The 72,089-nt window shown below is 44.0% G+C and overlaps 2 protein-coding genes across 2 annotated transcripts; both read left to right on the plus strand.

Moving 5' to 3' along the window:
• Positions 1-25,800: 25,800 nt before the first annotated feature.
• LOC127299222 (UNC93-like protein 3) lies at positions 25,801-30,964 on the plus strand. Its single transcript, XM_051329152.2, has 8 exons — positions 25,801-26,065; positions 26,165-26,392; positions 29,255-29,368; positions 29,473-29,517; positions 29,619-29,872; positions 29,972-30,062; positions 30,178-30,290; positions 30,400-30,964. Exons 1-8 carry the CDS (start codon positions 25,862-25,864, stop codon positions 30,701-30,703), a joined length of 1,353 nt encoding a protein of 450 aa, XP_051185112.1. The 5' UTR covers positions 25,801-25,861; the 3' UTR covers positions 30,704-30,964.
• Positions 30,965-52,186: 21,222 nt separating this feature from the next.
• On the plus strand, positions 52,187-53,178 carry LOC127304646 (transcription factor TEOSINTE BRANCHED 1-like). The gene has a single exon (XM_051335269.1). The coding sequence runs from the start codon at positions 52,302-52,304 to the stop codon at positions 52,971-52,973; it is 672 nt and encodes a 223-aa protein (XP_051191229.1). The 5' UTR covers positions 52,187-52,301; the 3' UTR covers positions 52,974-53,178.
• Positions 53,179-72,089: the final 18,911 nt, after the last annotated feature.

Below are 72,089 nucleotides of genomic sequence, written 5' to 3' on the forward strand. Positions count from 1 at the left end.
TATACCCTTTTATCCCGGTTCCTGGCTTGAACCGGTGCTAAAGATGGTGGATTGGTTTATATACCTCTTTTATCCCGGTTCCTGGCTTGAACCGGTGCTAAAGATGGTGGATTAGATTATATACCCCTTTTATCCCGGTTCCTGGCTTGAACCGGTGCTAAAGATGGTGGATTAGTTTATATACCCCTTCGGTTCCTGGCTGGAACCAGTGCTATAAAGATGGGGGGCTAAATCTGGGGGAGGCTTATCTGGTGTTTGCCTTATCTGGGGTGGCCTCATCTGGGGGGGGGGGGATTATCTGGAGGCACATGTTGCTATATATAGCCCCCTCCGGGGAGAGTAGAGAGAGCAGCCTGAGAGGCAACGACCAAGAAGGAAAGAGCCTCTCCGGCGAAGCTTCTCGAAGATGTCTTAGATGGCTGGCCGTCTTAGACATCTTCGGAAGCTTTGCCCGAGTAACTCTTCCCGCAAGTCATGCTCGGAAGCTGCTAGTATACACCCAACAACCAGTAGCTCAGGGTAAGGAGGGCTTCCGGGAGCTTTTCGAAGGAAAGAGCCTCTCCGGCGAAGCTTCTCGAAGATGTCTTAGATGGCTGGCCGTCTTAGACATCTTCGGAAGCTTTGCCCGAGTAACTCTTCCCGCAAGTCCCGCTCGGAAGCTGCTAGTATACACCCAACAACCAGTAGCTCAGGGTAAGGAGGGCTTTTCGAAGGAAGAAAGAGCCTCTCCAGCGAAGCTTCTCGAAGATGTCTTAGATGGCTGGCCGTCTTAGACATCTTCGGAAGCTTTGCCCGAGTAACTCTTCCCGCAAGTCCCGCTCGGAAGCTGCTAGCTAGTATATATACCCAACAACCAGTACCTAGGGTAATTAAAGAGGGCTTCTGGGAGCTTCTCGAAGGAAAGAGCATTTAGTTCAAACGACCAATATAATGTTACTGATACATATCACAACAAACGCTTCACAATATGAGCTCATCAAGGTACAGGATAATAATTAATACATTATGATCGCTTCGACCGTAACCATGGAGTATCTTCAGCATTTAACGCGATGGTTGGATCAATGTTCACTCTGAAGGGTGGAATTTCAGCAAACTTATTATAATCCTCTGACATGTCTGTCTTGTCCTCGACTCCCACGATGGTTCTTTTCCCTGAAAGAACTATGTGACGCTTTGGCTCATCGGATGAGCTCGTTTCCTTATGTTTTCTTTTCTTCGGTCTGGAGGACATGTCCTTCACATAGAAAACCTGAGACACATCATTGGCTAGGACGAATGGTTCGTCTCTGTAACCAAGATTGTTGAGATCCACTGTTGTTATTCCGTACAGCTGGTCTACCTTTACCCCTTTTCCATCAAGCTTGAACCATTTGCACCGAAACAAAGGGATCTTAAAATTAGGTCCATAGTCAAGTTCCCATATCTCCTCTATGTAACCATAATATGTGTCCTTTTCCCCACTGTTAGTGTTTGTTGCATCAATGCGGACACCACTGTTTTGGTTGGTGCTCTTTTTATCTTGGGCGAACGTGTAGAAGGTATTTCCATTTATCTCGTACCCCTGGAAAGTCAGTATAGTCGAACATGGTGACCCGGCCAACAAGTACAATTGATCATCAATGGCGTTGTTATTCATGAGATGTGTTCGGAGCCAACCGCCGAATGTCTGCATATGTTTATGTGTAATCCAGTCTTCAGACTGCCCCAGATATTCGGAGCGTACAATATTCTTGTGATCAGTGATATACGGGGCCACCAAGGTGGAACTTTGTAGAACTGCGTAGTGTGCTTGAGTGAAAGAAATGCCGTCCCTACATATCATTGATTTCCTTCCTAGCGTGCCTTTTCCACTTAGTCGCCCCTCATGTCGCGATTCAGGAACACCAATCGACTTAAGGTCAGGAATAAAGTCAACACAGAACTCGATGACCTCCTCTGTTCCATAGCCCTTGGAGATGCTTCCTTCTGGCCTAGCACGGTTATGAACATATTTCTTTAAGACCCCCATGAACCTCTCGAAGGGGAACATATTGTGTAGAAAGACAGGACCGAGGATGGCAATCTCTTCGACAAGGTGAACCAGGAGATGTGTCATAATATTGAAGAAAGATGGTGGAAACACCAACTCAAAGCTAACAAGACATTGCACCACATCCTTCTGTAACCTTGGAAGACTAGCTGGATCGATTACCTTCTGAGATATTGCATTAAGGAATGCACATAGCTTCACAATGGGTATTCGAACATTTTCCGGCAGAAGCCCCCTCAGTGCAACCGGAAGCAGCTGCGTCATAATAATGTGGCAGTCATGCGACTTCGGGTTTTGGAATTTTTTCTCCGCCATATTTATAATTCCCTTTATATTTGATGAGAATCCAGACGGCACCTTGATACTGTAAAGGACTTCAAAAAAGATTTCCTTCTCTGCTTTGGTAAGAGCGTAGCTGCCAGGACTTAAGCGACTCCCTGTATCCGTCTTGTAATCCTGTTCTTGCTTGTTCTTTGGGACTTTCATACGATACTGGTCCTCCCTTGCTTCTGGTGTATCTTTTGTCTGCCCATACACGCCTAAGAAGCCTAGCAGGTTCACGCAAAGATTCTTCGTCACATGCATCACGTCGATTGAAGAGCGGACCTCTAGGACTTTCCAATAGGGTAGATCCCAAAATATAGATTTTTTCTTCCACATGGGTGCGTGTCCGGTAACAACCTCTTTGGGAACAGATTTTTTCTTCGAAGCCTTTTTTTTGGGAACAGATTGGCCGCGGGACCCTTTCCAAATATTACTTTTATGTCCTTGACCATATCAAGTAAAGCATCACCGTACGGAGTTCGGGCTTCTCCGTGATCTGCCTCACCTCCGAAATGATTGCCTTTCTTTACGACGGGGTGCCTCTTTGGAAGAAATCGACGATGCCCCAGGTACACAACCTTCTTACATTTCTTCAAATAAGCACCTTCGGTCTCATCTAAGCAGTGCGTGCATGCATTGTATCCCTTGTTTGTCTGTCCTGAAAGGTTACTAAGAGCAGGCAAATCATTGATGGTCACGAAAAGCAACGCTCGTAGGTTGAATGCCTCCTGTTTGTACTCATCCCATGCAAGAACACCTGGTTTGCTCCACAACTGTAAGAGTTCTTCAAATAATGGCCGTAGGTAAACATCAATGTCGTTGCCGGGTTGCTTTGGGCCTTGGATGAGCACTGGCATCATAATGAACTTCCGCTTCATGCACAACCAAGGCGGAAGGTTATAGATACATAGAGTTACATGCCAGGTGCTATGACTGCAGCTCTGCTCCCCAAAAGGATTCATTCCATCTGTACTTAGACCAAACCTTAAGTTCCTCGCGTCATCTGCAAAGTCCGGGAACTCTCTATCGATTTTCCTCCACTGCGACCCATCAGCGGGGTGTCTCAGCTTCTCGTCTTTCTTACGGTCTTCTTTGTGCCATCGCAACAACCTGGCATGCTCTTTATTTCTGAACAGACGTTTCAACCGTGGTATTATAGGAGCATACCACATAACCTTGGCAGGAACCCTCTTCCTAGGGGGCTCGCCCTCAATATCACCAGGGTCATCTCGCCTGATCTTATACCGTAGTGCATTGCATACCGGACATTTTTCCAAATTTTCGTACTCATGGCGGTAGAGGATGCAGTCATTAATGCATGCATGTATCTTCAGCACCTCTAATCCTAGAGGGCAGAGAACCTTCTTTGCTTCGTACGTATCGTCGCAATTCGTTATCCTTTGGAAACCTCCTCTTCATTATTTTCAGTAACTTCTCAAATGGCTTGTCACATATACCAGCTTCTGCCTTCCATTGCAGCAACTCCAGTGTGGCACCGAGCTTTGTGTTGCCATCTTCGCAATTTGGGTATAACTTATTTTTGTGATCATCTAACATGCCCTTTAACTTTCGCTTCTCGTTTTCAGTTTCTGCATCTCTGTGTGCATCAGCGATGGCCCGACGAAGATCATCATCAACGGGCTCATCTGATGCCTCTTCATCTTGATCACCTCCACCTGCCTCCTCATCTTCATCATGCCCTGTTGCAGTATCACCGTAGTTAGGGTACATATCATCATCCTCTTCTTCTTCGTCGTCGTTTTCCATCATAACCCCTCTTTCTCCATGCTTGGTCCAACAATTATAGCTGGGCATGAAACCTTTCCAAAGCAGGTGGGAGTGAATGACTTGCCATTCAGGGTATTGCTTTAAGTTCCGGCAATCAACACATGGACAACATATATAACCATCCGCCTGTGGGTTTTCCTCAGCCACACGGAAAAATTCTTTCAGGCCCGAAGTGAACTCGGGCAGACGTCGGTCAACGTACATCCATTGCCGCCGGTTCATCTACATCAAATAATTAAGTTTATCAAAAAACCATTACAAAACATCATAATATATATATATATAGTGGATATTAGCACCGTACAAATGAAAGGATAAAGTTGTTTAACCTTGATTGAGGAGGGAAAGAAAGAGGAGAAAGCTTAAGTGTCGCTCCGGCACCTCATCTCATTTTTGTTTTGTGTAAAATCAAGCGGCATCATTCTCTCAGACATTTCATCGAGCACCTTGTGTGCATGCCAAAGAAATGCAAGGTAGCACTCAACACACACACCTTTCTCCTAGAAAAAGTGAAGTTGTGAATTGGCTAGTTGGAGGTGAGCTGATATAAGGGCTGGGGATCTTTTGCACCGGTTCGTGTTACAAACCGGTGCAAATGAGCTATCTTTTGCACCGGTTTGTAACACGAACCGGTGCAAAAGGGTCCTCGGCTGACACGTGCCTGGCGACAAACCTTTTGCACCGGTTTGTGTTACCAACCGGTGCAAAAGATGTCTCATTTGCACCGGTTGGTAACACAAACCGGTGCAAAAGGTCCCTCGGCCGGCTGCTCCCCACGAACCGGTGCTAATGACCCCCTTTAGCACCGGTTCGTGCCAAATCCGGTGCAAAAGCCATCTGGGGCAAAAAACGAAAGCCCTTGTTTCTACTAGTGTAACGGCCCACCTGGTCGTCGGGTGACTTCATGGGCTCCTGGTTGGGCCGCAAGAGGTAGTGCAACATTAGTTACCCGAAGGGTAATGCCCACATCAGTAGCGGAGCGCGCGGTCAGGCACATCACGCGGTCAATCGAACAGGGTGTCTACAGAAGTAAAAAAAACACACTGGCCGTTCTTTTCAGTGTCAGCTACCCTCTTCAAAACCAACATCTGCATGAAAGTAGAGTACTTTCTTTCACGAGGCAATGGGTTCCCGCTACGATGGCGAAGAGGGGAAGACGGCCACCATGCCCATCCCGGTGGTGGCGTCGTCGGTGGTGAGGTGGCTGGAAGGCAGGCGCGCGTTGGTCGTCAGCACCAGCGGCTACGCGCTCTTCATCCTCGCCAACCTCCTCCCTATATGATGCGTGCTGGCTAACAATATGAATCTAACAAGGCATAGACGATGTGAGGCCCTAGTTTGAATGCGCGAAGCTTGTGTGATAAAATGTCTGGACACTTTCATTTAAGTTCGAGATGTCAACGTTTACATAAGTTTGACCAAGTTAGTCGAAATTTTTGTTCACCGCCAAACTTGAGGTAAGATCCATTTCTAGTGAATTTGAACCCACATTCCACTGACTTGGAAAGATGTGTTAAGATTTTATCTTAGGTGTGGTGAAATATGGCCAGTGCCGGAGGATCAGCAAGGCCATTATGGGCCGTGGCCCATTATTCCCTCTGATTTTCACCTATTTCTGTACACTATAATAGACAAGTGGTGACATCATTGTTCTTTTCTTTGTCGATGACTTTGTGTATTTGTGTGACAACTGCATTTAAGAAAACGCCGGTGTTCATGATCGGCAAATATCGACCTGGCTAGACCCTGTTTGGCACTGATTTTTGTTATAGTTGTGACGTTTTTCTTTTCCAACACATCCCTGCTTCGTGGCGGCAGGCTATGCAAGTGTGAATAGGATGGTAACCGGCCATTGCCACCGATTTGGACGCCGGTGCGGAAGAATCACTTATGCCACTTTGATTCGCACAGGCGATGCCATTCAATTGAGGCTTATAAGTATGTTTTATCCTTAGGACGGAATGTGTGTCCACACACTATCATATTAACCTCTCGGTCAATTTAGAATATAGAATGATGTCCATCGATGGTCTGACATGGTGTAGCAGACATGGCCGCTCTTCCTGACGACCTAATCAAGAAGATCAGCAACATCGTCCCGCCCATGGACAACCTTGACTTTCGATGTCTTCTGGGAAGTCTGTGGGGCTGGCGCCTACGCACATGGGTGGTCCGCGTAAAAGAATTTGGAATAGTCGATCTCTTCCTTCGAAAATGAGATGAATTGGTGTCGGTCGATGTTGGTCATTGGTGTGAAAACACTTCCGGAGATACCAAATTGTAAAAACCAGCGAGAGGCCACCACTCTTCTTTGATCCAACTCAGAGCCTAGTGGAAGCATGGCGTCCGTCACGGGAATACGGGATGATCTCGTCGAAGATCTCTTGTTTGATCCGTCTCAGGTCCCCCACAAATGAGATTTTCTAGTACTGGCAAGGGGCTCAGTTCGTAGATGACCAAAACCAGAGTGCTAATGAAAAGGTATGACACACGTGCCGAATGCTCGATTTAGAATAGAGACTCTTCATACCAAAATAAATTATAAGAAAAATGCCACGATTTATTTAGTCTTCGTTCCGTGTACTGCACAACTGATCTACTATCCCTACATTGGGGACCCATCACTTCAGTGTTTCGGGAAGGTAAGATTACTAATACTACACCCAAAATATTGCACTTGATTGCGGCCGTACGAGGTTCGTTAGGATTGGATCAGAGTTCGTATTTGCTGGGCAATTTACTATACATGTAGTTTCACTAGCTCTCTTTAGAGCAATTCCAATAGTGTAGCCAGCTGCTAGCTATAAGCCAAGTGCCATGTCATCTATAGCTAACATAGAGCCAACATATACAATAGTGAGCTATAAAAGTGTAGTACTTTTACAATACATGGCCCACCTTTTAGTCTCACATAGTGTCTAGGAGCACGTGCTAGAGCTGGCTACAAGATAATAGCCCACTTACCTTCTCTCTCCTCTTCTCTTCCCTCCAACTAAGCACAAATACTATATTTAATTTCTTATAGCCCGCTGACTCAGCCTTATTGTACATGCTCTTAGCTAGTCTTCAGCCACCAACAACCACGTCATCGTCACCACACTCCTCGCCACTTCTAGAATGTCCCTTAGCCCACTGTTCTCTGCACCAGCTGCCTCGGCGCGTTCTCGTCAACCCTTCTCGTGGAAACTTCACCCCCCCTCGGGGCTCTACCACCACCTACCAACGCTTAGTCATGCTATGGAGGTGGGTGTGAAGCAGATCTAGCTGATGAAATGGAAACGACAGGGTTGGAAATCATGTGTGGGGGCAGCATAGGGGCAGAGGACGCATGCACTAAATATTTGCAGCTCAAGACACTATAGGTTGCATCATTCATCATCAAAAGAGGGTAAAAATCAGTTGTCCTCTTAACTAGTTTATCAACGATACGAATCCCCTTATTAATCATGGTGATTGTTGCTGCTAACCGCACAGGGGCGAAGCTCCCAGTAGGGCAAGGTATGGCAGCCACCCTATCTTGATTTTTGGTGAATATACTTTGATGCGCGAGTTTTTTCTGCAAATTTTGAGGGTTATACATCGAAAACGGACTCCGTATAAAAAAGTTATGCTTGTTTCAGTGAACATTGCGCAAAATCGATTACAAACCGAAAACATAGACTATTTGCCTCCAAATTTAGACTCATATATAAGGTAAACTAAAGTTATTCACTATTTATACTCATAGAATTGCAGACTTTGAAGATTTCTATATATGAAAGACACATCATATTTTCTCTGACCTCATTATCACTTCTTTAAGATGACCTTGGTTTGACCTTGGTTTATCCATGGGCAGCGTCAACAATTGAAAGTAATTTCCTGGCAACAAAGATAATTAAGATAGAGTTGCGTATCGAATGAGAGATAATCGAACGTCTTGATTGTTTAAATACACAAGATTTTTTTAAAGAGGTAAAGCTTTAACATTGAGTTGACATTATTGGTATGTGTTTTTAGATTCTACTTACAATTTTTATTTTATTTTTCTTCTACTCAAAAATTGTGTTTGAACCATATACATCATTACTATTTTAGAATTATTTTGGTATTTGCATCATTCAAGGTTCGCCCTACCTCGAATTTTTTGGTCCTTTGCCACTGTAACTGCAGATGTCTGGTACACATCTGGCTGTGTACTGAAGATTCGGCATTGGGTGTCGAACTCAAACCCTGACCGATGGTATAATTAGAATTAGCACCGGTGCAGATTACTAGTTGACACTAGGCGCTGCATTAGTAACCCTAAGCGACTTAAACATGAAGTTTGAAAAGTTTTCGTATAGGCCAGACGAGGAATTCGAGCCCAGGTACTATGACATCAATTTGGATAAATTCTTTGACGTAGAGACTAATGAGAATTTGCCCCTTATGTTATGTAGACACTTGAGTAGTAGGACTGTGCTGATGTCTTATCACATTATGAGCAAAGAGACTGGGGAAGAGACTTTCGTCAATGATTTCACATCTTCATGAGAATACAAGGATAGTTACGAGTTGAGTATATGATGCAGATCCAAGCGAGCAGGAGATGGGGGCAGGATGAGAAGAGCCCCATTTTGCGCACTACAATTGCGACGATGTAGTGGCCATCCAAATGCTTAGAATGAGAAGAGCCCCTTTCTATGCAATTGTCAAAACATTTATGAAGAGATGACTGCTTCAAGATAGCATCCATACCTCTATCGAAGAGAAAGTAGCCATGTTTCTTCATGTTGTTGGTTATAACCAGAGATTTAGAATGATCCATAGCACATTCAAGCGATCAATTGAGGCTATTTCTCTCTAGTTTCAGCTGGTGTTGTTTGCATTTAGAGAGCTCAGAGGCGAAATGAGCAAGCCCTCATCCAAGAAAACACACCCCCAAGATAAAGAACAACTACATATGGTGGCCATATTTCAGGGTGAGCAGTAATTACATTATTTCATTTCTTCATAGTAGTGCTATGCTTAGAAACATGACAATCTCTTGGTTGCTTCACATGATTGCATTTGGGCTATTGATGGTACTCATGTGACTTCCAGGGTTCCCAAAGAATAATCTTCAGTGTTCAGGGGGAGGAAGCACTACACCAGCCAGGATGTCACTACTAGGAAAAGGCTTATAGCCGCACTCCTTACCGCCGGCAAATACGAGTTGAAGATGCCGGCGGTAATACCTTCCAGGGGGGCCTAACCCTACCGCCGGCGAGACTGAAAGGATGGTGCCGGGGGTGTCTCCATTACCGCCAGCGAGTTGGGCACGAAGGTGCCGGCGATATAATGGGCCGCAGGTCCCGATTGGGCCTGGCCTTACCGCCGGCGAGTTGGGCCCAAAAACGCCGGGGGTACCGGGCTCTACCGCTGACGAACACGAACCGAAGATGCCAGAGGTAAACCATGCCAGGGTGGGCCACTCAGCCTAAACTTACCGCCGGCTGTTTCATCTTTATTCACCGGGGGTATTTTGCACCCTACCCACGCGTCCCTATCTACTCCCTCTCCCTTTCCCTTATCCCTTCACGCACGCACACCACACACCACACACCGCAGCTCGCCCACGCACACCAGCGCCGCCGCCCCTCCCCAACACCAGAGCCGCCCACGCACACACGCGCCGCCCACGCACACAAGCGCCGCCGCCCCTCCCCAGATTCCGGCCATCCCCCGATGCCACGCCACGCCACCCTCCGATTCGAGCTAAGATGACTTCGATCTGGCGGGAAACCCTCGCGCTCTCGCCGGCTTGATGTTCATCTGACGACCGAGGGACCTGCTCAGAACCGCGGCGTTTCACGGGGGGGCGAGATTTGGTGCCCGGGGGCATGGCGGTGCTGGAGGACTTGATCCGGGCGATCGAGCTGTGGCTGCGCATCGCTGATTGACCCCAACCTCGACCCGGTGCTGCTCGTTCCCAGCATCGGCGGCTCCATCCTCGAGGCAGTCGACCAGGCCGGGAACAAGGAGCGGGTCTGGGTGCGCATCCTCGCCGCCGACCACGAGTGCCGCGAGAAGCTCTGGGCCAAGTTCGATGCTGCCACTGGTATGGCCACCAAACCACCCGCTGTTACTTTGCACCGATATACGTACTGTCTGTCTGCAACTAAATTCAGCGTGCTAACAATATCACTTTGCTGTGAACTGTACGAGATTGGTTATTTTAGATAGTACTAGATGGACCTAGCGCGTCTTGCCGCGCCGTTTGTGCTACTATCGTTTATATTGTCAAATTTCAAGACCTTCTATGTTTTATACCATCGATTAAATGCCGTCAAATTTCAAGACCTGTGGATTTGGCTGATACAATAACCTCTATTATTCAGCGCTCATGCCAAAAGATACCTAACATTACATGACTTACGCTGAACTTATATGGAGAAGAAATTATGACTTATTAGTATATAGATTCCGTTGAGAAAAATTACTCAAGGAATAGTAGAAAGAAGAATCTAGAGACAATTTGATTCACTGAACGGCCATGACACAAAGCTCCCACTTACTCTTAAGTTCTTTGTAACTAATAGTTCTACCTAAAATATAATCTGGTCATTTCTTCTATTAATTACTTGCAGAACATACATGAAATAAACTACCCGTTGTTATTTGAAAACAGTCTAAATGCAGAGCCTCACTATTCAACTACATTACAGTGAAACATAAATAGATGGATAGTAATTATATACCAGAAAATCACATGGCATAAAAGTGAAATCAGGCTTACATGGTTGGCAGCAATGAGAAGTCTGACAAAAAAAAAACTTGTAATTGCAGCTAGTGATTCATAGTATATTTTGCAATAGTCAGTAAGGAATAACTTGATGACGAAATCAGTAGAGAGGTTTCCATCCCACTACATTCCAAGTTCTGTTAACTAAGAGCATGGATTTATTTTCAGTGGTAGTAAGTGGATTCAATGAAACTGTTAAGTTTTAAAGATTTGGATTAGAACATTCGGCAGTGGTAATAAGGTTTTTGTGAGGACATTCTTCCTATTTAATGAGTACATGAGATCATCTAGAAGCATTAGAGCCAAATTAATCCTAGTTTATAAGTGGAACACTATAAACTCCTTGATATGTGCAATTCACCAAATTAATATGCAATACTTTGGTACATTTTCGTCTCAGGTAGTAAATGTGAGATTTTTCTCCTAGTTTACTCAATTTATCTCAAGCGAAACCATAACCTTTGGGAAATTGCATGAAGTAGGTTCGACGGAAGTCTCAACAAATGTGGTACAATAGACTTAGCCAAATAAAGGATTTTTTACACTATAAACTTCGTCATATGTGCAATTCTCCAAATTAATCTGCAATACTTCAGTACATTTTCGTCTCGGGTAGTAAATGTGAGATTTTTCTCCAGTTTACTCAATTTATCTCAAGCGAAACCAGATTATTTGAGAAATCGCGTGAAGTAGGTTCGATGGAAGTCTCAACAAATGCGGTACAGTGGACTTAGCCAAATAAAAGTTTTTTTTTGTTCGCATAGGCCAAACAACGCAAGTGTATATAAGTCGAATCGTTTAGCCTATGTAAAGATGTAACATCTAAAATTCAAGTATGTACTGAATATCCATACAGCTCTACTAATTCACATCTACCTTTTTTTTCTACTCTAACAATGCAATAAGAATGAATCTCGGAAAGTCGTATCCAAGATAACAACTTGAAGAGATGAAAGGATCCATCTTGTTGTGCATCTGGTTCTATGATTAATCGTTGAATACCATTTAGGGTAGGCTCATGATCATGTACTGGACTACACAAAATATCTACGTAATTAAGCTACTGATCTACCTACTTTTTACTTTTAGATATCTTGATCAATCTAAGCTCTCTATCCACCGTTGCTTATTGCTCCTACTGCAACAGAAGTGCACTAGATGTACCTTGCGCACCTTGCCGCGCCGTTTAGGTTTTCAATCGAATATTTATCCTTTATCTTTTGCTGCGACCATTTTTTTGATGGGCTGCAACGGTACTGCCCAACGACCCCTAAATCCACCCGCAGCAGTCTATTCCTTACTCACTAACAGCCATGGACACCCAACACAAAGCAAAGGGAGCAACAGCAGTGATCCATCCCTAGAAACATGTCACTTTATTATGCCATTAGATAACATTACATTTCAACAATTATTAAATTTAATTCTAGCTATGTCAAATATTCATTTCTCTGTTGAATATGAAAACTTCACAAGATTTACTTTATATTGTTATCTGTAATAATTCTGGTTACACTTGTAAGTAGGATACATGAACAATAAGAATCATATTGCTTTAATCTGAATGAGTTTTTCTACAATTTGGATCATCTGAACAAGAGGTCATTCTGTATATCAGCAGTGTACTGAATTAAATGTTAGAGACATGCATGGTCTAGTTCAAAAAGGATAAAAAAAAACACGTGCAAGAAGCTATAGTTTATAATAGCCACCCATACTTATAGAAGAAAATGAATAAAAACACCCGAGCACCTCACATGATTCATATTCAAATTTATCTTATCTGCATATAGCAGTTCTGAGAAACTGAACCCATTCTAATTAACTCACAGAAAATATGGGTGCACAAAGTAATATTAATCGCACAAAACACACTTGGGCCGTGGAATAGCACAAGCAACTAAACAATTCAAAAGATAAACTAACCTGCGTTTATTTTTCCTTATGGCTCACAAGATTCTAAAGCAAACAAAATGAATCTTACTCCGTACATTGATTTGTTAAGCACACAAGAACCAGATCTTGCAGGTATATTTTGTCTGATAACAGGATGCCCAAGTGGTTCCGTGACCAGGACTTTTTTGAGGATCTGAACAATTTCTGCAGAAAGGATTCAACCAATATGACGGAACAAATTGTTATCTCTCCCAATACAGCACCAAGCAAGCCAGTTCTTCGCCATTCTTTGATGCCATTAGGTGGATGTGGCATCGCATATAGATTAAGGAATTGCGACATAGATAATATGACATTAGGAAGTGATAGTAATTATCTTTGATACATAATCTGATTGATTACCGTGTTTGATCCAATATATTTAAGGCATGCATATAGATAACTCTTTTCCAACCTTTGTGGGGGCGCATACTCTAGACTGAATTACCTCTCTAGTGACACTTAAATTTCTTTTGTTTTTTCGGATTGGGAAGTTCAAAATAAGTTCCTAGACCAATATTACGTTTAGCTTCCGCCTAGAAAGATACTACTGTGAGCCCTTTTTCTACATGATTTAGCTAATCTACATCATGATTAATAAGTTCACGGTCACGCCTGCCCAGCTGCTTTATGCCAAGTTCCTATACCAATATTACGTTTAGCTGCTGCTCAGCTGCTTTGTGCCAAGTTCCTATACCAATATTACATTTAGCTGCTTCCCAGCTGTTTGTTTTTCCAGGCATACATATAGATTACTCTAAACTGAATTATCTTTGTACTGGTACTTAATTCTCTTTCTTTTGTCAGATTGGATGAATATTATTGATCAGACTATCAGAGTGAAAAACAATTAATATAGGATTTGTGATGTTTAAAATGGCCAGTTAGTATTGGAAATTCAGAAACAAAAATCAAAATTTGGGCTTCATTAGCATCGAAATTTGGAATAAGAACTAAAGCAATTGCCAGAAATGTTGCAACTCCCCAGACTGTCACCTGAAAAAACATCATCGATCAGATAGAAGCAGCAGTGGACAGCATGTATATATAGAATAACGAAATTGCCATACAATTAGAGCATCAAGAGGTGGACAGCATGCAAACGAAAAATGCACCAGAATCTGGATCAACTTTTCACAAAACAAGAACAAAGTGACCATCTTCGACATGTGTAGAATCTATTACCTGATGACCTAAACAAACTTAAATCTTTGGTCCCAACCGTGCCATCCCTCTCCTCCTGGTGCCAGGGGAAACCCTATGTCCGGTCATTCGGGCAAGGCGGCGGCGGCGCCACGGCGTCGTTCTCTTCTTGAAGACGTTGTCGAGGCTTCATGGGGAGAGGCCGATGTGTATTTGGAGGAGGGGCATTGTGATGCGCTGCGGGTGTTGGCTGCTGGCCAGGGCTGGGGGCGTCGAGGCGCTATGTACGACATGGTGGATGCAACCAACTCTGCTGCTTCTCCAATTCCGAAGGATCCTGCCTTCTCCTCGCCGACTCTTCTAGGCTCATGAGGGGAGGTACGTTGGTCCGGGCTGCCTTGGAGTCGCGAGCGTGCTATGGTGGTGTCTCGCTTGGTTCGTGACGCGGTTCGGTGGCTCCATGCTCCATCTCCTCACCTCTTTTGGTAGGATGTTGGGGGCGGGTAGCTCTCATCGGGTCGTTTGTAGCGGGGTGTTGTAAGCCGCTTGGCTATGTATCGTCTTGGGTGTGTGTGGAGTTGTATCGGCCATCGGCCTCTTCTTCTATGTGATTGGTACGTCTTCCAGGACGTATTCTCGAAAAAACAAACAAACTTAAATCTCAGTAGATGGATGTCATATCACTCAACTTTCTGGCCTCAATGTTAGACATATTACATATGAGCTTAGTAGACAAATTGAAAGAAATACTAAACTTACAACGAAGTATCCATATTCCATATTCAGACACTATTATATAGCTTCTGTTTGGCATGAACTGCTTCATACAGTTCCTTTAATTATACAAAAGAGAGAAAATTGTCAGCATCAGATGAATTCGTTTCTCTTCAATCATATAGAAACTTGAAACCAATTCTTTTTGCTAATTGTTTTTCTACAATCATCATATAGAAACAATCAGCAGCAAACGAACCATTAAATTTAAGAAGAGCAACCCGATGAGGTTCAACTTAAGGAAATAATATCCTCTTATCTTCTCTTTCACAGGGACCAGTCCAAACATGAGAAATAACTCTTAAAGTGTTCTCTTTTGGGAAAAAGATGACCAAGCAACGACAAGAATTCATGCATAGTTCTTAGTGTATCAGATAATGCGTTTTCAAAGAATCACATAACCAAGGAAATATTCCGAATCTAGATATACGGCGTGAAAATGAAGTAACCAGGAAGTAACCGCGGTGTATGGAGATACATAGGTATCTCTGTGGTTGCAGAATTATGGTTTTGACTGTAGTCATAGAAGAACTTTCAAAGTACAAAGCGGTCGACTAAGCTTTATGCTTTCTTCGAAACTTGGAGTTTCCAGATATGATCAGGTGATACAATTTAAAGTATAGCAGTTCGCCCAAAAAGGCACTATCTGAGTCCAACTCCAAATTTACTTGAGCTGAATCATGAGGTGTCTAGCTTAGGAAAAGCAATACAGGTACATACAGAATCCAATCAAAAAAAGCGGATAAATTTGAGGTAGCGAATGCTAATTCTTACAACCAACAACAAGACATTAAAGCTTTGCTATCTCTTACAAACTACAGTAAGACATTCAATACTTACTCAACTGACACTATTGAACCATTACTCTTGAAAATTTGGAAGTACCACAAAAATGAACTAATATGTCCCTACAAAGAAAAGGGAACGACAAGTTTTAGGATCAGTGGGGTTTGAGTCCAGGGGGGTGGCATGGCTTCATGATTTCAAGATAAAGATACATACAAAATCTTCAACTCTGAGCAAACAACAAGCTAAATTGCTGGCTCAAACAATTTAATTCACCTAACATCTCAAGTTCTCAACCAACCTAAAAAGCACAGACAAAAGATTACATTTTTTAAGGACTGAATATGTCTGCTATATTATAGTGTCTCACGAGGCACCGTGAATTTTTACTCCGACTGTTTCTTTTTGTATCCATGCCCTGGGCTTGTTATTGGTAAGGGAACATGACGTTGCATGTCTGAAAAGCTCAGAAGCAATAGTAAGGGGACCTGATATTACCTGGGCTTGTCACAGATTAACAGGGATCTGTGGATGCCGAGTGGATAATGATGATCTGGGAACCGAAACATCGAGGAGGCTTGTAGAGGAGGACGAATAGCGCATCCTAAAATCCGTGCTGAACCTGTGGAGGAATGCGCGGAGGAGGATTTGCATTGGGTGGTCCACACAATGAACAAACAGCGGCGTCGTCGCAGACAACCGCCTCATCGATCTGCATCTGCATCACAGATAATAGGAGAGTGCGACCGACGGCAATGACCTCACGAAAGAAGATGGCGGTGGAGATGCTGACTACCAGATCAGGTGTCCCTATGAGCCGTGCAATGCTGCGCCGCTTCCCTGTGTGCTCCTCCTTGTTGCCGTCGGCGGCGACGGCGCCACACAAGAGGCGGTGGAGCTCAATCTAGCACCTCGCGACATGAATTAGAGCGGGCTTGTAGGAAGCGGACAACACCCACACCCGGCGCCGGCTGTCGTCCGGCGTATTTCTACCAGCCGCCGCCGCTCTCCACTCGAGAACCTGTGGGTCGGCCTCTCAAATAGCGAACCTAACACGTTGATCCCAGAGGCCAAGACGAACCGACAAGCATCCTAGCAGGGCTCACCCGACAGATAACCCCCATGCGTGGCACCACACGAAGAATCCCCAAGCTCAAAACACGTTGCAGCGAAGCCCAAAAAGCAGCCTGGCTGGTTCTGGTTGGATCAACCACGACTCGTTGACCAAGGGTCCATCACCCAAGCAAGGCAGGAACGCAGGGTGTCCAACAAGAACGACACCCAGCTGGTAGGCCCCGCGATAGCGACTTGCAAAGCGCTCACAGCTCGTCTAAACACTGGGAGCTTAGTGCTCTTCCAAGATATGCCAAGGTAGAGCAAATAATGAGGGCTAGAATGTTCAACTTGGATGGGGAACAGAAAACAATATGGAGAAATCGATGCATCTTGTTTGAAACAAAATCAAGATGCTCCATCTGAATTCATACTCACCGTTGTTAGCTATAGTATGAATCTAGTACCACACACACCTTTACATTATGTAATTTTAGTGGCCAGTCGGTACTTGAAGTGTATCAGTTGAAAACTTAGCAGCCAGCGAAGGAGTGAGAAGCCTGGTGGGCAGCTAGAAGCTAGCTAGCCGCTAGATGGAGATTTTGTATTCACGTGTGCAAGCCACCCTAATAAGCTGAGATTGCCGGGCAAACGGGGAGAACTTGTATCTATTTGTGTAATATTTGCTAGTTCGAGACTTTCTATATCTGTTGTGTTATTCATGCATGCACGTATGAACATTTGGATACTTTCTATATCTGTTGTGTTATTGATGTGTATCTTGCTGTCATTCTGGTATTTCCCTCTATATTATGTGTATATATTATGTATTCTGGTGTATATACAGTGTAATTTGAGATTTTTTTTGGCTCCTGTTATTATTACCCCTGGTGAATTTTTAGTTTTACCACCGGCAAGAACGTAAATGTCGGCGATACACATCGTTACCTCCTGCGAATAGGCTAGGTGCCGGCGGTAACAAATACCGCTGGCGAATTGGAGAAGGTGCCGGCGGGAAGTTGGAGTTACCCCCGGCGAATCCGAGGATGCCGGCGGTAAGCGCTTACCACCGGCGAGGTGATCGCCGGCGAATCCGAAAGTGCCGGCGGTAAGCCTTTTCAGGTCGCCGGCGGTAAGCCTTTTCCTAGTAGTGTGTGCTAGCTATTGCGGATTTCGATCTGAGGTTCACATATGTGCTAGCTGTTTGGGAGTGTTATTCTCATGATGCAAGCACCGTGGCCGACAACTTGTCTAGGACTGATGGGTTAAAAATCCTGATGGTAAGTTCCACTAAGGGGATGATGTATATGCATGGTGGCCTGGGATTCTACCACCCTTTAGAAAAACAAGATACCATCTCAACGAGTTCAGTGCAAGGAACATGCCTTAGAATGCTGAGGAGTTGTTCAATCTGAGATACTCAAGCATTAGAGTCACCATCGAGAGGGTTTTTGCTGCTTTGAGGAATAGGTTTAAGGTCCTTGACTAGAAACCCTTTCACACTTACGAGGCGTGAAGTTGGGTTTTGCATGCTACATCATTCACAACTAGATCTTAGCTTGGGGCAAAGTTAACTATTTCCTACAAATCGTTGTTCCTGATGACGTTGAGACCGGCCATGATGTCGATCAAGATGACAATGAAGCCTGGAAGAACAAGAGGATGAAGTGGGATTACGCAATGTGGCAAGACAGAGGCAACGCCACCATCTGAGAATAAGAATAGAAGAAGATGATGAAGAAGAAACCCCCCTTTGACCCCCACCCCCCTTTGATGAACTACCCCTTTGATTACTGTCATACTGTAATGTTAAACCCCCATTCGTAGTAGTTAGGGACTATGCTTATGAACTGTCATTCGTAGTAGCTAGGGACTCAACTTATGAATTGCAGTACTTTTTGGATGACCTGACGAACTATCGTAACTTCTTTGTGTCATGGTGGTCCTGGTATGGTAAGGCTATTTGTAGATGGAAACGGCGACTGCAACCATTGCCTCCATGCATTCAAACATCCAATGTTGCATCGGCATGACCATTTTGGCCGAGCTGCAGACAAGAGCATTTTGGCCATTTTGGCCATAATGATGCAACCCAGGCCACCAAACAAATCACCAAAAGTGGCCTGGAGCTTGTTTTGAATGGGCTAACACTCACAGAGCTTGCCCCCACGGAGCCCCAAAATCGGCGCGTCCTAGTCGATGAACAGCTGCTGTTGTAGTCGCGCACCGCCGTTTATCGATGTGCACCTGATTTCTCCTGTGTAGATCTTTAGGTTTTTATTTTGTGGTTACCTAGATCTAATCTATTTAGCTGAAATATGATCTAAGATCAAATCTAAAGAACCGATCCAACCTTTGATCGAGATTGGGTGTCGCGCCCCCGAGGAGAAGAGGTTGATCTCCCCGAGAGCGGCATGCGATGTAGAAGTGAGGAACCCTATGGTGGGTGTTGTGAGATTAACCACTCTGATACAATGTCGAAATTACAGAATCCTAGAATTAGTTGGTGTATTGTCATGACCCTAATAGGGTACATATAGAGGTACCAAGGGAAGGTAGACTTAGAGTACAAGAAGATGTAGAACCCTAATCTATCTGTCACTTCGAGCTGTACACGCATTCTAACATCCAAAACTGTCTTGATTTTCCCAGTTATTACTCGAGCGCACCGCCGAGGAAACTCTGAAACATTCCATTTGTTGCACCGGGAAAATCATGATCTCAATTTTGCTACTTTTTCGATAAAGGGAATATATTAATATCAAAAGATACCAATTACACCCAGCCTCTGCAACAACGCACCACCCTAATGGCACTACGGATGCACACAGCCAAAAAAAGAAAAGAAAACTAAGAAACAAAAGTCCCGCTACAGTATCTCGGGCCTAACAATAGCAATACATCCACCGCCAAGACAACACCTGAAATACAGACTCTCCAAAAACGACGCCTTCAAGAAGGGAACAGTGCTCTAACACCATCGTCGCCCGATCAAACATCTTAGGTTTTCACCCTGAAGATAGCCCCCGCTCTCAAAACAATGCCTCCAACAAGGTCATTGCCATGCACAACCAGTTAAGGCCAAACCTTGGGTTTTCACCCTGAAAGGTAGGACTCTGAACTTCACCTGTGTTGTCGCCCCCACTTTCATACCGCTGCTGTGAAGCCCGGAACACCAAGCCAGTTCCATCTCACCACCAAGATCCGACCACCATTGCTCTTCCACCAATCTTGACTTTCATGACCTTCTCCGCCAGCACCATGGAAAGAAAACAAGCTCCATGATATTAACATCCAGCAGAGCTTCGAAGCGCTCCCTCTGAAACCAAACGGTCAGATAAAAAACATGGGTGCGCTCGACCAAAAACACCCAATCCAGCAATCTTCACGCATTGATCGCATAATGAATTTCGCCGGCAGGGCCTTCCGGAACACGACAATCCAGCAAGCTCAGTGAGAAGAAGCGTCCGAACGATCTTCACTTGGCGCGAGAGAAACCCTAGGACTGCCACCTTTATAAGGCAGAGCAGCAACCCCCCTCGCCGCCGCCCGCTGGTCGACCTCATCGGCGGAAGAGGAGGCCGCCACCAACCATAGACCCGTCGCCGAGTCGTCCGCCGCCACCCCCAAAACAGGCGTGAGCCGCCGGAAGGAGGGGGGCAGAGGACTCACCGACCACCACCAGGTATGTAACATCCCAAAATTTCAATAAAAAAAGAAAAGGAGTTTCCAATATTCAAAATTTAGAACCAACAATTTTTTTTATTTTGCATATAGTGCCATGCATAAGGTTGTGCATCATTGTATGAGATTGCCATAATGTTTGCTTGTGTGCTTATGTGCTACCACCTAAAACCCTCAATTGAACCTTTGAAGATCACCAAGCAAATCAAAAAGGAAGAAAGGAAATAAAATAGAAAAATCCCAAAACCCTCACATATGGCTTATGCCATTTTTGCAAATCTTCACCCTAGACCATTTTGGCTTGCACCATTAGTTGGAGAATGTTGTTAAACAATTATTAACCCTTTTGGAATCAAAGAAACTCAAATAAAATCAAATTTGAAATCAAATTGTGCTCACATGCACTAATGGTAAAATCTGCCAATTTTAGCCTGATGCCTACTTTGAGCCTTTGTATTTAGAGATTTTTAAACCAAACAAATCCAACTCTTTGCACCTCATCCAAGACCACATCAAGTTGAACAACTTTGGTAAAAACCACCCATGCAAATTCATCCTAGATCAAAAGTTATGCTCAAGCAAAGTGGGGACTTTGAAGCAAATTCAAGATCATCCCAATTTGAAATTTTGCAAATCCTTTTTATTTTTGAATGCCAGCACCACCAATGTGTCTTGTTGATCATTTGAAAGAAGTCCAACCAACCTCATTCAAAATTTTCAAATTTAGATTCATGCGGCCATTGTTGCAAACACCTTGTGATCAAATCCAAACCAAATAAAAAATCACTATTCTCAATAGTGTTTGGCCAAACCTTGTCCACCACTGGCCTCCACTATGTCCCCTGGTCCCCTCTAAACCTAAGCCCTGCCATTAAAACCCTAGAGAAGGGCAGACATGGCCAAGCCATGGCCATGCCGGCCACCTCCCATGCACTCATGCTCCCTCTATCTTCTCTCCACTCAAACCCTAGCCACCATGCCCTACTGACCCTCCTTGATCCCCTCAGCATGTCTGTACATGCAGTTGGTCGAATGGAGGACGACAAGGCCCAGACCAGCACGCGCCCGCGACGCACTGGCGCGACAGGAACGACATGGCCACGTCGCCGCGTGCATGCCGGAGCGCGTGCAGTGCACGTGTCGCCCCAGCCCTTCGCAGCTCGCCTGGACCCCCTCTCTCGCCCAGCGCCTCGCCACGGCACCGCGAACACACCAGACACGCTCTTGTCGCCGACCCGCACCCGCCGTCGCCGGAGACGATCAAACCCTCCGCCACAGACGCGCGGATGTTTGCACGTGCCCGACCGCGTTGGGCACCGCCTAGTCTCGCCGTCACCGCCCAGAAGACCGCAAGGACGTGCTGAACACCGCCGCGCCATCGCCTACCCCTCTAGCTCGCCGGAACGCCCGCGCCACGGTCGACATTGCCGCAGCACTTCGGTCCCTTTCCGCGCCTATAAAAGGATACCTTCCCTCGTCTATTTCTTCACACCACCTTGCTCTCCTCACCTCACTCGACCTCCTCGACCACCTCCCCTTCTCGATTCATCGCCGTAGCCACCCAATTGCACCACCACTGCCGTGAGCCGCCGCGGAAGCTCGCCGTCGATTGGAGCCCTCCCCGGAGACGCCGCAGGTACCTTGAGCCTCGCCGTCATCTACACCTTCACCGAGCACACTGCCAGCCCTCGCCGCGCAGCCGGTGAGCCTCGCACCCCCCACCTGCGCCACGCCAGAGAGCTTCTCTCGCCGGCGACGACTATGGATGAGATCCGTCGGATCTCATTCTAATCGTCCGGCTCACAAACCCCCGTACCCTTTCGAGTTTAAAGGGAGGCTGACAGGTGGAGCCCACCTCATCAGACAGCCCACGCGTGTGAGACGCGTGTTGGGCTGGAATTCTCTATTTGAACCGTTTCGGCCCGTTAGCATTCCAGCGCAAGCCCACGATTTCAAATTTGAATTTCAGTTTATTTTCCAAATGGCTTGCAGATGCTTTGTTCAAAATTAAATAGAATCAGTTTGGCTCAACCAAATTTGATGAATTACATACCGTTGGAAAGCTTATGAAATTTCCTAACTAACCCCACTGGTCTCATCATGAAATTATTTATAGAATTAATGTGACAAAAATAAGAAGGCGGGGACTTTTGCAATTTCAAACATTATTTAAAAATCAACCAAAAATGCTTTTAAGTTGATTCCAACTCTCATAAATCACATTTCACATACTCTACATGTTTCTGCAAAAATATGACATGGTTACTCTGTGTGATCATGGCCTAGTTTAAATAAAGGGCTCTATGGCTAATTCTAGTCAAGTGATATTGTCCAAAACTATTTATAAATCATATGAGAGGCTTGCTCTCATTTAAATCTGGTCCTAGGTAACTTAATATGAGGTAGTGACCATGGTCTATATAATCTCATATTGAATTATCTGGTGATGTTAAATCATGAGTAAGGTAGTATTAAAGTTGCATGAGGTACTCTACCTCATTTAAATAAATTTCTCAAATGATGATTATTAATGGTTGACCTTGGTCAACATGAGTTTATACATTATTAGTTGGGGAAATTAAATATTAACAAGATTCAATGAGAGAAAATTATTTCTCCAAAAATTAAATAGAAACACTAATCAATATTTGTAATGAGAGGAAATTATTTTTCTTAAGAATAAAACAAAGTCAACCAACATGAGAGCAATGTTGTGATGCTAGAATAGCTTGTGCGATTCATGTGTGTGCTTAGTCTAGCTCTTAAGCTTTGTTTGGTGATTGTGTACATCGTATTCAATTTTAGACGCTAGTACCGAGGAGTACCAAGAGGAGGAAGAGGTCTACACACAGGGAGAGGAAGACTACTTTGATCAGTACACCAACCAATGCAAGCTAATATTCTTGCAAAGTGCAAAGCTCTACCAGAGCAAGGCACACTTACCTTTTCTTATGCTTCATGATCAAATCCCAAGTTTTATTCTTACAAGCTTTTACTTTGATTATTCAAGCTTACTTTTATAGTTAACTTTGGTCTAAGTATAGAGTACTACAAGAGTATCAAACTTAGCCTAAAAGCATTACAAGCTAGTAAGCACCCCTCATGACTAGTTACTAGTGCTAACAACTAAAATTGACTACTCTAGATGGGAACATGTGAAATGAAAGGACTTTGAAAGGTTTTGAAGGTGAATATGACTTGAAGGACATGATGATTTTGATAAAAACTGATGGTGTGGTCGTATGCGATACCATTCCAATTCTTTAGTACCCCCACAATACCTGATTATGGGTAGGGTTTAACTGGAAGTTTATGTGTCTTAGTATGGGTTCCCTCTAAACAAGCGTCATAGGGGTTATGCTGAGGCTGCCTCCGTTGAAAGTGAAATGATGTGAACTGACGTGAAATGAGGAAATGTCCAGCCCAAGCCCTGTGTAGTTCCCAGGCTGACGGTTTGTCTTCACTGGGAGGCCAAGCTCATGGGGAGAGGTGCCTATACTAGGGTATGTAAGTGAAAGGTTATGGTTGATGATCCGCGTACTGAGTTACGATTATTCAGGGTTACCCCTGACGGATGTAATCAAATGTTGTGGCACAAGTGTGCAACCTCAGCAGAGTGTAAATCTATTCGAATAGCCGTGTCCACGGTTACGGACGATTGGATAGGCCATACTGTTTCGTTGTCGGATGTTTCTTAAAAGGGACTGGTGAATTGAAATGGTGAATTGAATTGAATCACAACTGAGTTGTGGGAATGACACTAATGTTCCCACTTGAGTTAGTTAGCAACTAAAGAGTCATTTACTAAATGCTTATGAGCTAAAACTGGCTTTATGCAAATAAACCTAGAGCTTAGCATCCCTTGAATAAAATTGATAAGTACTTACATTAGTATTAGTTTGCGAGTACTTTAAAAGTACTCATGACTGTGTCCTTGGCTATTCAAATGGCCAGACTATGAAGAGGAGCAGCAGTACGAAGACGACAGCCAGCAGGACGTCTACACCAACTAGGAGTTTTTCTAACGTCAAGCGTTGGCATGTGGATTAGATAGTCCACTTTTATTACGCTTCCGCTATTTGTGTTGTTCGTTGATCAATAGATCAACTATTGTTGTAATATTGGATCATGTGATCTACTTTTGTAAGACGATTATGGTTTGTATTGAATGATGACTTATGATATCAACTGTTATGTCTCGCAACAACAATATTCCTGGGATTGCGATTTATGACATAATAGGCATCTGGACTTAAAAATGCGGGTGTTGACAAGGCACGACCACGTCAACGAAGAAGCTAGGTCCGCAGCCTTCGGAGTCACCCCCGCCGCCGGCCGCATCGCCGAAGCCTCACCCGGCCACCGCAGCCCTTGCCAAGGCAGCTGGCGCGATGCGCCGAAGAAACAGCCGCCCCGGATCCCACCCTGGATCCCACCACGCTGGCCACCGACCAGCCCCGCCGCCGGCCGATGTCCCCGCCGCAGATCCGGCGCCACCTCCGCGCGCGCGACGCGAGAGGGAGACCTGCCGCCGCCGAGAGCTTCACGAGCTTTGCCCGCACGCGCGCGCCTGCGGCGGCAGGGAGGAGGAAGATCGGAGGAGGGGGAGGCGGTGGCGGCGGCGCTAGGGTTCCGCCCGAGTCGCCCGGTGCGGGGGGCGACGCGGGGGTCTTTTTCGGTCCCAAGGATGGCCGTGCTCCAAATTTTTCCTCAATTTTGCTACTACCTCTGTTTATAAAAAAATATCGAATTTGTCTAAATTCGGATGTGAGAAATTTAATAAATTTTTAACATCCTTCTACGGACGGAGGAATTGTTAGGTTCTACTCGAAAGATCCAATTCGGACATGACTCGATCGACCTGACTTGGCTAGTTTAATCATGCAGGACGAGGACGCGGTGCTGAGCAAGAAACGACGTGCAAGGAAATGGAACAGATGGCTGCTTGAAGCCTTCAACCACCGCACACACGTGATAGGTCGCGGATCTCGCGGCCTGGGCGAGTCCAAGGAAAGAAGAATATAGAAGCATTCCACGCCGAACATACTCAGCTCAGACCTCAGAGGTTAGCGAACTCGGGTAGCCGCGTGCTGGATATTAACTATTATCATCATTGCAGATATCAATCAGTACGCGCCTCTCTGGAGTATTATTGTTTCTGCATTCATGCGTGGTCACACGGATATGCATGAAGCCAACAACCAACCAATCATACATACGGAGTAGTTACATACACACATGACATGACATAGTGGTTCAGAAATGTAATATAGAAATGTCTAACTTGATGATTTGGCGATCCCATCTTATAATTAAGTTGTCCTCCACCTTGCTAAGATGAGGCAGGGTCGTGGATCTCATCTGGAGCATGTGATTTTGACCTGTTAGCTGCCCTACCTGATGCATGCATGCTACCTTATCTCGTACTTCAATACTACTACTAGTGGAAAGAGAGCATTTTTCTTTGCCTCTCTCTATATATATATATAATAACTATATAAGCAGAGTCCCTAGCTTAGTCAGCTAGGAGCGAGAATTTTACACTTGCATCTATCACAATATACCAAGTGTGCATTTTATCAGAATTATTACACAGCATGTCTCTAGCAATTCGGCCGGAAATAACGAGCTCCTTCCGAGACGACGAGGAGCAGGCGGCCGCCGCCGTGCCACTCCTGGCGGCGGCCTCTCCAACCCGGAGCCGGAGCCATGCCGGCGACGTGCACATCTTGTCGGCGGCCTTCCTCTTCGTCTTCTCCGCCTACCTCCCCACGCAGAACCTCCAGAGCACACTCAACGATGTAAGTACGTTCGTGCATACCTACGCTACACTACAAGGTTATCAATCTTTCTGCCCAACCTGACATCTTCCTCTATTGCGGTGCTCCATGATCCTGCAGGACGGCAACCTGGGCGCCGTGTCGATGGGGATCGTGTACGTCTCCTTCACGGTGTTCGCGGCCACTGCGGCGGCGGTGGTGAGGGGGCTCGGGTCCAGGGGCGCACTCCTGCTCGGAACCAGCGGCTACGCGCTCTTCATCCTCGCCAACCTACACCCAACGTGGTACACCATGGTTCCTGCTTCCATCTACCTGGGTTTCGCTTCCTCCATCATGTGGGTTGGCCAGGTAAATTGACCGCAGTAAATTTATGATCATTTCCCTCTAAATGTGCATTGCAAATTATACTTCACTTGCCAGTTGCCACCATGATTTTTGTTATCTGACCTCCTCTAACAGTGAATAACTAAACAACAAGAGAATCCAATCGAAGAATTTTGACACAAATTAGTCTATAAAAGAAAAACCTTGGACTAGCCTATGGGACCGATGGCACTCTACTTGGGCAGTCAGGTGACACGGGTCATTCTCGATCTCCTTATCTCTTCTTCCTTCCCAAATTCTTTTCTGTTTCCTAATTGGTCAGGGAAGTGGCTAGATAAGACTGGCATAGCTGTCCACGTATCCACACAGCTAGGTTGAAAATAACTTTCTTGGATAAAAGAAATTTTTGTTGTCTCGAAACATCATAAAACAGTTTACAACGGGTCTCTACGTTACAAGATGCACACACCGGCTCATGTACTTAGATGATCACCGACATATCATACACGATGAGAGAGAACACGAAAATTAGGACGATGAAGAAAAAGATGGTCCATATGACAAGGGTGATGTGTCATCTAAGTTCATGTGCCTAGTCTATCCAACATGCGGACTGGAACAAAGAGATAAAATGTGAAGGTTATAACTTATAAGAGCATCTCTAATACTAACTAAAAAAGTCGGAACCGAAAAACGTGAATTCAGTCTACCGATAACGTGGGGAACGAAGATTTTGCAGCTGGCGCAGAACAGAACCCGTACGTAAAACACGAACTGAAATAATGCATTTGAAATATCGCAGGGAAATTTGTCGATGATCATATATATAGATGGCATTTGATGCTCTGATTGAGCATCATAAGTTACATAATCCGATTAGCAAACCTAAATTACTTACTACACCTAACCGCGCTAACTAATTTGAAGCAAAATGCGGCCAAATTGGCCTCTGCGCGCGGCGGTGCCGGTGGTGGCGGAACGTCGAGGCGGACGACGGCGTCGACGCGGGTGAAGAGCTTCACTCCTCGTCATCAAGCTCGACTCGAGTTTGGTGCGGCGGACGCACTCCTCTCATCGAGCCGCCTCGTACTCACGAACTTGGCGGACGGCGGCCGCCTCCTCCCGGCAGAAGCGCGCGCGGGCCTCCGCCGCGGAGATCGCAGCCACCTGCGCGACTGCGGTGTCCTCCTCATCGGAGTCGTGCACGTAATCTCCCGCGGAGAACGTGGGCTCCCGTGCGGGGACGAGCTCCTCCTCATCGGACGCACGGGAGCTCTTGTAGACGGGTGACCGTAGTGGGCGACTCGAGCCGCCTGACGACGAGCCCTCGCCGCCGTTGCCGTACTTCACGAGCTTCCCTGGGGGCGTGAGCCCCCGGTTCGTCCACCGGCGGTTGCTGCGCTTGCGCGTGCCCTGCGACTGGTTAAACGTCCGGCGTTCCGCGTCCGTGCGGAACAGGGGGGGCGGCGGTGAGTCCCCACCACCCAATCCCGCGCCGCGCCCTGCTGAGCCACCACGGGAGGTCATCGCGTTGCGGAGCTGGGGCGAATGGGGCTGCTGCGAGCTGGATTGCTCGCAGGAGCGGAAGCTAGCGGCGGCGGAGAGAGTGGAAGCGGCGGATGGGAGTAGGGTTTGGAAACCGAACTCCCCTCCGCGGCCTGTTTTAATACGGGATGGCTGCCGAGTTTCTCGGATCCCCGAACTCATTTTATGGGCCAGGCCGCGAGTTCGGGCTCTGTTCTGGCCCACTTTTGGCCTGAACCCGTATTGTCGCCGGACTTTTTCGGTTTCGGACACTTTTTCGGTTACTATGCTCTAAGAGCATCAACATCGTAGCCCCTAAAGCGAAATAAGGGTTGTCCATGTCCTCAGAAACCCAATAAACTTTGACAAAGTTCACCAATACCCCTAGATTAGCATCCCCCATTTTCTTATGACATGTGGGGCCCCATGATTGTGGCTCATATCCTTCTACTCGTTCGGACGTCAGCTGCGTCATCGGGAATGAGGACGAGAGGCGGTGTTGTCGAAGGATGGAACGAGGGGACCAGAGGCCGGGTAGAAGTTCTTACCGGCAATGTGGGAGCCCCGATCAGCTAAGTGGAGCTCCAGCCGCAATAAGGAGCGTGGAACTAGGATGAGAGGTTTCACTGTGAGGTGAATGGGAAGTTGTCGCAAAGCCCTTGAATTAAACCATGGTGGTTCACATCGGAGGCAGCGGTTCGGTGCCGCGAAGCCAACCGGATATAATAGGGGAGGGGCGTGTCCAAGATTTTTTTCTCCCGCCTCGTCCAATTATCTATAGGAGTTGGGGGTTGGAGCCCTAGACTAGAGGGCAGGAGGAAATTTGGGGCCTTTCTCTTTCAAGGAGCCGACCTCTCATTTTTGGTATCCAATCTAGAGCAGATTGCAGAGTAAATGCATTTAGAAGTTGCGGCGTGGCAATGGTCTAGCCTATGAGTTGTCATCCATCGTCGATCCAAAATTCAATGGCCCAACTGGTTTGCTCCATTTTTTATGATCTAAAAGATTGCTCAATAAAAAAAATTGTTGGGCCTCATGACACAAAAATTGCTTTAGGGCCTCAATTTGGTCGCCACTAAAGATGCTCTAAATTGGATACACTAGTTTCAAATTATCTAATTATGTATTCCTGTCAATATACCATCGCGCTTAAGACACAGAAGAAATAAAAGACATGGGCACACAAGTAGAACACAACTTTCATTCGCAAAAAAAAGTAGAGTAAAAAACAAAAAAAAAGTAGAACACAACTTCACATTGTATACCAAATGCTCTCATCGACAACTGCAAGCCTGGAGTTCTCCTGCGAAGGCGAGTCAAAATCCCCCATAACGGTCATTGGACATCTCTACCTGTTTTCAGGGCACATATCTTACCTCTGCTGCCTTCAGCCACGCAACAGAGAACAAGCTCAACGATGGCCAAGTTTTGGGACGATTTAACGGTGAATTCTGGGGAATGTTCGCAAGCACTCAGGTATGTATAAGCAGAGCGCACCAATAAGGCAATACCACACCTACAGAGGAGTTGCTGAAATTTTGGTCCAAATATATAGTGTGCTAACATTCAGTATTTTGCAGGTCATCGGAAATCTAATCTCGCTCGTCGTGCTGAGAAATGACAAGGTTAGCACCTAAAATCAGATTATTAACTTCTGACATATATACAATTTCGATTATCTTAGTTTGATCGAGCTGATGTTATCAATGTGCACTAAATTGTCTAGGATGGGGGAGGTGCCGAGGAGAAGAACCTGCTGTTTACTGTCTTCCTGGGCTGTATGGTGGTTGGCATCGTGCTGATGTTTCTGCTCTCCAGAAGAGATGAGAGCATAGGAGTGGAGGGAGGAGACCATGAGCTCCCAGAGAAATCCCTTCTATGGGACATGTCGAAATCCGCGGTCGCGCCGCTCGCGGACCGTAGGATGCTCCTCCTCGCTCCCCTCCTCGCGTACTACGGCCTACAAAAGGCATTCGTGTGGTGAGCAGATCACATCACTCGATCAGTGCTAAATTAGCCTTTCATTCTGAACAGTCTTATCACTATCAGCATCAGCACTGAACAATGACTTGTAAGCAGGGCCGTCTTCACGAAGAGTATCGTGACACCCGTCCTGGGCGTCGCCGGTGTGGGAGGCGCGATGGCTTTGTACGGCACGTCTGGTGTCATCGTAAGTGAAAACGCCACAAAGTGGTAGTACTAGCACCAACCCCATCGATCACCAAAACACTCTCGTGAAGCTTCACCTAACTTCGAGAGATTGATTTCTTCGCACTGAATTTCAGAGCTCGCTGGTGGCCGGCCGTCTGACCACCGGGCTCTACTCGTCGACGCTCATCGTGTCGGCCGGTGCCGTCCTCCAGGCCGGCGTGCTCTTCTGGCTACTTTTTTTCTACAGGTTTGGTATCACGTCAGACTGTCAGCTATTATTGTTTCCACGATTAATTTCTAGCTTTAATTTTTCATGGATCTGATGATCATAAGCGTATGTTTGTGTTCGTCTGCAGTCCCGTTGGTGGTGTGCTCGGGTCAGAAGCTCCGCTGCTCGTCGGCGCCTTGTGGGGCGTGGGAGACGGCATTCTGAACACGCAGCTGAGCGCGCTGATCGGGCTCCTCTTCAAGGACAAGGAGGCGGCGTTCGCGCTGGGGAAGATGTGGCAGGCGGCCGCGACGGCGGCGGTCTTCTTCCTGAGTCCCGGCGCCACGCTGCAGGGGATGCTCGCCGCGGTGGCCGCCGCGCTGGTGGTCGCCCTCACCGCGTTTCTGTCCCTGTCCCTCGTCGTCGAGAGGTCGTACGCGCTGAAACTCTGAAGTGCGCGCGCGGAAACTCTGAAGTGCGCGCGCTGAAACTCTTAAGGCACTCCACGATTTTGAGTTACGTCTCGTACTGGTTTGGTTGCAGCGGATTTCAGGAATACTACACTAACGGATAGACACGATACGTATGGATTTTTGTTACACCGACCTGTCAGTCATACAAGGGCTGCAGGAGATTTTCACAAACAACCACTTGTGTTGCTGCCTGTAGTGTGAAGCTTTTTTTTCTTCTGTATTCAAATTTTATTCGATCTACTAAGAGCATACGTCACAAATTTAAAAAGCCACCACTCAACAACTACAAACCCAATAGTGGGCATGGTGTGAGAGTCTTATGCCCTAAAAACGCAAACAATATCGCACCAGCTAATTACCGGAGGTTTCACCGAGTCACACTATGGTCAAAAAAGGAGCACACATCCAGTCTACCAGATCCTCGATGAGCACCTCATGCACTCGCTTCAGAAGTTGTCACCACCATCAACAACTAGTCCATTCTAGAGCAGATATCCGCATAGCCCTTGACATGCATGCTATCGACGCCGCTATGGTGCCAGTCAGTGCCTCCCCCCCCCCTATGCGAGTCCATCTCGCCACATTTGTCACCGAGGACCCGCTGCGCCACGCCGTCACGACTCGCCAATGTCGGCGCGGTAGATGCACACCACTCCACCACTTGCCACCACCATCTAGTTGTTGCTCGAAAGAAGATGCCCTCAAGAGGCAGAGCGATGCCGAATCACGAGTGGGAAGATGCAGCCAGCTTGTCCCCGGACTGAATCATTCCTTCTTTGCTTTCCGGCAACTACCCCCCCCGTCGGGCCATATGCCTCACCACCATCTTTGGGCCACTCGGGCTTACCAGAATTAAGGGCCTATCGTGGTACACCTATTAACATATCCACGACATGGTTCATATATGTTGAGCAGCCTGAAGCCCAGATCTTCTGACGCGTCCCCTCCCCCCCGAGTCCGCAGTTCGGGCAGCCCATGGGCGGCAACGGAACTTAGTGGATAATTGTTGACGTTTAGAGCCCGCTTGTCACAATTTCTCGAGCCCGATCGGCCCAAAACTCAATCTGTGATGCGAAAACGCATAACTGTCACAATAAATGACATTCCCTTACTGATCTCCAAACTGTCAGTATCATTCCGTCATTGAAACTCCAAGTTCTTGTAGTGCCATTCACAGTTCCCACGCCACCCAGACCATGTATCAACATGGGGGTGGTCTGTTGGTGGGGTGAGACCCTTAGATGCCCTAACATGGTACCCCGCTTCCTACTAGCTGGCAGCCGATAGCACACTTCACATGCAAGCTTCATGAGAGACAACTCCTTTTCTGGGAACGCATACGTCATGGCACGCGCACCCTTCGCAGGCCAAAAATATTGGTGGAGCGCAAAGGTTCAATCGTTTGGCCTCCTTCGATGATGCTTGCTGGGATGATGCTATTGTGGACCACACTTAAAGGATCCAGAAACCTGGTTCTCTTGGGCACGGCACTTCAAGAGTGGCTCCCATAGAGAGAACAATAAATCCCTCTTCTCGTTTGTTTAAACAAGCTAAGTTCATGATTTCTCAAGTACATAGTGTTAGGAGATTTAGATTATTGGTTCAATTTATATTTAGTGGGATGGGCACCCGCGCCTCCTCTTTTTTGCAAAATTAAGGACTGGCACATTGTGCATGCTAGTCAAAGCATGAAAAAGATGATAAAGCATTCAACACTTCCTCATGAGCTAAAAGAAAACACAAAACACGTAATAACTTTGAAGGTTAAAGGTAGCACACACGCAATTCACTTTGGAGTGGCGGTGAAATACAACATATAGGTATGTATGATGGACACAATTGGCAAACTTTGGTTTTTGGGATTTGGATGCACGAGTAGAGCTCATACTCAGCACAAGTCAAGGCTAGCAATAGACTGGGAAGCGACAATCAAGAAAGCAGTAACTGCATAATCATGCTTGCGGCAGAACAAAATTAACGGAAGCATAAAAGTAATACGAGAACTCCGAGTCAAAATAAATCATCAAGGCTTAAATGACTTTTCTTTAGTCTTATGCATGCATGACCATGTGCCAAGTCGATTCAATGCAAACAAACATCTATATGACATGTTATCTACTATTAGTAAATTGGAACTAGTCATGAGAGAGCAAAAACTACTAAGCATCATTAAGTAGCATACACCTTACACAAACAAACTAAGCATGTCCACACAAATGAGTATATGTACAAAAACCAAAACAAATAGAGTTCATACCAGCCTCTCAACACATCTCGAATTGTCATAAATCGTCATTATTGCCTTCACTTGTGTGGCTTGAATAATATGAAATGATAACCAACCTCCAATGCAGTCACGGAAGACTGTTGAATCCTGCAGCAAACTTTACAAAAACAAAGAAGAACCATAAATATTTTTAGGTTTTCGATTTTGAATCAATTAACACACAAAGCAAAATCTTTTTGAATTTTTTAATAGCAAACCATAACTAGAAAATAAAACAAACTAAAACTTAGAAACTAAAGAAGCAAATGAAGAGAAACAACATAAATATTTTTTTGTCTTTTTTTTGTTTTGGAAAGTAGAAACAAAACAAGAACAACAACAGAAAGAAAACTAACATAGATATACAAATGCAAATAGTGGCAGAAATCTGCCAACACAGAACAGCAGGTAAAGATCGATTTTTTCGAAAATATTTTGTTGCTCAAATCGAAAAGTGCAACACTAATGAAATTTAGATAACAATCTGGGGCATATGCTCAAAAATTGGCAGCTCAATATGACGTTCTGGTTGGGAATACGAATTTTTTTGTTGACAACACAGAATCTGTTTTGGGACAGCAACTTCCCCAATTCTTACCTCCTTCTTATTAGAGGCTAATCCTTGGTATAAAAATGAAAAAAAAAGGATAAGGAGAGGTTATTACAGTGGAAAAAACTTCAAAGATTCAATAAAAGATAAATTACAGAAATAAACTAAACAAGAACAATAACAAAAGAATTCGAAACATGGATATACAAAGTTCCGACGGAATGTGATGTATCGATGAGTGATATGTCGGTATACCTCCCCCAAGCTTAGGCTTTTGGCCTAAGTGGAGATCAATCCCAGCGTGGGTAGAAGCTCCAGGCTGGTGGGTCATCCCTAACGTGATCGTACCCAGGCTCTCGTGAGGAAGAAGAAGTAGAAGGCCCATATCATAATCAGGTTGCTGATATGGGAACCCTGCAGTGTTAGAGGGCAGGACAAAATTATCTTCGGCCTCCCCTCCATCATCCTCTACGTGCTGGCAGTGCTCCTCTATGTATGTGTCAAGCTCATGCTCCATGAGGTACCATCCTTCCCACTCTCATATGAGAAGCTTCTCCCTTGGCAGATTACTTTAAAGATGTCCATCAATAGTTTATGTCGCTCTTTCATCCTTTCGCATGATCCCCATTGTGACACTCTAATGGCTGTACAAAAATCATCAAAGGGAAAATTGACAGTAATTTTATAGTGAACCATGGGGTTAGGAAAATTCCAACTGTATCTAAAATCCTGCACCATAGACATAGTTAGTTTTGCATATTGGTAAGTTTCACCATCAACAAAACGTTCCAATCCTGCATTAGATATTAAAGTCTGGAAATCCTGCAGAATCCCTGCAGCCCTCATGAACTCTGAGCATGGATAATGAGAAGGGAAAACGCCTTCCTCACGGTGGACCATTATGACTTCATTCACCTCCAATTCATGCTGAATGAGTTGGTGTATGTTTGCTTCCATCTCTGATTTTTTTTAACAAACCACATAAAATTTATTTTGAGACAAAGTAATGAAGGAGAGCACTATGGAGACTTGCAAGAGGACTAAATATGCATCAAGTAAACTTATCTAAGCATAATACAAGCATGAAAGCTCAGTTAACATGTCACCTACAACAGAAAAATACTCAAGAAATACCCCACTAAACAAAATTCTACTTGGACAATCGGAGGAGTCACATACCGGAGAGCAAATGCTCCAAATTTCAGCATGAAAGATGGGCTGAGCAAGGAGATCAAAAATCGCGAGCAAAGAACAGAAAGAACACGAGTTTGAGAAATGTTGATGTGTTTTTTCGGGAGAGAGAGTAGAATGGCATGTGGAGGAGTAAGTGGAGGGCTAGGGGGCCCACACCAGGCCTTGGCGCAGCCAGGGTGTGCCCGCGCCTCCACATGGTGTGGTGGCCTGGTGGGCCCCCCTGGGTTGCCCCAGGTGCCTCTCTGCCCCTTTTCATGCGCAAACTTTTGTAAAAGTTTTTTGGAATTTTTCGAGAAACTTTATTTTTAGGAAATTTCTAGAATTTGAATAATGATTCTAACAGAGGAAAACAATTATGGAATGATGGAAAAATAAACTCAAAACCAGACCTACAGAAGCTCTAAAACATTATAATATGAAATTAATCAGTTGTACATAGGTGAAAACATAGTTTCATCCATTCAAAATAACTTTGTTAACAAGGTTGATCAAGTCTTGTTACCAAAACAATTTTATATGAAAAAAAACTTTGCATTTCACTAAATGATTATGTTACCTCAATCTTGATAGGCATAGTCCCAATCATGACAATATCATTATCTTTCTTTGGCATTGGCATGTGCAAATGTAATTTCCCAATCTAGATGGTCTCAATGTTAATAATTGAATTTAGACCATATTTCCTATCAATCTTCTTGGGAAAATAAATTTTGTGCTCTTTGTCATCAACATTAAAAGTTACTTTCCCTTGGTTGCAATCAATAACAGCCCCTACAATGTTAACAAAAAGGTATCCCAAGAATAATAGACATATTATCATCTTCAAGAATTTCCAGCATAATAAATTCAGTTAATATCATACAATTATGAGCCAGTTGAACAGGAACATCTTCACATATACCAACATGAATAGTAGTAGACTTATCAGCCATTTGCAGGGATATACCAGTTGGTATTAATTTATCTAGATCAAGTCTCTTCTAGAGAGAAAAAAGCATAACACTAACTCCTGCTCCCAAGTCACACAAAGCAGTTTTAACCTAATTATTTTTTATGGAGCATGGAATAGTGGGTATACCTGGATGTCCAAGCTTCTTTGGAACCTTGCCATTAAAAGAATAATTAGCGACCATAGTGGCGTTTTCCTCATTTGGAATCTTCCTTTTATTAGAGACAATATCTTTCATATACTTTGAATAAGGAGGCAATTTAATAGCATCAGTCAAAGGAATTTGCAAAAATAAAGGTTTCATCCATTAAAAGAACTTGTTATGGTGTTCTTCCTCCTTTGATTTGTGTTTCCTATCAGGAAAAGGCATTGGTTTTTGCACCCAAGGTTCTCTCTCATTACCATGTTTATTAGCAATGAAATCTTCCTTAGTGTACTTTGTATTCTTAGTATGCTTTTCAGGCTCCTCTTCAATTTCTTCTTTATCGGAAGAATCATTTTTATCATTACCACTTTCTGTTTCAGCATCAGAGATAGATATACTATTAGGATCTTTAGCAGGTTCAGAGGATTCTACAACAATTTTATGTTTCTTCTTTTTCTTAGACTTAGTCCAAGAATCATTAGCTTGTTGAGAATCTTTTTCAATTCTCTTTGGATGTCCCTCAGGATATAAAGGATCTTGAGTAGAAGCACCGCTTCTAGTGATTATTTCATAAGCATGTTTTTCCTAGAAATATTTATTATCAAATCTTTTTGCACTTTAGTGAACTGATCAGTTTGAGTTTGAACCATATGGAAATGTTTAACAAGCATTTTAACATCATTAGAGGTTCTTTCCACAATATCATGCAAATTATTGATAGCTCTAGAATTTTCCATTAGATGATTTTCCACTCTCTTATTAAAGTTATCTTGCTTAACAATATAATTATAAAATTCATCTAAGCATTGATCAGGAGGTTTGGAGTAGGGAATATCTCTATTATCAAAATGTTGGAGAGAGTGTACCTCAATAATGGAAGCACGAGGGATTGGCTTACATAATACTTCTATAGGTGGTAGATTCTTCACATCTTCAGATTTAATACCCTTCTCCTTAAGGGATTTATTGGCTTCCCTCGTCACTTCATAATTTAATTCAATCATTCCCCTTTTCTTCGGTGTTGGTGTCGGCTCAGGTGTAGTCCAATCATCATAATTTTGGCTTATTTTGGCCAATAATTCTTCAGCTTCAGCAGGAGTTCTTTTCCTGAAAACACAACCAGCACAACTATCCAGGTATGTCCTAGATTCAATAGTTAGTCCACTATAGAATATATCAAGGAGTCCATTTTTAGCTAATAGATGTCTAGGTAGTGATCTAATTAAAGAACAAAATCTTTCCCAAGATTCAGGCAATTTCTCTCTTTCTACCTGCACAAAGTCAAAAAAATTCTGCAAAGCAGCGTGTTGAGCACTAGAAGGGAAATATTTCTAATAGAAAGAATTAACCAAACCAATAGTAATATCAATAGATCCAGGAGACAAATTATCATACCAAATTTTAGCTGCACCTTTCAAAGAGAAAGGGAAAATTTTAGTGACAAAGTAAGTGCGTTTTTTAATATCATCAGAGAATAAATTGCTCAAACTAGAGAGTTCATTCATATGTTTCATAGCACTTTCATTTTCAGTACCACAAAAGGGTTCTTTCTCAACAACGGATATGTAAGATAAATCCAGAGAGAAATCATAATCCTTATCTCTAATGATTATAAGAGATGTGGCAAACTTAGCATCAGCAGACAGTTTATATCTAACAGCTCGTCTTACAAGAAGACTCTTAATAGCACTTGCATCTCTAGTAGCATGACTTTCTTCAATGAAGTCATCATCAAGTTCAATATAAGTTTCATCAAGATCATCACTAGGATCCCCTCTAGGCTCAGGTGAACAAACATGTGTAGTAGTATTTTCAGTGTTTTCAATTTGTTTAGCTCTAGCAATTGTAGTATCTAGGAAATGGCCTAATGAATCACTCTTTTCAAGCACAGTAGAAGCATCATCAAAATCATCAGAAGCATTTCCAGATTCACCAGAAGTAGCAGTATGTGTAGCATGTGCATGTGGTGGAATAAGAAGCTTACTCATCACAGGTGGTGAATCAAGAACAACAAAGGTGTTTAGAGTTGTACCTCTTATTGTAGTGGATGGCAATATAGGGAATTTCCCTTCACGAGCTTTCCCCATAATAAATAAATTGCAGCGAACAATATCACCTTCAAGTGGGCTTATAAATAAAGCTATACTCCCCAGCAAAGGCGCCAGAAAATAGTCTTGATGACCCACAAGTATAGGGGATCGCAACAGTCTTCGAGGGAAGTAAAACCCAAATTTATTGATTCGACACAAGGGGAGCCAAAGAATATTTATAAGCTTTAACAAATGAGTTGTCAATTCAGCTACACCTGGAAATAGACTTGCTCGCAATAGTTTATCAATAGTAACATTTTTATAGCATTAGCAGCTTGAAGTAATAGCACTAATGAAATAAAAATAGCAGTAGCGATGATTGCAGTAGACAACAAGATTAAAATACGGTAGGCATAGGGATGGATGAACGGGCACTGCATGGAGTTCATATAATAAGCAAGACATGGGCATTTGCAGGTAATAATGATAAAAGCATCCAAGTACTAAGTAACCATAGGCGTGTGTTCCTATTTAGTCGTGCGTGCTCTCAAGGAGAAACTTGCACGACATCTTTTGTCCTACTATCCCGTTTGCAGCGGGGTCTCAAGGGAATCTACTGGTAATTAAGGTACTTTTAATAGAGTACCGGAGAAAAGTATTAACACTCCGTGAACACACGTGATCCTCACATCATAGCCATCCCCTCCGGTTATCCCAATTTATGTCACTTTGGGGCCTCGAGTTCCGAACGACGATATGTGTATACAACTTGCAGGTAAGATCAAAAACAATAATTATCCTCATGAATCAATAACATGTTGATCAGATCTGAGATCATGGCACTCGGGCCCAAAGTGACAAGCATTAAGCACAACAAGTTGCAACAATGTCAAAAAAACTAACAACGGATACTAACCACTATGCCCCTAACAATCTTATAGTTATTACATGAATGATATCATCCAATCCCTACCATCCCCTACAGCCTACAGCGGTGGAATTACTCACACATGGATGGGGGAATCATGGATGGTTGGTGGAGAGGCGTTGGTGATGATGATGGCGATGATCCCCTCCAATTCCCCGTCCCGGTAGGGTGCCAGAACGGAGTTTCTGGCTCCCGGATTGGGGTTTCTGGTGGCAGCGGAGCAGCGGAACTCTTTCTGGAAAAATGTTGAACCCCCCTCTGTTTTCAGGTCAGGGCCTTTTATATAGCCAGGAGGAGAGGTCGAGGGGGTGCCTGAGACGGCCTGACCACCCCTAGGCGCGGCCAGGGCTGGCCCGCGCCTAGGCCTGGTGTGGGCCCCTCATGGCTCTTCCCCGTCTCGTCTTCTGGCTCCGTGAGTCTTCGGGTAAAATAGGGACTTTGCGATATTTTCCAGGAATTTTCTTGAAAGTTGGATTTCTACACAAAAACGAGGCACCATAGCAACTCTGCTGAAAACAGCGTTAGTCTGTGTTAGTTGTATTCAAAACACACAAATTAGAGGGAAAACAACACCAAAAGTGTTCGGGAAAGTAGATACATTTTGGACGTATCATAATGTAAGATTTTTTTTCTTTTCCTTTTGACTTATGAAAGGAGATAAAGGATGACCATGCTGCAAACTTTCACCATGATTATTTTGCATGGCTTCCATTAGCGGCCCAATGTTTTTCTCTAACATATATGCATACTCCAGTGTTTTGAATGATAACCCCTTTATTTGACACAAGATGGTTACCCATAACCAAGGGCTTAAACATGACAACAACTTAAAGTGCAATGTTGAATGTGTTCCCCATGCCAACATGGTTCCTAATTAACAACCTACTCATAATTTGTCAAATACGCATAACTTTCCATAGTGGTATCACCCCACACCTTAGTTTCTCATGAGCTTAAAACTACACAAAAGAGATATATTAAAGTATTTGGAGGCATAGAACACATATTATACTTGGAGTAGTAAGTGCCACATAGGTAGGTATGGTGGGTGTTTGATTTGAGGTTTTTGGAGACAAGTCTTGGCTTGTTTTTAGAATTTTTGGCTAGCAAAAAGATCTAAAAAGCATGCCATAGTGTCCATAGTGCTGATGCATGAAAATGGATGCATAAACTTTGTAGTTTGTTAACATATATTACCACATATTTGTAAAATATATGATGTTATCTCCATGTTCTATATTTATTTTTTGGGATTTACCAATGACCCCCTTTATTTGGGTTATAACTCTCCAGGACAGGAAAACCTGTTTGTGTATTATTGACTTTCAGGGACCTTACCAAGTCAAATTGAGCTAGGATTTTGGGGATTTTAATCTTCATCTAGAGAGCTTAGACCTCACGAGATGGGTCAGGATGGCCAAAAGAGGCCTGGTGGCGCGCCCAAGCAGGGAGGTCGCCGCCACCCCTCTTTCCCTCCTCGACCATCCGATTCGCTTGATTCTTTTGCCCACATACTTCTTTTGACCTAAAAAACCCCTATATAAAGGACTTCCTGAGGTTTCCTTGAGGAGAGTGCGGCTGAAAGAGAGAAACACCGAAACAGAGCGAGAACTAGCGAAGATTGGAGGGGGAAACTCCGCTGGAGGGATTTCCACCTTCTCCAACATCACCAGCATACCATGATGAAGAGGGAGTAGTCCATCTCTGGACTATGGGTTTGTGCAATAGCTTGATCTATCCCTCTCTTGTTCTTCGTAGATTGTAGTACCATATGAGCTTCCCAACATGATTATGGTCATATATGTACATTTGTGGTGGATCTTTATTCTATGATATTGATATGTGAGATTTGAATATATTATGTGTACGATGTATTGATAGATGTACCCCATTCTTAAGTTTTGTTCTGATCCAACTTGTATGCAAGAGTATGTGTGGGAGAAGTGTGTATTAGATGGAGTAACATGGTGGTTGTAATTGAATAGTGACAAAAAAAATTCAGCATCTACTATGGTATTTACCTTGCTTTTTCTGTCTCACTAGGGACAAAGTGAATACATGTGATATGTTTATTATGTGAAATTGTGATAACCTTGTTTGTTGAAGGTAGCATATTTGATATTCAAAAATTATGTCATATTACTTAAGGCCATACTCTGTTGATTCTTAATTCAAGATTGCTTGTAGTTTCCCTTTCTTGAAGAATATAAGAGAGATGTGTTGCATCATCTCTATGTTAGGGCGTAATGCCCGTTTCAATGCTTATGAAACACATATTGAAGTTCCACCAATATTATGCCATTTATGAATTTTTAGTGTCCACTACAACTTAAAACAGAGTAGACAAGCGAACCCATGAACCCCGGTCTATTTTAAATCACTAGAAACACCTTTCCAACACTTTTACCTTGCTTTACATTTTCTACTGTTATTTAATCCGAAAATACCAAAAAAATACTATCTCTACATACACACTCAAAACCCAAATACCACTAGCCTTTATTTGCTTTCATCTAGTTTACTTAAGGTGTTTACTTTATTTTACTTTACTTTTATCCTTGTATTTCCTATTAGTAATAAGAAACCTTGTGCTTGAAAAGCACAAGATGGAGTTGGGGATATAAGGCAAGAAGTTAAGTTTGCAGGTTGCTAGAAGAGGAGAAGGAAGAATTCAACTTCTAAGACAATTCCCCGAGAGTTCGATATAAACCCTCGAGTCACCCTTGTGGGGAAAAGATGCTTGCTACAACACTCTGCACTTAGAGTCCCAACGAATTGGTAGACACAAAGTTGTTGCCATCAAGCTTATTTGCTGACGTCAACAACCATCATCAAGTCATTTTTTATCAACATAGATCCTTAGTATTAAACATCCATGTCTATGAGCAAAACATAGTACTAAATAACGCACTAGAAAATTATCGTTCATCATAGTATTTGAAACTAGCAACACTAAGCATAACATTGAATTTTAGCTTTTTTGCTTTCATTCCCTTTTCTTTTCATACTATACAAATAATTATAATCAATTCTTCAATCATAGGATAGTTTGTTTCATTAGCTATTTCCTAAGCATGCAAGATATCTATCATGGTGGTCTCATTTATTTCCAAGCAAAACTAGATATAACTCTAGCAGACAAAGACCCTCCAAGTTTTTGTGATCATTTTATGTTGCTAAAAAAAGTTTAGAGGTTTGCAAACCGAGAGTTTTAATAGGTCCAGTGAGGTTCCTTCGGCATCCCCAAGCTTATGGTCTTCACCATTCTTGGATAACTCCTGGTGTGGTGTTCCTCCATTCCCTGTCAAAACACTTCAACATAAAACTTTCTCTCATTTCTTTTCTATAGGGTGACATTAGTGGTACAAGAATATGATAGTTGATGAAATATATATCAAAGAAAAAATTCATATTATTCCAGCAATCATATTGTGTCCTACACATTCATAGCATATAAAAATACTCAAGGAAAATTATTTTGAAACCCAAAGAAATGGCTCAAACGCAAGTGGGCAGAATCTGTCCAGATTTTCAACTGCAGCAAAACGAATTTAATTCGACTCCTTAAACATGTAAGGAATTTTTTCCAATTTTTATACATATATAGGGATGAAAATTTGCATATTTGGTGAATTTTATGTGATTTTAGGAGTTTTCAAAAAAAAATTAGAAAAATCACACACAAAATAGCAGCATGAAGAAATCAGCAGCTCCATTTTTGTATCACAACTTTCAAACATCCAAATAGGTAAAATTTGGTACTTTATTTGAAAAACCAGAGATAAAACCAAAAATAAACTCCCTTGCAACAGAAAGAGTGCAAAAGAAAAACCGAAAGCAAAAAACAACTCGGGTCGCCTCCCGTAAAGTGCTTTCTTTATAGCCATATAGCTAGGCTTTACTTTCTTGTTTCCAGTGGTGTAGAAATCATGTGGTAGCTTGTATTTTTGTGATACCTCATTCTTGCTTCTTAGAAATGACAATAAAATTCTAGGGTCCGATGGTGTGATTATACAAATAAACATCTTCAACTCTGTAAAGCACATTAGTACATACCATAAAGTATGGAACAAGTAATAATTAATCTTAGAAAATTGTGGCATATAAAGAGGATCATTATGTTTATTAAGGAATTCATTAACATGCTTTCCTCTTACAAATAATTATTAGTAACACTTTCAATCATGATATCATGGTTGCAATAAGAGTTTTGATAGGCATCAGATAGTTGCAAACCACACAAGTATTTTTGAACATAGGAATATTTCTCTCCTGTTGTGTAAAGAGGTGATTTTAAGAATAATATGGAACTCTCATGGATCAGAGCATCATCACAACCAGCAAGTTTATCATTTGTATCCTCACATAACATAGTACGTATTTCTAAGCATGGAGGGTTGTCAAGTAAAAGCAGGCCATCATCTAGAGCATATTCAATTTTAGAGTTATCATCACATGTTGGTGGTGAAGGTTGAAGATCCCACTGTTCCCCAAGCTTAGATGGAACTATGACTTCTTTATTTTCTTATTTATCTAATAAGCTGGTGTTTTCTTGGGTTTTGGTGTTCCTCTCGTTATAATCAACAACAAAGATATTATCAAGTAAGTTGGTTATGCAAAAATCAAGGACAAGGGTGACCTCACTATCATGTTTATGTGTCACACCAGTAGCTTTATAGATATCATCAATGAAACTTTTTAATTCATAGGCTGCCATAATGATTACAAATTTCTCTACTTCTTTTATCCCTAAATGTACATAACTATAAGTATGATAGGAGGCAATTGTATGTTCTTTATGGGATCTACATTGGAGTCAAAGTGTTCACAACATCAAAAGTAAAAAGTCCTTTCATAATGTGCAAGCAAGTCTTTGGTAATATGGTTTAGAGATTTAAATAAATCATTCAAATGTTTTCATTCTTTTGACTTTCTGTGTATAATCCATAATTCTCCAATAATGGATAGATGGCCATTTTCTATGGTATTTTTAATTTTTTTTCATTTTATGGGTTTTTCTGTTTAAAAAAATAAAAAAAAAGCCAAAGAAAATTACTTTGAAAAATTAAAGGAGAAAGAAAAGCTAACAGTGGTGCACCCCCCTAAACTAAGGTGTTTACAGAAAGTTGGTGTTGATGATGCCACAAGATGTACTCACTCCAACTTGACGGAGATGTAGTTGTGATGTCCCTCTTGTAATTCCACGGTGCTAGAGAATGTTCTAGCACTTGCCTTGCTAATTGGCTTGTGTTTCACCAAGAAGCAACCACTATGATGTAGCCTCTTGCAATTCCCGGCAACGGCGCCAAAAAATGTTCTTGGTGGCAACAACTCTGTGTGTAAGTCGTTCGGAAATTGTTCCTTCTCTCTAGGATAGGTTAAGAGGCAACTTCAGAAGAACCTTCACTGACCATATGATGGAAACAGTGGATTGAAATTGTAGAGATTGCTAGTATTATCTCTTTTACTGATACTAAAGATTAGTTGATCTAGAAATTTGAGTCCAAAGAATTTACTTTTCCAAATCCCTTTATGTCATTGTTAAATTTAGAGGGGTCCAACTGATTTATCTACATGCAGTTGGGGATCTCAAGATCGCTCCAATGATTAAAAATTTCCTATGGTTGTTCTTCCAAAACAAAGTTTTAACTAGGTATAATCCGAGTAAAAGAGGAATTCCAAAACTTTTAGAATGTACTTTATGTAAAGAGATAAAATCAGTTATCATTGGTTCTTTCGTTACTTAGAGCATCTCCAGTCGCGTCTCCTAAACCGTCCCCCAAACGGCACCGGATCGAGCGTTTGGGCGACGAGTTTTGTTCGTGCCACGTTTGGGGGACGTCGCTCCCCAGCCGCGTCCCCAAACACCGTCCCCAGTCATAAATTCAAATAGTTTGCATTCAAAAGAGATCGTTCCCGCCGAAGTCGTCGCGATCAGAGTAGCGTCGATCATGTACTGGGCGCGTGATCATATTACAGACCGGGTGCCAGCTAAATTAGAAGAAGGGGTTGAGCGACACCGACGCATCCTGAGTCGACGTAGGTCCATCGATCACGATGAACTCATCATGATCTGCCCGGTGTGCATGCTCCGTCTGCTCCATCGCCGATGCCGAGGCAGAGGCCAACATAGGTGTAATAGCATATGCTATCGTAGACGTGTCTGCCGGCTCTTGCTTCGGGGTTGGGGTTGCTGCCACTGCCACTGCCTGGGCCGCCGCCATTTTTTGGCTTCGACGTCAACGAGGATCTGGCCTTTGAAGAAGTTGTGCGCCGCTCGCGTCCGGGGAAACATTCCTTCTGTCGACGCTCTCAGCAGGGATATGTCGTCCCTGCGTTTCTTGAGCTCCATCTTCTCCTCTTGCCTCTTGAGCAGCGCCGCACACCTTTCGTCGGTCTTTTTGTCGCGCGAGAGCAAGGTCGAGGAGACCTTGATGAGGCATTTCGTGATTGATGCCTGCGAGTTCTTCTGGTACAAATCCATGGCCTTGTCAAACTAACCAAAGGAAACACAATCATTTCATCGAACAAAATGTAGGCGCTACATATTATGTAAGAAAGAGTGGCACCATTTGGCTGAGGTCGACGCCGCTCTCGCCTCTGGTCTCCATCTCGTGATGGAACCCATGGAACAAGTTCACCGACGCCTGGATGATGGCCCATCGCGTCGACATTTCCTTTTCTCTCCTCTTCATTGTCACTTTGTTGTAGTCGTTGTTGATCAGCTTGCGCTCATCGAACTCGGTCTTGATCCTCGCCCAATACTTCTCGTACTTTTGTTTGGCGCCGATGATGGAGTCATGGCTCACGATCGCCCACGACTCGCACAGACATTGATCCTCCAGAAGCATCCACTTGGGGCCTCGTGTGTCCGACGCCTTCTTCTTCTTCTTCTTCTTCTTCTTCTTCTTCTTCTTCTTCTTCTTCTTCTTCCTCACGCCGTCCGCGTCAACCTCCACGAGATCATCGGCATCCTCACCGGCACCCTCGTCCTCCTCTTTGTCGCCACCCTCTTCATCCTCGTCATCGTTGTCATCGTCATCCTCTACCCCCTCCCCTCCTCCTCGTCGTCCTCCCCCCTCCTCCTCCTCCTCAGCACCGGCGCCATCGAATTCGAGTAGGCCCCTGCGGCCAGTGAACGAGGCACCGTCCGGACCGGGTCCTGGCTCGCGCTGGGGCGCTTGCTCGTATGTCGGCGAGTAGAAGAGGGAGTTGGGGTTGAAGCCTCCATGCGGCAGCGTATCCTGGTAGTGCGGCGACAAGTTTGGCATCATGCACCCGGGAGTGGCGGAGGGGCCATCGTTGTAGAACCCTGATGTCGACGGAGAGAGCACTCTCGGAACGTACACCGACATCGTCGTACTCCATGGGCTCGCGTTGGTGTCAGCGATACACCCGGCCAGCGCGTGCTGGTGCGCGCGCCGCCAGCGCCTTCTTCTCCTGCTGCACCGCCCTCCGTCCTTTCCGCTCCGCCGTCGATAACTTCCGGCGCAGACAGTCTTGATGCCACTGATCATCAGTCCAGCCTTTCGGCTTCTTCTTCGGAGCCGGCGCCTTCCGCGGCTTCGCGAAGGGCGCCTTCCCCCATTCGTCGCATTGCCCGGCGGCTTCTTGGCCGCTTTCCTGGCCATTCTTTTTGGGGCTGTCGGCGGCGCCATGGATGGGGAGAGGGTAGCGGCGGCGGGAGGAACAGAGCAGCGACGGCGGGAGGAGAAATGAGTCGGCGGGATAGGAGGTCAAATGTGTTGGGAGGGCAGAAATGCGTGGCGGGAGAGGCGCGATTTAGCGGGAGTGGGCGACGAATTTTTCCTGTGCCGCTGACGCGTCGGTCCCACCACTCCCCGCCTCTCTTTTCCTTGTGTCCGGTGTGCCCGGAGCGTCCCCTGTGTAGCGGGGACGGGCTCAGGGCGCCGTACACCGTATCGGGCCGCGCCGGACAAAAAGAGACTTTGTGGGGATGCGGCTAGGAAAGTTTTTTTGTCCGGCACGCCCCAAATCTCTTTGGAAAACGGTATGGGGGACGCGACTGGAGATGCTTTAGTTTCTAAATTTCTATGGGCCGATGTCTTTGAAGTTTGTAATGTGATGATTACAGATTTGTTTTCCTTGGCCTCAAATGGCTATGCAATAAGAAATTTATGCAACTTATGTGATTTGATCTGCTGTTCTCTAGAGCATATGGAATAACAGGAACAATTAGTTATTAACCGAAAAACTTTGACCTCTATGAAGCAGGTGTGGGGGATGATCCTGTCTTATCTGCGTATTTGGAGCATTCCTTTCAAAAACCAGGACTGGGAACTAGTCGACCGAATTTTGGCAAACTTGATCAAGAACATGAAAATCTTCCGTCGCTGATGATGCCGGTTTGAGCTGCACTTCCTTTGGCCGGATTTCAACCTGGAAGACTACTTCCTTCTCCTCCTATACTGGTTGTGCTACTGAAGCCTATGTGATGGAGCACCCGGTGGAGACAATGGAATCCATGTGATGATCGGCTGACTGCGGGGTGCGAGATGAAAGCTGTGTTCAGTGCTGTCTTATTCTGTACAATCCTTTGTTTCGCCCTTACTCCCTGTGATGAATGGGATAGTTAGAGCATCTTCAGCCATGTTCCCCAAAGTCTCCCAAATCGCGCCAGATCGAACATTTTGGGGACGATTTTTCTTCGTGTCGCGTTTGAGGGACGTCGCATCCCAATCACGTCCCCCATACATAAATTTAGATTTTAAAATTTAATTGAAAACAGTCGAATTCATTCAAACTTGCTATATATTACAAGAATTTGAACGAAATTCGATGAAACTGAAACATAGACTGTAATCTAGTAGTACTTGCTTCTCCCAGGGGGGTCGTGGTACTGGTGGAAGTTGTACATGCCGTCGTCGATGACATCCTGCTTGCCGCACTCGTCGGGCTCGTCGGCGGGCTCGTCCTTCACCGCGCCGCTGGACCCAGCTTTGTCGTTGTTCGTGAGGTCGATGAGTGGCACTCCCTCATCGCGGATGGACATGGCGATCGCCTCGTCGACATCTCCCCTCCAGGCGTCTTTGTCGTTCATGGATGCCATGAATGCCGCGTGCAACCCTGGGCATTCCCCGGGGTCGTCGCTGCTAGCGATGAGGAGCTTCCGCCGCTCGTCCTCCGCTATCTACGCGGCCTTCACGGCATCCTCGCCGTCCTGTTCCACCTTCACCTCAGGCTTCAGAACGAGGAGGGCGCCGTTGGCGCGCCTCTACTGCTACTTCATCTCCGAATCACGGGCGGCGTCGTGTACTCGGGCTCCTCCTTCACCTCGTGCTTTGGCACGGTGTACAGCGTGGCGCGGTGCGAGGAAGGCTCTCTACCGCGCCGGTCCCGAGGAAGAAGAGTTCGAGGTGCCAGCGCGCCGTAGCCCGAGGAGATGGCAGCATGGAAGGTGGCATCTCCAGCCTTGGGGCGCCGTTGTGGATGCCGTCGACGATGTTCGGGAGGGTGCGCCCGAGAATGCCCCAGAAACGGACGCGCCCCTCCTTGTTCCACGTGTTCCTCTGGCCGACGAGGCCGTCGGTGCTGTTAATCTCGGCGTCGTATTTCGCCTGCAAGAAGTCCACCCACCAGTCATCGTTGCCGGTGGTGGCCCAGGGGGGATCGGCCCGCTCCTCGGCGCTGAGGCGCGCGTGCTGGGTTCTGATCGCGTCCCTCCAACGATCGGTGCCTGGCGTCGGCGGGACGCCAATCCCGTTGACGGCCATCCTCCAGCCACCTCTTGCTTGGCAAGCGCATGTCCGGCGGGACGGGGTACCACGCGTGGTACAACGCCCACCCCTCGGACACCATGAGGTTGCCGCGTCCGAAGCCGTTCGCGGCGAGGATACTCTTGCGGGAGAATGACATTGGAACGTGGCGAGAGGACGAAAGAAAGCGTGATGAGAGGAAGGAAGGAGGTGCGGCGAGATTGAAATGTGGAACGTGGCGAGAGGAAGGAGGAGGCGCTCTTTATTTTACAGCGGCGGTAGGCGAGGCGGCAGCGGGGCATTGGCCGTAATAAACACCGGCGCGGATGGCCACACGGCATGCACGACAAGACGCTTCACTGCGTCACCTGGGAAATCTGGGCGCCATTAACGCCGCTTGACCAGAGGTAGGCGACGGGTTTAGACTTCCATGTCAATGACGCGTCGGGCCCGCCACTCCCTGCCTCGCTTCTCGCTCGGAGCGTCCGGCGCGCCCGGAGCGTCCCCTGTGGACCAGAGACGGGCTCGGGGACCGTATTGAGCCGCGCCGGAGAAAAGGACCTTTGGGGCGCGCGAGTGAGAATGAAAAAATGTCCAACGTACCCCAAAAATCTTTTAAGAACGCTTTAGGGGACGCGGCTGTTGAACTGCTCTTTTAAAACCTGTAGAACTTGTGCTCTGGATCTTGGTTTGGCTAGAGTCTAGTTTAGGTCTGCTACACTGTATGGTTTTGTTTCCGATGAAATGGAACTGCTAGCTAGTTAGCTACATATGCATCCGTGGTCTTGCTCAGCTACCACCATCGGCAGGGCAATGGGCCATATATGCATATATGCATAGTACAAGCGGGTAACTTAACTGAGATGATAAACCCATTACTGCTCCCCAATAGCGACACGACAGAGAAAGAGATGCTCCCTAAAAGTTATTGTCCTCCATAGCTAGGGCTGGTGCTGCATCTGAAATGCATGGGGTCAAGCTCTAGGTATAGAGGTCCCCAACTTCCAACTTGGAATGATGCAGAAGCAGTAGTGCAGGTTCATGCACATCCATCACATATATGGATAGATGGATGGGCATCTCATCCTTGCTACTTAGCTTTAGCCATGGATGAAGGCCGGTCACTTTCCATTTGCTACAGGAGCTGCTTGCCTCTGCCGCCCGAAACGTGTGCTCCGACAGCGCCATTACCATCTTGGGGGACCTCTGACGATTGCAATGGCATATGGTGCTCCACTATCACCCCATTCACGTAACTTCGTAGCTAGCTCCTACTTATCTGGAACTATGCTGCTGTTTCGTTCTCTCCACGCCCTTAATTTGGCTAACAGCTAGCTGCTTTAAAAACCTACTGCCCAATCAAGCATATGCGCATCTTTTGTAGGATGCATGGCCGGGCAAGTTAGGGAATTAATCCATGGGTGGAACTTCACCACTACTTATCTTGTCTCTTTCAATCAAATAGCTAGCAATGTCATGGATTAAGTAACTCTTGTTAAAAAGATATGAAGAACACAAAGATGGAGATTCTTAGCATTATATGTGATTAGACCATTGCAGAAAGTACACGGGAAGACGATATTTGTTAAGGAGGTTAATCGATGAATGCCTATATCCCAGGGATTGTTCAAGGGGTGCTCCTCCCCATTTACTAATCATAGTACCACCGATGAAAAGTATGCGGAGGTCAACAGACACATCATGATCACCACGCTACGCCGATCTCGTTACCCCGCCATGAGCGCCAGACCATACTCCTTGTAATATCGTATCTAACGTACAACTTGCATCTAGTCTATTTTAGCTATCCAGATTGTTTTGAAATATTAGGCCCATGTTTCAAGTGTTCGACGCCAACACCTAACCTACCGCGTAATCCAAGTCCAATCCTAGCCTATACCACTACGGGAAAAAAGTCACTGTCGTGCGGCGCGTTGTTGCCGTGCGCCATCGCACGGCCGTGTGATGGCACTGAACTGCACAACAAAGAATAGCGGCATGGCAAAGAATGCAGAAAACACACGGCAAAGACCTCTGGACGGCAAAGACCCCTTAGGACGCACGGTAAAGAAAATGTCGCACGGCAAAGGCTATCAAGTTGAACGGCAAAGCCGCCGAACACGACAAAGCACAAAAGGCATCGCCGTGCACGCCTTTGCCTAGTGTTTTTAACAGATGCACGGCAAATCAAGCCTTTGCCTAGTGTTTTTAACAAACGCACGGTAAAGAAGCCTTTGCCTAGTGTAAGCACATGGCAAAGATGTAAAAATTGGATTTCTTCTCAGCTCAAAAGGCGTGGCGTCGTATAGTTATCAACTAATTAACACTTACCATGTGGTACACGTGGTGAGCAACTAAACAATTGTTAAACAAACTAATTAACACTTAGCCCATTGGCAAGGTTGCACGCTTTCCCTACTCAGCGTCCTAGGTTCGAATCCCAGACCGGCCAGCTTGGGCCTTTTTAGATAAAACATGTTTGGCACACGGCAAAGAAGCGACCTTTGCCGTGAAACGCTGACGAGTCGCACGGCAAAGAAGCCTTTGCTATCAATGGCATTGTCGTGCGACCTTTGCCGTGCAGCGTCGCACGGCAAAACCTTTACCGTGCATATAGGACCCTTTGTTGTGCAAATAGTTGCACGGCAAAGTCTTGTTTTCCCGTAGTGTACACACATTCAATACAAATACAACAGAAGAGCCGGCAGAGATCATTAAAAACTTGTAATTTTCTATCTAGATATTTTTGGCAAAGATTAGACTCTAACATATAGAGTCACTCCTATCTAGCCTCATTATATAGAATAGAATGCTTTAATGCTTTGAAATAGTGCCCATGACTGTGAAAAATGTACAAAAAACCGCAATCATGTGCACTCTTGTGCATATGATAAAATATAATTGTAAATTCATAACTGTTTTTGGAAATAATATTTAAGTTATGTTAGTCTAATATGCTAATTTCAAGCAGCTATACTGATTGGTTGTGTTAATAAAATAGGGAAATACTCCATTTTCTCAAAATAAAGTGAAAGTGACGAACCCCTTTTCAAATGCCCAATTATATATCTTACCTCAGAGATCACTTGGTAGCATCGTAGTGTCTGAAAATTTAATCCTTCCCATTTCCAATGCTCACGAGAACATCGAATTGCAAAATCTCTCACTCACGGAATCACACCAGTGAATATTGTGTTGTTAATGGCTAGACTTTAATGTCGACTCTCTCATTTTTCTTGAACTTGGTTATTTTGGTGAGTACCTAAAATACTAGATTATATTGTCTAAAATACCATATTTTGGTTGAATCTGCATACATCAGAATTGTCTAAAATAATGATTTTAAAAAACCTTTTTCAGTTTGGCAAGAACCATCTTTTGTATTTATTTTATTGTTTCAAAAGAAAGTAAAGTAATGTGTTCTTTTTGTAGGGATCGTCCATGATCATAGATCAGGCCTGACTCCTAGTCCGCAATACCCGGTTTTCTTTATGTTACTTAATTTATGGGTGTATGTATACATATGACAACAGTAAGATTGTTCATTTGGTGAAGAAGCCAAAAGTTTTTTCCTCGCTCGTGTAGGAGCAGGAGCCGGTTGGTCCAGCCGTGCCCTGGTATATATGAAGAGCTCAGCAGCAAGTAGTTAGGCTAGATAGTGATGGAAATGGAAATGTGGATGGGCTCTCATTCGTTTTACCAACACCTTCACCTGAACCCTCCTCCTTCTCCTTCCTCAGTCCAAGAAGCCATCTCCTCTTCCTACTACTGTTACCCTCCTTACACCTCCGCTGCTGCCATGACGAACAACAACAAGAGGGATGCGGACGTCGACCCAACGGCGACGCCCCCTCCGCCGCCGCAGTCAAGAATAAGGGCGGCGGCAAGGAAAGATCGGCACAGCAAGATATGCACCGCCGGAGGTATGAGGGACCGCCGGATGCGTCTGTCCCTGGACGTGGCCCGCCGCTTCTTCTCCCTGCAGGACAAGCTGGGCTTCGACAAGGCCAGCAAGACGGTTCAATGGCTCCTCGACATGTCCACCGCCGGCATCAACCACCTTCTTGCAGCCTCCGAAACCTCCATGTCGGAGGACGGCTCAGGGTCGGTACTCCTGGACAGCGACGACCACATCATGGTCATCGATGCTGAAACAGACAACTGCAAGATGCCCACCAAGGCAAGAAGAAGAGCTGGAAGGAAGAGCAACAATGGCGCCCCTGCTCCTGTTCCGGACAAGGAGTCGAGGGCGAGGGCGAGGCAGAGGGCCAGAGATAGGACCATCCAGAGGAGCCGTCTCCGGTCATCCACACTCTCCTCCGCCGAGGAAGCTCCAACACCAGCAGTGATACAAGTGATTCCTCCAGTAATTCCACCAGAGAGCAGCAGCAGCTTTGGCAGCTACTACGAGGAGCAAGAGCCATGGGAGCTGGGCGGAGTTGTCTTTGCCAAACCACGTTTCCACTACTGATGAAAAAGGTCACATGCACGGTACTACTAGCAGTCAGCTATGTTTCTTTCTCACTTCTTCCTTCAATCGCGTGTTTCCATTAACTGATTTCATTTCGATCTCATGTTCCTTTAATTTTCCAGCATCTTCATCCATATCAGTTATCGCATGCACATGTTCCTCTCTTAATAGATGCTGTGGTGTTTAATTTCCCAGCAAATCGAGCGTTTAATTTGTTGAAGTGAGTTAATTTGTAACCATAATTAATTGTAACTTCTACAACCAGTCTATATATATGTACTACATGTATTACTTGACTGCCGCCGCCGGACCGGAGCTTCCTCGGCGACGGAGACGCACGGAGGCACATGACACCCAGGAGACAGACGACCTGATGCGGTTCCATCCGCTCCAGGGTATTAGCAGATGCAATGCCAAAAATAAATACACAGTTGCTTGCGCACTGTAGTAGGCGTTATTTCTCTAATTAATTCAGTTAGATCGACATGCACAAACATGATTGACTTAAGACAAAATAAATATGACTTTCTATTTTGAGAAGGAGGGAGTCCCTATGATGTCCCAAAAAACACTACTATATGCTCAGTTAGGGAATGTGTAAATAATAAATAAGGAATCCATGTATACCACTTATATATATCACAGGGCAACTCATCACCTGTTTTTTTTCTACCAGCGCCTGAATTTTACACCCGGAATCATACTGTTATACATTTCAACAGGATGTTACTGCATAATTCCACTAAGGAATATTGAGTGTTATGTGACAAGCGCATGTACTTAAGTTCCTCCTACCTTATTATATAAAAAAGGACATGAGTTTTTGTCCTCGTCAAATGATATATGTTTACTGGGAACGGTTATTCATACTACTATTGGATAGCCCTGTTTGCACTACCAGCTGATAGACCATTTAAATATGTCGACAAGACATCCACAGGGGGGCTGTAAGATCAACTAGTCCAATTTATACAGTACACGGATAGCCCCTTGTCTACTATATACACTGTTAAGATAACAAATCATTATGTTCATCATATAACTAATTACTCCGTACGAATAAGGTTTATATTATTTTTTGAAAAATCAAAGCATGTAAAGTTTGGCAAAGGTTTTACAAAAAGTCATCAACATGCAACATACAAATTATAATATCATTAGATACATCATGAAATATATTTTCATATGATATTCTTTTTGATAGATTTTTCTTAAATTTTAGTCAATCTTAACTTTGCTTAACTTTTCAAAAAATATATAAGCTTTATTCATTAGACTGAGGGAGTTGCAGGTAGTACAAGCTAGTTAGTAGCTAAAGCAGCCGACAGAAGTACAAATTAAGGACAGGCGACAACATCACACTTGAAGTGTTCTGTTGGCAGCTCAGTTTGTCCACGTGTATATATATGCAACCAGCAACCACATTGGCATGTCATTGGGCTTGGTTTCATTTCATGTCAGCAACATTCAACAACACCACCATCAACTCTATCCAAAGCGATGAGTACTGAGTTGTCCCTTGGCAAAAAAAGTTGACATTACATTGTTTGAAAAGAATCATTGCATCAGTACTAGTTGCAAAAATAGACCGTTAAATCTTCTATATCAACGTCAGATTCTGCATGGTATTGTTAAGCAATGTACATCATTACTGAAGTAGGTGGTCTCCAAATATAAATAGGAGTTACAGATAGCCTTATTTTACTGCACACTGGTCTCTTATGGAAATGATAAATTAATCGTTTTTGTGATGAAAATGAATAAATAATCAGTTGCATAATATTCACTTAACCTGTATTATTTTGTACACTAACCAAAACCGGTAGCACGTGTTAAGAATATAGAGAGGTATTACCAGAGGCCGAGTGCTTAAGATTTGGTCTTATATACATGAGAAACTACTATTCAGATAAATATATGCACCAGTGTGGAATGGGCTAATCGAAAAAAAAAATCTAGCTAGCCATGCCTATGCTGTACAGTCAATCTGTAAACGGAAAGACACTAAAGGACGACTGCTTAATTACGTACATGTACTGTTGACCTGTGGAATGTTTCTTGAGCATAATCACTACTCACCAACCCTGCTACTCACAAAGTACATATGATATTGAGATCAGGATCCACCCACATTGAACTGCACAAGATTTAACAGCCATACCCTGCGCGCCCCACTTTAATGATGTAACACCTAATATTTCATGCAGAAATTCATAAAACTGTAGTACCTCTCTTTCATCTAACTTGATCGAGTGGCATCTCCTGTTTGTAAATATAATTACCTTGCTTTTTCCCAACCATGAGACAGTAGTGTCACATATACTGTTTACTACTTTCCATATATTTGTAGACCTATCTAATTTTATTTCTTCACAGCTTTTTATGTTTTAGCAGTCACAAAAAGGTAAATGCCTCTCTTCACATTGCATCTGTCATTAACATTATCAAATATTTGCAAATAATATTCCCCACATTGCCTCTGTCATGTTTCTTTCAAACCAAAATGCAGTGAACAATGTGGCTATCCAAAGCGATTACAGTTTCAACATAATATAAAGGGCATAGTGAAAGCATCTAAAGTTAAGAGGATTAAACATGTGTGTAACATAGGAATTTGAGATGAAACAGTTTGATTCCCGCATGAAACGTGAAAAAGGAATCATGTATTCCAAATTAAATGGGTCTAAAAGTTCATGTAAATAAGGTATATATGCAGTAATATCTGCAAGTACAACCTCACTCCAGAGTCGTGTAAATACTACTACTAAGGGGTAAAACTGTAGAACATATGTATACATAGCTAGTCATGTCATTTGAGTCAGCAAGAAGAAAGCAGAACCAAAAAGGAGCATGTCTGTACATAATCTATCATGGCCCCACTAAGCTTTGATCAGAATGTTGTATCTACATCTTATGTACGTATGCACTAGGTAAGTTGGTGTTGAAGCGACAACATATATATCTACTTATTTTCAATGAATTGGGATCTAAGCACTTCTCCAGTCTCCACCCGAGTGTGCACACAAACAATTGATACTAATTACATAGTTTCCAAAAACCAAAGTCAAATGAGACATGCCAGTTTATAGCGTCAAGAAAAAATAATAGATCAGACTCAACTGATCTACAAAAGCGACATAGAGCAACAAAAAAAAACATACTTTGTTGCTTTTAAGAAGCTCAAGATTACTACAATCAGAAACCAGAAATTCATTGATGCAACTTATAATAAAAATCTAATATAATGTGCATCTATGACAAGGAAGCATAGCACAATCTTGTACATACATGGTAGTAGTCCGTTCACAGAATAGAGTTACATTCTAGACATGGCAAAATTATTTTCTCCAACATGTAATGTTAGCATTTAGCTTTCATATGAACATGTTATCGAAAATATGAAACATAGGATATTGTGAAAATAAAAGCTAAAATATTTAACACCATTTCAGCTTACAAATAAGAATATTTTCTTTTATATGAGTCACAGTTAGAGAAGGTTCACTGGATACCTTCTAGGACGTCGTGTATTTATGAAAAGGTAGTATATGATACATAATTAAAAGAGGAAATTTAGAAGGATGCATTTCCAAACATATAAACACTTAACTTATACCGAATTGGGCACATTGATGTGTTACAAATTCATGTAGGTGTCGTAGCATTCCATCTCTTTCTATTGACAACCAAACATGCTACAGGCCTACATTTATGCAAGATATCAATCATTATTTTCTAACGCATACTATTTAATGATATTGGAAAGTTTTTAAAAAATAAAAGTATAATTGTTGTCCGGTAAAGCACAGATGCACTACCGGCAAATGTTCCATGTATTGCATTCATCTGATGGTGATAATGACACACTTTTTCACAATGACAGACATTTGTATTGTTCTAAAACCAAATCCCTTTTCTTCCCATAATACCTCGATTGTTCTAAACGGGTAGCAACCAATTTCCTTCTAGCTGAAATTTGTTAATTTGTTGTCTCTCTGATTTACATAAAGATATGCGAAGGTTCAAACAGGCTTAACACATTCGTTTGGAATATGTATCACATTATTTGAGCTTGCGCATTAGTCTACTCCATTCGTACCGCTTTATAAAAATTACACCTAGTTTAAGGAAAAGTTTGACCATAAATTTGGTCAATAAATATGAATTATATGTCACAAAACTTAGATAATTTTTATGACATATAATTCATATTTTATTGACTAAAGTAAACATGTATCATGGGAGTAGGTCGCTTATGAGCGTCCGATATGATTTCCAAATATATATTTTCAATATACCAATATTCTAATGAATCAATAAATCTTAGGCCAAGTTCGTATATAATTGTCAACAAAATCATCTAATCATATAGCATTATTGGCATCATTTTGTGCAAAGGAACACTTCTACATTTTTTTAGATAAAGAGAATATATTAATATCAAAAGATACCAATTACACCCAGCCTCTGTAACAACGTCTCACCCTGCATATGATTTCCATAGATCAGATCATGGTACATATTAGGGAAAAAATCTAAACTGCACTGTCTTTGGAACACTTCTACGTATTTAAAGGTGAAACGAGTAAGTACTCCGCATATGATTTTTATTAGATCATATCATGGTACGTACTGGGAGAAAAAAATCTAAACTGCACTCTGTTTGGCGCATTTACCTAAAAATCAACATAATTTGTTTGACTTACGGACGAGTCGTTACATGTACCACATCAGGAAAACATGTTCAAATGTAGGTAGAAAAATTTCATAGGTTGAACATACTATAAAAATCACGCTCCTAGAAACAAGGTGTTGACTATATGTTGTGCTCCCATTGTGTTGGCGTTTACGGGTGTTGTACTATTGGTATATATGCTGTCAATTTTTTTAGCTAGGATCCTCAACAAACTCATTATACATATGGCTCTTAAGTATATCCCTATCGGGTTATTAATATGCATGTGTTATAAAATGAGCTGATTGTGCTCATTTGTTGGTGCTACCTCTCTATGGGACAGAGATCCGGTGCCTCAACGAAGGCAAGGCACGAATGAACAGTGCCGTGCCTTGCTCATTTAACCGTTAGATCAAAAATAGACAGCCTAGATTAAATACTACAGCAGGCGCATAGTAGATGGTCCTGTAGCATATGTACTGTGCACAAATTACTGTAGCGATGTACTGTAGATGCATGATGTAACAGCAGACTGATCCTGTTCATCTGACCATCTATTCTTGATCCAATGTTTAGAAAATGGGGACAAGGCACCATACTGTTCATTGGTGCCTTGCCTTTGTCAAGGCACTTGATCTCAATCCCTCTCTATGGCGAGTACAGTACCACACAATTAGAATTTTATAGTTTTGGTCAGAAAGTACAAGACTAAGAGATTGTCTAACAGACCCCCTATTTTTCTGCCCTGTAAAACACGAGTAGAGGGCCCTGTATTAAAAAAAATTGTCACGCACGAACCATTCCGTCTAACAGACCCCGTATTTTTGAAAATTGCAAAAACAGGAAAAATTCATAGATAGTTCATCATGTTCATAGATAGATCATAGATAGGGATTTACAAAATTGCGCGATCCTACTGGATCGCGACTTCTACAATGCCACCTAGTCGTCGAGGATGACGATTTTCGCAGTGGCGGCGGCCTCCCGCGCCTTCATCTCCTCGACGGCGGCGATGGCCTGCGCCGCCTCCTCCGCCTCTGCCCGAGCCTTGTCGGCGGCCTCCTTCATGGATGCGGCCACCGCCTCCAAGTAGAGGGGGTCCTCCCCCTCCTTTGCGTCCTCTTCCTCGTTGCCGGCTCGCGGCGCTCCGCCGCTGGAGCTCCCCTCCCATGCGGCCTTCCATGCGCGTTGTTGCTCCCATGCGGTCCGCCATTTGTCGAAATCGCCGCCGCGCATCGGCTTCAGCGGCAGGTCGACCTTGTGGTAGCGGCCGCCCGCCGCGAAGTCGCGGAGCATCGGCGGCACCCATTCGGCGCTGGCGTACTTGCACGCCGCACACCGACTCCCGACGGCGGAGAGCTTGCACTGGCGGCGCCACACCTCCTCCATCGTGTACGGCGAGCGGGGTCGCTTCGATCCGGCGGCGGGCGAGGCGCTACTCCGCCGATGTGCGCTCATGGACGGCGGCGGTGCAAATGCTGCGGCGTGCGGCTGCGAATTGCTCGCCGGAGTGTGTGCGGGGAGGCGGCGGCGCACGGTGGGGCTAGGGTTGCGAGTGAGGGGTTGGACCCTCACTCGCACCAACACCATGTATTCGTAGGGGGCGGCAGGGTGGGTTTGACGGGCCCTGTATTCCGCCAATACATGCCGGCCCGAATACAGGGCCTACTAGACGGCCCAAAATGCCCTCACCCCCTATCCCGCCGGAATTATACGGGGTACGCGCGTTTTGAGGGGCCTGCTAGACATGCTCTAACTTTGCAAACCAAGCATTAATTTCTTGGATAGTTAGTGGAGGGGTGTTTTCCACCCGAGAACAAAACACTAGGTTTGATGTATTGGGCGGCTCGCCAAGTTGGGTGTAGCTTCTAGTGGTAAGGAGATATCCATGTACGTCCGCAACTTCAGTGTTCATGTTGTGTGAGTGCAATAGTGCATGCTCGTAGTGGGTGTGGGTATGTGTTTGTATGTCGGAGGCACTGAATGGTGTGAGCATATATCTGTTGGTCATTGTGTTTCTAATAAAATTAGAAAACTGTGTGTGTTTGAGACTCGTCCCTATATATACTAGCCAAATGCCCACTAACCAGCAATTAACCAAGTCCATGGCGGTGTTATGGTACAAAATCGATGCAAAAAAAGTTTTCATTAGTACATAGGAGTATGTAATAAACCATAGAAAAAATCAACTCGCCAGCCCAGCTATGAAATATAAAATAATGTAAATCAGGAGGATAATTGTTGGACTTGACATATTGGATGACATTTACTGTAGTATGTAACGTGCCCAATATCCAGTTATTCTACATACTCCTAGTACTGGAATCTGTCCTAGAATCCAGGAGAATAGAACAGTGTGCATAGCTAATTACATTTCAGACTTAATTTTTTTTTGGCGAATAAGGTCAGACTTAAATTTTATCATCCAGCGTACTAACATGCTTAGGCATCCACTACAACATGCGCTGTTTAGGCGAACCTAAAACAATTGGAAGGCAGCTAGCCCGGACGGGCGGGACAAGAACTCGGTTAACAAATTAATGCATCTTCTAGTGAATGCCTAAGCAAACGGGTGAGGAAATTAATTGAGGAGGAGGGATTAATTAGTTCGGAAATAAAATTGACGGGCCACAAATTGGGAATGTTACACTGGTTAAGCAAACAAGAATGTAAGCAACGTGACTGCATCGAAATAGAGTGGACGGCTTCATACGAGAGACAAGGCTCAGTTGAGATATATACATGGATCTATATGAATATGTGGATGAAATCACCCTGAAACTTAATTATATGAAGCATCGAAATAGAGTGGAAGGCTTCATACGAGAGACGAGGCTCAGTTGAAAACTAAGCTAGAAGAGGATGGACTTACAGTTTTCACATATGCTCCTGATCGGCCATGGCTCGAGCTGCTGCATGCCTCCTCTCCAACGGAACTTGAACTCAGCCCAACGATATTAGAGGCCGGTTGTGGAAGAAGCAGCCGGAACCGGATCTGGATTGAGCACAGATGTGGAAAGAATGTTGTTTCGTTGTGTGTCTGTGCAGTGGCAGTGTGAGTGAGGTTTTGAGAAATGTGGCCTGTGGGGATTGGGAAGGAAGGAAGGCTGCCGTCGCCATTTCTATCTGTCTTTTGTCTTTGTCAGGGTGCAGAGGAGAAAGAACAGGAGAGAGAGACGAAGAAGAAGCATGGAGAGAGAGGGATGTGGAATATGCAGTGTGATGTGTATGGTTGAGGAGGACACTGCAGGCAAACAGTACTACGAGTTGTACCGGCCAAAGACTTTCCGGCCCAGTCTTGTCCATTCTGATCTATAGAGAATTTAATCAACCCAACCCAATCCATATTTCTCTCACTCTCGCATGCGTGTATGTGCATCCATGTCGCTGCATCCAGTATATTTATTTGTTCTTGCGCCATATATAAATCATGTACTCATATTCCAAGAAATTAAACGTGCTAGCTACTTACTAGAAGCACGCATGAGGGGGCTGCTCATCACTATTGCTGAACAAGACCCGCAGACAAGTGCAAGCTAGAACTGAAAGAACCCAAAGTAGTACAAGCTAGCTAGTATCTGCAGATTCAACATCAGATTTTCTCTCTCTCTCTCTCTCACACACTGTCTCTCTCTTTCGAGCAAACAGTTTGGCGCAGCCAAAACACACTGACAAAGTAGTACTATTTACTTTTGAATTCTTTAAGCTAGCTAGCCATGGATGTGAAGGGGGTACGGAGGATGATGACCACACTAGGTAAGCTGGCGGCCAAGTGTGGAGGGGGGGCCTGCTGGCGTGCTGCTTGCTGCCTGCTTTGCCGGGTGCCACGTGTCAGTCGTACTCCCTCTTTTCGTGTGGGTCCTGACCCCCTTGTCCTACTCTCTTACATTCTTTTTTTCTTCCTTCTTTTTTTGCCAGCGAAGCAAAACATAATATCTATGTTGTATCTCCAGAAAAAATTATGCTGAAATAATATTACAAGAAAAATGCATTTTTCAATAAATTGGTCAATTAGAATGCGTGGCTAATTGGTGGTCACTCTCTAGGATGATCACACAAAGCTGCCAACAAAATAAGCATGTTGTTTCAGCTAAATTATAGAACATACAACATAAAACTTTCAGCTTCTCAAATAAATTAAAAATTGCTTTTCCACTTATTGGAATGGATTATTCTCCAGGAAGAAAATATAGAGAAATGTTGCAGTTGGTCTCTAGTTTTCATCGCAAGGTGTTGAGTGAAGTGTTTGGACGCAAACATGGCTGGGAACGTGGAGCAAGGAGAATCTGTAATGGTTGATACTTGTCTGTTAAGGTTCAACTATGTCATCGCACAAATACTTCCTCTCTAGCTCGACCCTAGGATGGCCTCCTGTGAGGTGACCGGGAGGGAACCCTAACTCCCTCCTGCCACCGACCCATACCCTCCCCCTCCTACCTCGCCGGCACCACAGAGCGCGGCCGGGCAAAGCCTTGTTGCTGGCAGCAACGGGGTTTCCCTTTTTCCTCTCACCCCAGGTGATGGCGCGAGCATGCGCCTCGGGTTGGAGTGTGGTGTGGCCACTGGACGCCACTACGCCACAACTTTTGACGATGGCACCAGAGACGGCAGGGTGGTGCGGTGCACCTGCACATGAATCGTCTTCGGCAGGATGCGGTGGTCGGGTGGTGCTCGATTGCGGTTACCGACGGGGGTGACCTCCCGCGGCAGATCCAGATGCTCTTGGCAGCACAACTACGTTTGCGGTGGTTGGTGATTCCCCTATGAGGTCTCATTGACTGGACAATAAAGACAGGGTGTTATCTTCATGTTGCCAGAGCTTGTCGGCATGGTCGCTCTGATGTATGTGTTGTTGGAAGGAGTTTTGGTGTGGCAGATCTAGGTGAAAATACTAGGTTTTGGCCTTTCGCCGGAGCCACTGATGGTGACGTCTTGTGACTTCTTGAAGGGCTTCATTTTGGTAAACGTCCTAGGTCTTTTGGCATCCCTCTGGGGGAAACGCTAGATCCTTGGATCAGAGGATGGCGACGCTTCTACGTTGTTCCCATTTGGGGGTATCAATCTCGGAGGAGTGCATCGATGTGAGGGATCAATGGATGGTTTATTCGAGGAGCAATGTATTTTCTAGTGCATTGACAATGGCGAGTCTTGAAAGCATGGTGCAGTGGGGTCTCAACGACATTTGTGTGATGTTCGACATGTGCAGGGTGAGGATGTTGTCTATCGTCATGGTGGCATCGACGGTAGGAACATGAAGATTATGCAGATTTCTATCCCGAAGATTTCTTGGCGGTCCGATGGCAGTGACAACTTCTATAGCATGTGCATGAGGTGCTCGCTAAGAGTCTACTAAACCGTATGAACATTCCCGTTTCTCTTAGTCGGTTACTCAGGGTATGCGATGTTCCCGGTTCCTAGTTGATGAGATTTTTGCATTGTTTTCCAGGTAATAAGACCATGTTGACATGATCTTCACTCGTTGCCAGGCATGTAGGTGTTGTGTGGTGGCTTTGGGTATTTTACTGTATAATCTTTGTTAGACCTTTGTTGAGTAAGTAAATAAAAAAATATGTGTGCATCTTTCCGATGAAGAGGCCTAGGGTACTCCATTTCGAAAAAAGGCTTGACCCCGGGATGTAGAAAAGAGGAAAAACTTCATTACTTTATGTTGTCTTTTGTTCTTTGTCTAATCCTTTTTGGATACGTAATTTATCTTAAAGTCTTGGCTTTATAGTAGTTTAAAAAGGTTGAAGATGCATCATGTTGTATGATTTGTAATAGCTAGTTCTAAGGCTTTTAGTGTTACAATTGGAGGTCATATGGTCCCTTCTATATAAAAAGATTGAAAAAGTTTTGTTGGTTCCTAGTTGATTGAGAATTAAGTAGCCTAGTCAAGTATTAAACCGTTGGATTGCAGTGTGATTCGTGTTGGACTTGGAGTTGCACATGGGCTGCAAGTAGGATTTTCCCGGTTACACATGGATTGCAACTAAAATGCAACTAAGAGGACGAACATCGTCTAGATGAAAATTTGGTTAATTCTAAGTTGATGGAGCTTGTTGCTCTAACTAAAAACATCTTTCATAAAAAATATCGCTCTTCCTCTAAATTAATAGGGACATTCAACTATTGAATATTCAAATACTCAACTGATTGTTTTAGTATTCAAATAAATTTCATACAAAACAAACTAATTTGGAGATGATTTCAACAAATTGAAACCATCTACATGCTTTTGTAAGAACATACACATGTGTTAAAAATAGCAATCATTACTTTCCATGGAAAATCAAAAAATAAATCTCGGACCTAGCTTTCCCCATCCATTCCTTACCTCTTAGGTCTCCGATAGTACTCATGGTTGTGATGGTTGTTGAGTTGCTGATAATGGGGACCAGAGAGGGAGAGGTGTGGGTCCAAGCATAACACTTCAAAGTGGGGAGAGTATAGATGTGTGATTGCGTCTTGGGCATGTGACACCTGAGAACAGTGCCACCAAATGCAAGCCCTACCTAAGAAGATATTAGACCTGCATGGAGAAATGAGGAATTACATGGGAAAAAATATATGATGCGATTTAAGACACAAGAAAGCCACATAAATCGTGTCCATGAGTGGAAGCTTCTCGTTACAAAAGTGGTGTGGACATGATTAACACACAAGGAGATTCTTCTTAATATGATTGTCGCATTTAACTTTTGCCAGAAGGTACTAGAACTGCATGGAGACAATGAGGCATTACACGGGAAAAGAAATAGGATGTGTTGTAAGTCACATGAGAGACACATAAATCGTGACCATGAGTGGAAGCCAATTGTTAGAAACGTGGTGTGGAAATGGTCGACACACAAAGAGCTTTTTCTAAATAAATATGATTGTCGCATATAACTTTTGCATAATGATTTTATACCATGTGAGAAATAATAACTACTAGAGAATGCTTAGTGGTGGTGTGAATCCTACGAGTAGTGTGCTGGTGTGCCCGTGGCACGCTACTGCCGGTATATGTTGCTAGTGGTATGCCAGACTCACGCCACTAGTAATAGACATACTACTAGCGTGTGTTCCGCACCACTAGTAATAGAAATACGGGTGGCATTCAACTGTAGGGACACACCACTAAAGCAATTTTAAAAATTAACAAAAAAAAGTAGCAACACTAGTATGATACAAAAGGAACATTAATAGCATATAACATGTTCATCAACTAACACAGTATGACTAATACCACATAACATGTCCATCAACTAACATAGTACTAACTAGTGGCATCCTCTGGCTGTTGTAACACAAAATGATGTTATCATCTTATGTAAGGTCGACGTTGTCGTCAGAAGAATCCGAGTCATCGCAGTACTTGTAAAAACACCAAGATGTCATAATCACCATGGTCGAGATAGAACATGCACATCCTTCGAACTTCCATCATGTAGCATCTAGAAGGTCTCTCCAGTGAGGGCAACTGAAATAAGTTTTTTATGCCTCCTTCGTGAATATAATCCTGAAGCCCCTGATCATTGTCATTTCGACCAAGTTGACCTGAAATTAGACGTGGTCCTCAATGTCGACATTGACATGGTCTACAAGTTATGCCTTGCCCTGGAGGAGATGATCTGAGCAAAATTAAACGAAAACAACAAGTAGACTTATCTTGGGCGCAACTACGAATAACTCTGTCACAACATGTGGATCGTAGTACATTAGAAAGTACTAGGAAGATCTATGGTAAACTTATTATACTTGCACTTGGCTCAACCACAATTGGCGCACACATGATCTATTTGCTACATTCATGTTAATAAATTAAACAGATATCATGATCAAAACTAAAGAAAACACATTATTTAGACTCTATTAGTTCACTGCATAGTTTAGACACCCAGTAGTTAATTGCATAATTTATAAACTCTTTTACAATCAATTGCATAATGAACATAAAACATATAAAATTAAACTCTAGTATGATCCGTTGCATATTAAACATAAAACATCCTAACATTAAATTCTAGTGTGATGAGTTGCATATTAAACATAAAACATTCTAAAATTTAGAAACTATATCTTGAACATATCTAGGTATAGTTCCCTCCCCATCTGGCTATCCCTTCTTATTTTCGTTGTCCATGTTTACAAGGTTGTCACAGTCTATGTTGTTTTCATCACAAGAGAACCGGTCATCATCATCCTTGCACACTATGGAAGTCAAACTCCGCGTCATTGCACTCCAGTACACCTGGCTTCTGCTTGGCTGTATGAGGCACCAAGGAGTCAAAGAAATACACCTCAACCTGTAAGTGACCCTTCTCGTTGATGGTAATAGAACTACACTTGTTTACTAACTCGTTGGGACTCCAAGCGCAAAGTGATGCAACAAGCCTAATTTTCCCCACAAAGGTGACTCAAAGGTTCATTTCTAACCCTCGGGGAAAAAGTGGATCTACCTCCTGATACGTCCCAAACGTATCTATAATTTTTGATGCTCCATGCTTGTTTTGTTACAATTCTTATATGTTTTATATGTACTTTTCCAAACTTTTTACCATTTTCTGGGACTAACCTATTAACGCAGTGCCGCAGTGTCAGTTCCTGTTTTCTGCTGTTTTTGTGTTTCAGAAAAGTTTTACATGAAAGTTTCTCGGAATTGGACGAAACAAAAGCCCAGAGTCTTATTTTTCCGGGACGAAGACGGAGCCAGAAGGACACGCGCAGGAGAGCTGCCACGTGGCAGTACATAGGGCAGGCGCGGCCCCACCCTTGGCCGCGCCTGGCCCATGTACTGGCGCCTCGTCGCCTCGTTTGCTCCGCCATTCCGCCTATTTATTCCTCGTATCGGGAAAACCCCAGGACGAGAGCCTCCATCCACGAAAAGTTCTGACGCCGCCGTCAACCAAAACCCTAGTTCGGGAGGGTTCTGCAATCCATCCCGGCACCCTACCGGAGAGGGAAATCACCGTTGGAGACCTCTACATCGCCATGTCTTCATCCGAGGTGATGCGTGAGTAGTTCTCCACGGGACCATGGGTCCATAGCAGTAGCTAGATGGATGTCCTCTCCTTGTCGTGCTTCATGTATAGATCTTGTGAGCTGCCTAACATGATCAAGATCATCTATTTGTAATTGCTATATGTTGGTTTGATGTGGATCCGATTTATAGAGAGATTGTTTTGGTTGAGATTATGTATTATGTTATTATGATCTTGCATGCTCTCCTTTTCTAGTAGATGCTCTGGCCAAGTAGATGCTAGCGACTCCAAGAGGGAGTATTTATGCTCGATAGTGGGTTCATGCCTCTATTTAACCATGGGAAGTGACCTTGTTCTCTACGGTTGTAGATGTGTTGTTGCTACTAGGGAGAAAACAACTGTGTTCTATTCAAGGGTAGTTTCATTGTTTACTTTACACACATTGCTTAAAGCGATAGTCCGCTGCTTGCAACTTAATACTGGAGGGTGTCGCGGATGCAATCCTGAAGTTGGATTATTAGTCATAGATGCAGTTGGATTACGGTCTATGTATGTTGTTGTAATGCCCACATACTTTCATAGCATGTATTCTGCACCAACCATTAGCGTAGAATCTCTGTTTGTCAATTACCCATCTGTAATTTGTTTACCCATCATATTTATTTATTAGGGAGGCGCCTCTAGTGAACTGTGGACCCCGGTCCTTTCTTCTTTTAATTGCAATCTTCTACAACATTTTTCTGATATGTTCTCTGCAAACAATTCTTCTTCCACACGGTTCATTTAATCATTTTTTTCAGCAAAACCAGTGAGCTTGACAACCTCGCTGAAAGTTGGGAACAAAGTACTTGGTTGTTTGTGTGCAGGTCTCCACGTTGCAGCTGACGCCGGCAGTGCGCCCTGCCACGAGTTGGTTCGCAACACCTCGGGAGAGAACGTTTTTCTCCTACTAGTCGATAAACCTTGGTTTCTTACTGAGGGAAAACTTCCTGTTGTGCTCATCATACCTTCCTCTTGGGGTTCCACTCAACACTGCGCATAAATTCTCCTTCATCAACTCCGCTCCCAGCAAGACTTTTTCTGGCGCCGTTGCCGGGGAGAAAAGCATCTCTTCTGCGATGGGAGTCTCTCACTCTCAACTCTTTTACTTTGTTATTGTTTTGCTTGCATATTTTATTTTTTATCTTGTTTTTATTTTATATCGAAAATCCAAAAAAAATAGTATAGCTTTTATTTCTGTTGCTTGCATTATTTTTGTTCAATGGATAGTCCCATTACTATGTCGCCTGCGGGCATGATTTTCACTTTCAATCAATGGAGTGAGGAAAGTTTTAAGGAAGCTTGGGATATAATTAATAACTATTATGATAATACCGAGCCTAAAATGACCTTAAGTTTGCTTCTTAGTAGCTTTTATTTTGGACTTGTTCTTCGTTATAGGTATGCTTTGGACACTGTAGTTGGAGGAGATTTTCTCAATTGTGATGGAGACCAAGCTTTTAATGGTGTTAAGAAATTAATTGCAACATATAGGTCACCTAGTGATTATGATTCGTCTCTTATAATTATTTTTGCTAGGTTAAATACCCTCGAAACAAGCACAACTAGTTTGAAGGAATGTTGTGTTATGCTTAGTGAAAGTTTGTCAATAAATTCTAAGCCATCAAGCTGGTTTCCTACAATGAATATTGCTATAAATAATATAACTCTCCAAGCTCTTTGTGATATTATGTCTGAGTTTTGCCTTATGCCAAAATATATTTATGAGTCCCTGAATCTTTGGGAATATTCTAAAGGGGTAGAACACTACAAGAAAAGTTGCCATGGCCGACGAAGTTGAAGTCGCGCCGTGGTTGCTGGTGTACCATGGCCGACGATTTTGGGTCCCTCCGTGGTGCATGTCAAAACTTTTTTTTCTCGTTTTTGAGGCCACCTAGCCCGACGAAAGCGGCCAAAACGTCGCGTATGGTGGCCCGGGACATGGTGCATCGCGAATTCTCGGGTTCGCCGGCCGAGTCAACGCAAATCCGCACCGCCCAGGGATGTAGGGCCCAGATGGCAGCCTCTCTAGCATTATTTTTTTTCTCGATCGCGCCATCTCGTTCAACACTCTCCGATCGAGCCGTTTACGATGCAGGATCATGGGTCCCGCTTGTCATCCTCTATGAAGCAAATTTCTTTCTTTTCTTGGATTTTTTTGACACCCTGATTTCTGGCTACTTCCTTTTTCTTTTGATCCCTTGCCGCCTTGGAAACGTTGAGACCGCTGCTGCTAAATGGGACCCGCATGTCATCCTCTATGTGCAATCAACTTTCTTTTCATGGAGTTTTTTTTGGCACCTCAAATTTGGTCACTTGCCTTTTTCTTTCGATCCCCTGCCGCCTCTCAAACGGTGATACCGCTACTGCTAACTGGGACCCGCATGTCATCCTCTATGTACTATAAAACTTTCTTTTCTTGAATTATTTTTGGCACCTCATATTTGGTCACTTACCTTTTTCTTTCGATCCCCTGCCGCCTCTCAAACGGTGATACCGCTGCTGCTAAATGGGACCCGCATGTCACCCTCTATGTACTATAAAACTTTCTTTTCTTGGAGTTTTTTTTGGCACCTCAAATTTGGTCACTTGCCTTTTTCTTTCGATCCCCTGCCGCCTCTCAAACGGTGATACCGCTGCTGCTAACTGGGACCCGCATGTCATCCTCTATGTACTATAAGACTTTCTTTTCTTGAATTATTTTTGGCACCTCATATTTGGTCACTTACCTTTTTCTTTCGATCCCCTGCCGCCTCTCAAACGGTGATACCGCTGCTGCTAAATGGGACCCGCATGTCATCCTCTATGTACTATAAAACTTTCTTTTCTTGAATTATTTTTGGCTCCTCATATTTGGTCACTTGCCTTTTTCTTTCGATCTCATGCCACGTTTGAAACGTTGAGGAACCTGCTGGCTCATGGGACCCGCATGTCATCCTCTATGTGCTATAAAAGTTTATTTTCTTTATTTTTTTTTCACCCTCTGATTTTTGGCTATTTCCTTTTTCTTTTGATCCCCTGCCGCCTTGGAAACGTTGGGTAAGCTGCTGACTCATGGGACCCGCATGTCATCCTCTATGTACAATCAACTTTCTTTTTCTTTTGATCTCAAGCCGCATTTGAAACGTTTTGACCGCTGCTGCTAAATGGGACCCGTATGTCATCCTCTACGTACAATAAAGTTTCTTTTCTTGGATTATCTTTGGCTCCTGATATTTTGTCACTTGCCTTTTTATTTCGATCTCATGCCGCCTTTGAAACGTTGAGTAAGCTGCTGGCTCATGGGTCCCGCATGTCATCCTCTACGAACAATAAAAGTTTCCTTTCTTGGAGTTATTTTTTACCCCTAATTTCTGGCTATTTGCCTTTTCTTTTGATCTCCTGCCCCCTCTGAAACGATGAGGACGTCATGGCAGGTCGGTCCCACATGTCATCCTCTATGAACAATAAAAGTTTCCTTTGATGGATTTATTTTGAACCCCTAATTAATTTCTGGATATTTCCCTTGCCGCCTTGGAATCGTTGAGGATGCTGCTGCCTCATGGGTCCCGCATGTCATCCTCTCAGAACGGTAAATGTTTATTTTCTTGGATTTTGTTGACCAAACGATTTTTGGCTTATTTTTTCTTTCGATCACCTGCAGCCTTTAAAACGTTGAGGACGCCGCTGGCTCACGGGTCCCACATATCAACCTCTATGAACAATAAACGCTGAGGATGTCTTGCCTCATGGGTCCCGCATGTCATCCTCTCGTAACGAAAATGTTTCTTTTCTTGGATTTTTTACCAACAGATTTTTGGTTTATTTTTTCTTTCCATCCCCTGCCGCCTTTAAAACGTTGACGACGCTGTTGGCTCATGGGTCCCCGATGTCAGCCTCCCCGTACAAGAAACATATGATATCTTGATTATTTTGCAGACAATAAACAATGTATTGCGCTCTGAGCTATTTCAAACGGATAATTAAATCTTTATTTTTACATAAACAAACTTATATGTTGAATCTCCTTGTTTTTTTGTCTTTGCGAAGCATAGGACTTTCCTGTTTTTTTAGAAAATTCGGAACTTTCCTGTTTTGGAGTGGGCTGAAATTGTACGAGTCAAAAGGCCAAGCAGGATAGTTCGAAAGCCCAGATGTCCAGATGCAGCCCAATTGAAATCTTTCTTCTTGGATTTTTCACCCCCTGATTTCTGGCTACTTCATTTTTCTTTTGGTTCTGTGCCGCCTTGGAAACGTTGAGACCGTCACGCAAAATGGGACCCGCATGTCATCCTCTACGTACAATAAATTTCTTTTCTTGGATTATTTTTGGCTCCTGATATTTGGTCACTTGCCTTTTTCTTTCGATCCCGTGCAGCCTCTCAAACGGTGATACCGCTGCTGCTAATTGGGACCCGCATGTCATCCTCTATGTACAATCAAGTTTGTTTTCTTGAATTATTTTTGGCTCCTGATATTTGGTCACTTGCCTTTTTCTTTCGATCTCATGCCACGTTTGAAACGTTGAGGAACCTGCTGCTAAATGGGACCCGCATGTCATCCTCTATGTACTATAAAACTTTCTTTTCTTGGATTATTTTTGGCACCTCATATTTGGTACTTGACTTTTTCTTTCGATCCCCTGCTGCCTCTCAAACGGTGATACCGCTGCTGCTAAATGGGACCCGCATGTCATCCTCTATGTACTATAAAACTTTCTTTTCTTGGATTATTTTTGGCTCCTGATATTTGGTCACTTGCGTTTTTTTCTTTCGATCTCATGCCACGTTTGAAACTTTGAGGAACCTGCTGGCTCATGGGACCCGCATGTCATCCTCTATGTGCTATAAAAGTTTATTTTCTATGGTTTTTTTTCACTCTCTGATTTTTGTCTATTTCCTTTTTCTTTTGATGCCCTGCCGCCTTGGAAACGTTGAGTAAGCTGCTTACACATGGGACCCGCATGTCATCCTCTATGTACAATCAAGTTTCTTTTCTTGAATTATTTTTGGCTCCTGATATTTCGTCACTTGCCTTTTTCTTTCGATCTCATGCCACGTTTGAAACGTTGAGGAACCTGCTGGCTCATGGGACCCGCATGTCATCCTCTATGTGCTATAAAAGTTTGTTTTCTTGGATTTTTTTCACCCTCTGATTTTTGGCTATTTGCCTTTTACTTTTGATCCCCTGGCCCCTTTGAAACGTTGAGTAAGCTGCTGGCACATGGGACCCGCATGTCAACCTCTATGTCCATCAACTTTCTTTTCTTGGATTTTTTTGACCCCCTAATTTCTAGCTACTTTCTTTTTCTTTTGATCTCAAGCCGCATTTCAAACATTGAGACCGCTGCTGCAAAATGGGACCCGCATGTCATCCTCTATGTACAATAAATCTTGGATTATTTTTGGCACCTCATATTTGGTCACTTGCGTTTTTTTCTTTCGATCTCATGCCGCCTTT

This window comes from Lolium perenne, chromosome 5 (genome assembly GCF_019359855.2).
Source record: "Lolium perenne isolate Kyuss_39 chromosome 5, Kyuss_2.0, whole genome shotgun sequence".
NCBI lineage: Eukaryota > Viridiplantae > Streptophyta > Magnoliopsida > Poales > Poaceae > Lolium > Lolium perenne.

Bases quoted from the DNA above. Each gene is read 5' to 3' on its own strand.
- LOC127299222 (XM_051329152.2), top strand. From the start codon at position 25,862: ATGTCTCTAGCAATTCGGCCGGAAATAACGAGCTCCTTCCGAGACGAC. The intron at 26,393-29,254 runs GTAAATTGACCG...ACCTGTTTTCAG, and splicing joins CCATCATGTGGGTTGGCCAG to GGCACATATCTTACCTCTGC. The intron at 30,291-30,399 runs GTTTGGTATCAC...GTTCGTCTGCAG, and splicing joins TGGCTACTTTTTTTCTACAG to TCCCGTTGGTGGTGTGCTCG.
- LOC127304646 (XM_051335269.1), top strand. From the start codon at position 52,302: ATGACGAACAACAACAAGAGGGATGCGGACGTCGACCCAACGGCGACG.